Source organism: Lissotriton vulgaris, chromosome 1_1 (genome assembly GCF_964263255.1).
Source record: "Lissotriton vulgaris chromosome 1_1, aLisVul1.2, whole genome shotgun sequence".
Lineage (NCBI taxonomy): Eukaryota > Metazoa > Chordata > Amphibia > Caudata > Salamandridae > Lissotriton > Lissotriton vulgaris.
In genome coordinates, this window is record NC_141685.1 from 867,254,238 (window position 1) to 867,326,326 (window position 72,089).

Genomic DNA, 72,089 nt, shown 5'->3' on the forward strand with positions numbered 1-72,089 from the left:
TGTGAGCTACCTTTGTACCATCTGTTTTGCTGGAATGTTTTTTCCCCGTAGCCTTTTTGTCGTGGAAAGAGTGTGCTGGCCTTTCTTCTATTTCCCTCTTGTCTTTTGATTTGACAGGCCACAAATCCAGACATGATTTTATGCTTTATAAATAAGAGAATTATTTTACTTGCCAAATCTGAATGGGAAATTGACAGATGGCAGGCCATTAAAAAAACTTAGATGATAAAGACCCAAGAGGGTTTTGGAACCTGTTGAAGACAGGAAAACCAGAGGGCAGGTCTGCAATTGAGCCAAACCTTGGGGAGGAGGTTTGGCGAAGTCATTTAAAATTTTTATATTCAAAGTCCCAACCAGGGGCTACTGTGACGGGCCCGCCTGTTATTGACTATATTCATGTCCCCATTACCAAGATACCTCCCTGTTTGTTGGCTGAGGGAAAAGTGGCCCTGGCCAAAGTCTTACCAAACAAGGCTCCTGGACTGGATCGGGTTCCAGGAAACTTGTTTAGATCTGAACAGGTTGTTTGGGCTCCATACCTCTAGTGTTTTTTTTAATGCAATTCTTTATGGCTTGAAACCCACCCCCCCAACTTGGGCGGGTGCTGAGATCATCCCTATTTTTAAAAAGTGTTCCCCTCTAGAACTGGCAAATTATAGGCCTATCAGCCTAAATGATGTAACACAAAAGACCTTTGCTCGTGTTCTACTGGGAAGGTTGCAGACCTGGATGGTTGAACATAATATACTAACTCCCTTACAAGCTGGATTTAGGTCCAAAACATCAACGATAGATCAGCTGTTCATATTACAGCTAATCTATTGGAAAACTATAACATTGGAAGGGGGTTCTCTCTACCTAACGTTCGTGGACTTCTAATCCGCGTTTGACATGGTGGATCGAGACCAGCTGTGGGGCCTACTGCTTGAGATGGGAGCTCCAGCTTACCTCTGTCAACAGCTCAAAGGTCTTCACGATGGTCCTTTTGCCTGAATAAGATTTGGGAATGGCGGGAAACTATTGGCTCCTTTTCCTGTTGAGAAGGGAGTGAGACAGGGCTGTGTGCTTGCACCAACTCTTTTCTCCCTCTTTCTCAACGGCTTAATTAAGGACCTCTTGGCTGTTAGGGATACAGATTCCCCAAAACTTGCTAACCGCAAAATACCTGCTTTAATGTTTGCAGATGACACGCTACTGCTATTGAAAACACCTATGGGGATACATCGTGTACTATTGGAATTTAGCTCGTTTTGTAAAAAAAGGAATCTGGAGGTAAACATTAAGAAAACTAAGTATATGATTTTCCATGCTGACACTACCAATCGCCAGCATCCTAAATTGGATCTCAAGTCCTTAGAGAGGGGCCCGGTTTTCGACTACTTGGGCCTTACCCTAATCAAGAAAATTAAACGGGGCCCACAGATCAATAAGGCAAACCTTAAACTTATCCAGGCAATTGGGGGGGATTCTAAAAGTTCATAGGAGTTGCGCTGTAAAAGTTATCGCCCCCCTCCCTGCAGAAATATACAAGGTCCAAGCAAGGGGAGCCATGATGTATGGAGCTGAACTTCGGGGCCACCGTCCTAGTAACATTCTGACCGCAACCGAAAACAATTCCTTAAGGCAACTCTTGGGCCTCCCACAAAGTACCCCGCTAATTCCTTTATGGATGGACCTGGGTATTGCTCCTATTGATGATCTAATAGCTTCTCGCCCACTCCTCTATTGGCGACGGGTATGGAGCACCCCAGAGTTGGAAAATTATAGAGAGGAACTAAAATCAGTATTGTCCACTAGGCGGGCGGGGAAGATTACCTGGTTGTCTTTTATTCTGGATGCATTTTGCAAAATAGGGAGAAATGATCTGTGGTTTACACCTGAAGAGTCCTGCCCTACTATATCTAAACAATCCTTAACATCTGCTTTGAAAGAACACAGACTGGCAAGTATCTTCCAGACAATAGACTCATCTAGTCTTACCTCCAGGTTTCTGGACATTAACCAGCACTATAGCTTGGAGCCTGCTTTAGATATTATTCAACCTCTTCCAGCCAAGAAACTGTTTCTCCAATTTAGGCATGGAACACTCCCCCTCTATGCATTTACCAACAATTGGGTGGGTGCAAATAAATTGCTATGTCCTGGGTGCAAGGTTGTGGAAGAAACAGAGATCCATGTGATCTTTTTTTGCCCCTCATATAGTGCTGCTAGATCTAAATGGGTTCTTCAACTTTGCAGGAATATAGGTATAAGAAACTATAGAGATGTCTATAGGATACTAAAACCTGATACCCATCCGGTTTTTGTCGTTGCAATTGCTAAATTCTTATTCGCAATCTGGTGCAAACAACAATGTTTTGTGATTAGTTAGAGTAGTGATTTTAGCTGTTGTTGTTCTACTTAAAGTTCAATTTCCCTTATATTAAATGGTAGTAATTGAAGCCTACTTATTTTTAACCTTTACTTCCGTTTATTTATATTTTTAAATAGTATGTGCCATAGGTTGAGGTTGTGTAATATGTTACTAATGTTGCCCTCAAATGAGATATTTATCTATGCTCAATGCACTTTATGGGTTATTTGCCTGTAGGGGCGGGACCCTCTTCTTATTGCTACCTCTTTGACTTTTGGGGTCATTAAGTTAATACACACAAACTGTTTCTGTTGTTCTCTTTTATAATTTTCTTCTTTCAATTTTTATTTTGTGATTTTATGATAATGAGTTTACAAATGTCATATTACTATACTTTTATGGCAGAAATTGCCGAAATAAACTTTTTGTGACTTGACTTGGCTTTATAAATAAATAGCCCTTCCTTTCTTTTACTCAGGCACTTGCCCAGATTTTTTTTTCTTACACAATCATCCCTAAATTCTCATTCCACAAAATAAGGGATTTCTTTTATAGCAAACCTTACCCATTTCCATATGCCACAGCATGTCACCAATGTCTGACCAGCATTAGCATGACCAAAGAGGCCACACATTTCCCAGACGCTGCTAGGGGGGTGGTTTACAAGGGGACACCTCTACCATTACTTTTGAGTGAGTAGAGGGTCAGCAAAGTAATAAAGTCACAATCATTTTTGGTCCAAGCTAATGTTTCTGTAATTTAAACCTAAACCAAGCCCCTGCTAGATATAGCATAGAGCAAACAGTGTTGAATTAGAGAATTTGTGAAAAGCATTTAAAAGTACCAAAACACTCAAAAGTTTAAAACACAACACACTAACAATCCAACTTCAGTGTACAAGAATAGATTAAAATTGAATAAACCAATTGACTTCAAAACACTGAAAACCAATATGGGGAACCTGAGGAGTTATTTTTTCATAAGAAAATGTGTCAAAAATAATTCACTGTTCATAGAGGACCTGAACCTAGGTGTAATTTAAAGCTAGCTGAGATGAAATGCTGTCAAATACACCTAATAGATTCATTAAGGTTGAAGGTTTTAACATAGGACTTAAAAATGGGAGTGGAGATCCTTGAGCGTGGCAAAGTTGCAGGCTGTACCAGAGGAAGTTTCTGGAAGCCAGATCATTTTTAGGACGAGGTCCTGCGGAAGCTGTTGGTTTTAGAGGGGAAAGGTCTGGGTGGGAGATGTTCGAATTTTGTGTACAAGTAAGTCCTTTTGTGAGGCGGGTTAAGATTTATACATTTCGACTTAGGGCCTGATTATGAGTTTATTGGTGTGAGTGCAGGCCGCCACACAACTGCCCCCTCCCACACTGCCATACCTTACCGCCGGCCACCCGCCAGATTAAGAGTTATCTTGTAGTCAGGCAGGTGGTGCTTTGGTGTTGCCATGTTGGTGCCAATTAAAAAGGGCTAGCAATGGGAATGCCAAAGCTGTGCAGGAAAGGAGGTACATGCAGTCACAGGGGCACACCTTGTGCCCCCCTGCATGCATTCCCATGGTCCTGAGGAAACAGGGGGCCCTGTAAGGTTCCCTAACATTTCTCATTGCCACCCTTATTATGGGGGGCTCACATTCATGAAAGGTTGGATGTGAGGAAACGTGTAATATGCTTGGTGATGCTGCAAAGGTACTGTCAGTCTCTTGTGGCCCTTAGACCACTAATCCACCACCAGGTACCGCAGAACCCTGGTGGTTGTGCCAGTCATATGGTGGTCTGACTGCGGTATTTGTAATACAGCAGTCGGACCACTGGTGTGGCAGCTACAGCACTACCGCCGTGGGTTTGGTGGTCCACCTCACGGGCAAACTCATAATCGGGCCCTAAGTTTCTTTTCCCACAGGTCAGAAGGGAAACATCCTTTACAACTCAGGTTTTTCAACGCAAGTCATTACAATGACTTGCGCTCGGGGGCGCTCTAGGATAGGTAATAGTTTAATTTACTATCCAATACCTTCCCTACTATCCACGGGGACTGGAGTTGGAATAGTAAATTAAACTATTCACTATCCAGCACCTCCCAACGCAAGTCGTTATAACGACTTGCATTGAAAAACCTGAATTGTAAAGGCATGCGTGGTAAAAGCATGCATTGTAACAACGTACATCCGGTCAGAATCATCCATCTGAAAAGGCTAAAGGTTGTATCTGATGATGAGTTTCTCAAGCCTGAATACCTTCTCATAGAGGACGTGCTGAAACAGATTTGCTGCTGCAGAGAAACTCCTTGCATGAGAAACCTTTTTCTTCAGCTCAATGAAGCTGCTCTCTTGTGTGATTGGCTCAGATGGTTAGTCTTAGTTCTTCCATGGTTGGAAGTTTAAAACCATTCTCTTTCCCATCTCTTCAGAGAGTGCAGCAGAGGTCCAGTTAGCACACCAAGTGTCCCATGACCTCAGGAACAGCACTTAGAAGTTTAGGCTCAGACTTACTAACATTTTACATTGTGGTTGTGGCAGTTTTTGGAGCAGCCACAATTCAAAATGCTATTTGAGATTTAGAAAGCCACTCAAGGACCAATTTGTATCACCTTGCGTGGCTCTGTAAGAATCAAAAAGTGAATCACTTTAGTTACACAGTGTCAGGTTGATGTTAAATGGGTGGACTATGAGCATTCCATACACCCACCTTTGTATTTTAATGCATTTGTGATTTACTGAAGGTAGTAAACCTGATTTAATGTGAACATGATGCACCTACCTGAGAAAGCAGTAACAAGGAGAATAGCTTAATTTTGCTTTGCTACTTCCTCTCTGCATTTGTGCTTTATTCTGAAGCACACTTATTAAAAGGAATATGCGGGGGGCGTGGCTACGGCGGCGATGTGAGCAGACGTGTCTCACTGGAGCTCCGCCGCCCCGCTGCTTAATCCGCCTGTTTCAGCGTGGTCCCTGGGGGTGTGATCGCTCCGAGGGGCCCCCACTCCTCGAGGTCCTTGCTGGTGCCCCTTATAGCCGGAGAGAAGCGACAGAGAAAGCCCCCGCAGCCACACCGCCAGCCGGCGGGACTTGCACCAACGGTCGCTGACCGCCATCTTGCCTTGGGGCTGCTGTTGTGGTGCCGGGACGAGCCCCTGGAGAGGGGTCCAACACTGCGGCCCGGAGGGGACACCGGAACACTCCTGGCCTCCCCTGTGGCCGTGCGGGAGCAGCGGATTCAGCCTGTCGCCGGCGGGACCGCGCCGGGGCTGTTGGAGCCGAATTGCCGGGCTGACCCCAGCGAGAGGCGCGGCGGCGGCCCGGACGCCGCTCCTACCTGAGCCCCCGGTCTCGGCGGGAAAACTAGGCCCGGACCAGTTGGAGTGCCGGTGGCCCCCGAGTCCTGGTCGAGACTCCATCGCCCGTCCTGGGCCCAAACAGTGAGCTGCACGCGCTGCCCCCCCTGCCTGCCATCTCCCGAGGGGGCCCGACGCTTGCTCTTCCCGCCACTCCCCACCCCTGACGGTGGGTCGACCCAGCCTGGCCCAGGACTGTGGAACTGCCGGCGGCCCCCGAATCCTGGTCGGGACTCCATCGCCCGCCCTGGGCCCAGACAGTGAGCTGCACGCGCTGCCCCCCCTGCCTGCCATCCCCAGAGGGGGCCCGACGCTTGCTCTCCCAGCCGCTCCCCACCTCTGACGGTGGGCCGACCCCCACGCGCCAACGGACCCAGCCTGAGCGCCCCCAGCCGCCCTGGACACGTGGACTGCGGCTGGCGCGCCGCTGCCCACGGTGCATTAGCGACCCTTGAGCCCTGGTGGGCCCTAACCCTGCAGCAGCCGACCCCTGGCCACCTTGCCGCCAAGACCCGACCCTACCGCGCCTGGCGGGCCCCGGACTGGATGACCCTGCTGTCAGCTGCGGTGGGACCGGCTGGACACGACGCTGGGAGGAGACCCTGACCTGGGCGGCGCCGGGGTACTGTGCCACACCACGAGACTGCGAGAGGCCGCCCGCCTACGGACGCCGGCCCGGCCTGCTGTGACCCTTCTGCAGCCCTCACCTCTCCGCTGCCTCTCCTGCCTCCGCGCTGCCCCATCTTCTCGGGTGCGCTACCCACCCTAGCCCCGGCGGCCCCTTCACGGCCTGGACCTCCCTTATTTGAGTGCGGCCCACGTGGACCATGACCCGCGGCAAGGGGAATAAGCCAGACCCCACGCCCGCGACGACCAGGGGGGCGTCGGTGGCCTCTATGTGGGATAAGGCGGGCTCACCATCACCCTCCGGTGGATTATCGGCATCGTCAGGGGGGAAGCCCCCACCGCCACCCGACTCCCCGCCGGTGACGCAGGCCTTCATGACCTCCTTTATGGACGATCTGAAGACTGAAATTGGGTCCCTCAGGACGGAGGTCCACACCTGCGTCAAAGAAATGCGCAAGGAAGTCACCGACCTTGGCGATCGCGTCGACGGTCTGGAAAGAACGGTCGACTCCCGCACGGAGGACCTAGAACAGATTTGGCGGCGAGTGGCGACTCTCGAGGAACAACATATCCAGCTCCAGATCAAACAGGAGGATTTGGAAAATAGGGGACGCCGCAACAACCTCCGCATACGGGGTGTGCCACTCGGGGAAGAGGGGACTAACATCATGGCCTATGTGGCTCTACTTTTGCAAGAGGTGTGGGGCGAAGAGGACGCCCCCCACCACGCCTGGACCGCGCACACCGTGTCTTCGGAGCGGGGGGAAAAGCGGGTCTCCTGCCCGACATCGTCACCAGGCTCCACTACTTCACCGAGAAGGAGGCCATCTTGAAGGCGGCTAGAGATAACCCGGACCTGCGATACGAGGGCCACAAGATTCAGATCTACCAGGACCTGGCCCCCACCACACTCCACAGACGGCGAGTCTTCCGCCCGATCACAGAGAAGCTCCGGGCCCTCAACATCTCTTACCAGTGGGGGCATCCCTTTGCACTCATCTTCAAGTGGGAAGGCAAGCGCAGATCACTCAGATCCTACCGAGAGGCGGCACAACTGCTGGGCATGCCGGAATCACCAGATCATAGCCCGACGCGTCCTTCCCCCTCGGAGAAGGCTCCTCCACGCTCTGAATGGTCCACTGTGCGCAGACGACGGCGTTCCCCCCCGGTGGACGCACTCTCTACCTCGCAAACTAAGCAGGACATCATTGCTCACATCCGCTCCCTTGAAGGCGACCGCGAGGAGCGAGCCTCCCAGCCCCCTGCTTCAGGATCTGAGGGTGGGGATCGCCCCTCGACTCCAGATGCCCACTGAGCGTTGCCACTGTGACTCTAGCTACCCCGTACACACGCTCGCCTTCTAGACACTTCAGCGTATCCCCCTGCCCCATGGTGGCCTATCCTCAATGTCCGTGGTGAAGGCGACGCCCTTTGCCTCCCTCAGATCATGGACTTCACCGCAGAGCCCCTGCGCCCCACTGGCGCCTTACCGGACCGAGTGGCCCTGCAGCCTGACACACCCCCGGACTACCTCTGAGCAGCGGGGTGGACGGGCTCCGAGACGATTTACTTTCACTCCACTTGCCCAGATCTCCGCTTCCTCCCCTTGTCCTATAGGAAGTGACATTCCTGGATTCATCCAAACCCTCGGGTAGAGGATGTTCGGTACCTGGGACATTGTATGCTGGCCCTGTTGGCCTGTTTTGGTTCGATCTCTTTTTTGTGCCTTTCTTCTTTTTTCTGATCTTTCTCTTCCTACTTCGCTTTTACACTTCCCCTTTCGCGCCTGCGGTGGGATGGAGGGGTGGGTTCTGCGGGGGCTACCGCGCTGGGGGCGAGAAGCGACTGCCGCTGTATTGTCTACGGGAGGGTCTGCTACACTGGGTTATGCGCGACTTCACTCCCCCTTAATGCTATGACGGCGAACATCCCTACACCCTTGAAAGTCCTATCTCTCAACGTCAAAGGGCTCAACTCCCCCAACAAGCGGCAACAGGTGTGGCGCTACCTCCTACGACAGGCCCCTGACATTATCCTCCTTCAGGAGACGCATCTTCTCAGGGGAGACACCAAACGCATGGCCCACCCTAGATACCCTACACAGTTCTGGGCATCCTCTGACACCAAGACAGCGGGGGTGGCAATCCTATGCAGGGCTGGCATTAGGCGGGGATCCGTGAAACCCTTCAAAAGTGCTGACGGGCGCTTCCTCCGAGCCACGGTGCAGCTGGGCCGTGCGCAGTTCACGCTTGGGTGTGTCTATGCCCCCAACCAGTCGCAGGACAAATACCTTCAGACACTCCTGCGGGAGCAGTTCCCTTCGGGCGATAGTAATGTGATTCTGGGCGGCGATTTCAATCTTGTTTGGGACCCCGAGCTAGACCGGGCGGGAGCCCCCTTTAATGGAGCGGGAGCAATGTCTTCCACTCTTAAAACACAGCTCAGGGACCTGGGACTTGTGGACGTGTGGCGCTACCACAATCCGGGGACCCGGGACTACTCCTTCTACTCGCACTCCCATAGGACATACTCCCGAATCGACTATCTCTTCGCCTCCCTTGAGGTGGCCCGTGACTCCTTGGCTTCTGCTATCTCCGACATCTCCCTGTCAGACCACGCTCACGTGGAGCTCCTACTGCAGGACCCCCTGTCCCAAGCCGTTCGTGAACGCCGTTGGACGCTCCCCCCGAGGATCCTTCGGGACCCTGACGACGTCGCCAGCATCTGTGACGCCATAGACTCGTATTTCGCTGTTAACGACACCCCCGAACTGCCGTTTCAGACGGTCTGGGATGCCTTCAAGGCCACCATTCGGGGTCACATCACCTCCCTGGCGGCGGCACGGAGGAGGGCTGAGTCCAAGATGGAAACCGACCTGGCTAGCGAAATCAAGCTTGCGGAGGCCCGAGACCGGACTTCCCCCTCGCGGGCGTCGAAGAGAGCTCTAGCTAACCTGCGGGGACAACTTCGCACCCTACGCACCAACAAGGCAGAGCACTCCCTGCTAGCACTCAAGCAACGGTACTACGAGGGTGGGGACAAGGTTGGCCGACTACTGGCCGGCAGGCTGCGGGCACGCACCGCTAGAGCCCACATCGCTAACGTCAAGCAGCAGGACGGCACTTGCGCCACCTCCGAGAGGGCCAAGCAGGCCGCCTTTGTTGCTTACTACTCCTCCCTATATGCCGAGGAGCCCACCTCCCCGGAGGCCCGTGAGGCCGTCCTCGCAGACTACGGGGGGTCTACCCTGTCCCCGGCATGTGCGGCCTCGCTGGAGAGCCCTTTACAGGAGGAGGAAATAACGGAGGCTGTTAAGGATCTCCCTGTGGGGAAAACCCCGGGGCCAGACGGCCTGCCATTGGCCTTCTATCGGCTGTTCTTGACCCAACTCCGCCCGCATCTGCTGCGACTATACAGCTCCTTTTCTGACACCGTCGGCCCCTCACCTGACATGGGTCTGGCGGAAATAGCCCTGATCCCCAAACCTGGGAAAGACCCGGACCTGTGCGCCTCCTACCGCCCCATCGCCCTCCTTAACACTGATCTTAAGATTTATACCAAGGTTTTGGCCAAACGTCTTGACCCACACATGCCGGGCCTGGTGAACCCGGACCAGGTGGGATTTATCCGAGACCGCCAGGGAGCTGACAATGTCCGCCGGCTGGCGCACTTGGTGGGAAAGGTGCACCATTGGAAAATACCGGCCTGTCTCCTCTCGCTGGACGCAGAAAAAGCCTTCGACCGGATCGATTGGACCTTCCTCCGGGCGGTCCTCAAGAGGCTAGGTCTTGGCCCTATTATGATCTCCAGGTGTATGGCCCCCTACCTAGGACCTCATGCCCGGATTCGGGTCAATGGCCAATTGACATCGCCACTTTCGGTCCACAGGGGTACGAGACAGGGGTGCCCACTGTCGCCGCTCTTGTTCGCCCTCGCTGTGGAGCCCCTGGCGGAGCTGATTAGGCGTACCCCCGATATCCATGGTGTCCCCCATGGAGGGCGCATGAATAAGGTAGCGCTCTTCGCCGACGACCTGATTCTCACTCTTACGAACCCTCGGATCTCCTTCCCAGCGGTGCACGAAGCCCTCTCCCTGTTTGAACAAGCGTCCGGTCTTAAAATCAATCATGCCAAGTCTTGGGCGCTCAACCTTACCGTCCCTGACGAGGAGATCTCTTTCCTACAGGGGGTCACGCCCTATCGCTGGGCGGACAGCCATATTCAATACCTGGGCCTGGATCTCGCGCCCCACCTTGACTCGTGGTCCTCGAGGAATTGGGCCTCTTGCCGCAAGGAAGTCCTGGCTGACCTGCGGAACTGGAAACCCTTGATGGTCTCCTGGCTAGGGCGGCTCAACGCTGTCAAGATGTCCGTCCTTCCCCGCATTCTATATGTTTTCCAGTGCCTTCCCACCCCGATTCCGATCCACTGCATCAGAAACCTACAACGCGACCTCACGTCCTTCATATGGGGGGGCAAAAAACCCCGGTTCTCGCAGAAAGTCCTGATGGAACCGAGAGACAGGGGCGGTCTTGCCTGCCCGAATCTCCTCCACTACTATTGGGCGTCACACCTCCGGTACGTGATCGAATGGGGTGCACGCGAAAGCGACAAGCACTGGTTCCACATGGACCGATCGGTCACGGGGCGCACCATATGGGACCTGCCTTGGCTACCGAGAGTGGCGCGCTCCAGAAGTGCATATCTTGCGGTCCCCACGAGGACGGTCCTTGAGGTATGGGACAGGGTGGCAGTGGCCAAGGGTCTCACTACGTTTCCCTCCCCGCATACTCCCATTGCGGGTAACCCACACTTCCCCCCAGCCGCCCAGACCCGAGCTTTTGAGAGCTGGACGCAAGGCGACTGCAGAGTTGCGGGAGACCTTTTTCTTGGCGGATCGCCTAAAACATGGCTAGACTGCAGAGAGGAATTTAGGCTCCCCCCCACCGCCCACTTACAGTACACACAGCTGCGTCACTGGACCTCGGGGGAGGACATGTTCCAAGCTGCTACTAGGCCATATACCCCCTTTGAGAAACTGGCACGGTCCCTCGGGGGGCTGAAACGGCTCATCTCCCAGATATACAACATCTTGCAACACCCCACCGCCCCACCTGCACATCCCTATCAGAAACAGTGGCAATCGGCGACGGGCGCTGACATCACGCCCTCTCAATGGACTCGGCTCTGGAACGACATCCCCAAAACCTACCGCAGCATCCCGCAAAGGGAAAACGCATACAAAATGCTGACGCAATGGTACTACACCCCCCTGCGACTCAGCAAAATGTTCCCCGCTTCCTCGCCGTTGTGCTGGAGGTGTGGCACTGCGACTGGCGACTTCATACACATCTGGTGGTCCTGCCCTGCCCTAGCTGTCTTTTGGAAGGAGGTCCTCAGTCACATCAAGAAGGTGTTGGGTTTCCCCCTCCCTGAAGAGATTTGCACACTCCTACTGGGCATCCGACCCCCCACACTTAGGGCCCTCACGCGCAGCGACTGGATCCTCACCCTTCACATGTTAGGTGCTGCCAAACAGCTCATTGCCCTATACTGGAAGCGGGCAGAGGCGCCGCCGATAGCATCCTGGTTCGTGCGCCTCTGGCAGGTCCTGACTATGGAACTACTCACAGCGCGGATACAATTCAGGGGGGTGCGCTTCAAGGCAGTGTGGGAGCCCCTAGTGCGCCTCTTGTGCTCAGTTAGCTATGCCCGCCACATGCCTCCCAGACTCCGAGCTCTGCAATTATTCGAGGACGCCCTCATCCCTGCCGACCCCAGCAGACTAGACTTTTGACCGCTAACCCCAGCGCCGCTTTGTGCTTCGCACTCCTTGTATGTGGCCACTGGTGCGCCCCTTTACCTCCTCTTCACCTTGTCGCTGCTAGCTCCTTTCCTGACTTTACTTCCTTCCTACTTGCCACTCTGGCTTCCACCCCTCTCTGGGGTAGTTAGGTCCCTGTTGGGCCTGTTGAAAATGTGACACCATTGCTGTTCCTCACATACGAGCCTGCCCCACACAACGACGAATTGCCAGCTTATGTTTATGTTCACCTCTGGCTATGCTTTCCTCTAAGCCACGCGGCCGGCCCCCCCCCCGGGGGTTGTAGGCAGGGCGCTGTGTTAACAACTCCATCTCCCCTGTCTGGTTCTACCTACTGGCTCTTCTATGCGCGGCCGGCTCCGGAAAGGGGTTGTAGGCTTATCGCTGTGTTCACAATAAAAACAGACTTGAACAATAAAAGGAATATGCCTCTAAGTATTGTTTTTGTGCTGGGAGGTATACCTTCCTGTAGAAAAACAATAACTGCCCATAATATGTGCACCCTTGAGCAAGGCTGACTGCATTGGTGCAAGGACACTACCATAGGTAGAGAGTTGAAATGTGCCATATGTTTATAATGTGGTACAAAAGGGAGTGGTGATGGACGAAGCATCTGAACCAATCAAACACTCTCACCCAGTCAACAGATCTGGGTTTAATCCATCACCGTTCTTTAGCCCACTCTGCCACCCCAGTTCAGACATGGCCATATGTTTATATGTTTATAATGTGGCACTGTTCTGCTCTTTTCCATTCTTGTATCACAGCACAGCAACTTGTCTTGCTGCATTATATTGTTTGCCCTTTTAGAAAATCTGCCAATACATTTTGAAATGTCCTACTTTTAAATACAATGAATCCTGCTTTATGGGCAGAATGGCCTAGATAGGTGTGATGTGTTTTGTTAAAAGTTCTGACCATTGAAAAGGGGTTACTTTAATATGTTGAATTGCAATATTTAAACTGCCTATAATGGTAGTACAGGAAAAAGTGCCCCTTTCTGTATGGTTACCCCCCTCATTGCTCCAAATCCTGATGATTATGTCTCCTATAGTGCAAATGAGCCTGCTGCCTATACAGCAGTGCCTTATCTCTCTCCTAAAAGTGCTATCTTCTAAGCATGGGCGAATTTTGCGGATCTCGCGTTCGCGAATTTTGCGGATTTGCAAACTCGCAATCCGCAAAATCCGCGAATTCCCGCGAATTTGCGGATTTTTTTTTTTTGTGTTCACCCGTGTTTCTGCCAGTTCGCGAGGGTTTTTACAATTTCGCAATTTGCGAACTTACCTGTCGGGTCGCAAGTTTTGCGAACTTGTTGTTTCTACGTGTCCAGCCTGTTTGGGACACTCTTCTTCATCACTGCCACTCTCTGGCACCACTGCCACTCTCTGACTACTCATGCCACCCTCTGGCCCACCCATGCCAACCTCTGTTTCATCACCACACCCTCTGGTTGTCCAGTGTACATTATTTTCGGCAAAGCAAAGCACACCTTCCCTGCCTCAAGTGACCTGAATTAATTTGGGGCTGATTAATGTGTCACAGAATATCAAGACCATGTTGCCAATAACAGGGCTTTGTTCACCTGCCAAAAGCAAAAGGCAACAGACTTGGAACATATTGAATGACCCCCGTCTTTGGCTAAAACTCAACACCCCTCAAAACAGGGACCACCTGGAAGCCAGACACACCCTCAGTCTACACTGGACTAGTGGCACTATTTCCCTGCAAACTGCAGGTAAAAACACTCACTGGCTCCAAAGAATTATTTTCTATTGGGCCCTCTGAGGGATCGCCCAAATTATGGTGGTCCAGTGTATTGTGGGAGTTGTAGTCTCGCCTGCCCCAAAGTTTCAGACCACTATGTTACTCCCCTGACCTAGTGAAGTTCCTGAAGCGTTTCATTCTGTTAACTGCTGCCAAGACGTGTTAGTCACCAATCTGGAAACCAACACCCACAGCTGATGCTCTACCTACAGAGAACACTGTGCAACCAACATCAACAGCGTTTGCCTGTTGTGCTTTTGCATTTTGTTTCTTGCCGCTCTGTGTAAGTGGTAAAATCAGGGATAACACCATGGGTCCTGTTCAGCACCAAGGAAGAGCCAGGACAAATCTGCAACCGGACTTCGTGGGCTATGTAAAATTGACCTGACTGTTGTCACCTGGTCCTGGGGCCCACATGACCTTAGATTTATCAGGGTTCCAAGTAACTTGACCCAGTGGCAGTGGCTTCCTGGAAGCACAGAACAGAAGCACACAGGCACCCAGACTCCCCCAAGCCAATCACGACTCTGCTGTCACCAGCATGACAGCAGCATAGTGATTAGTCTGAGCTTCATTTTTGGCTGCTCAGGCAGTGCCTGGATGCCTAGGACAGTTCTCCACCTGGCTGGCCAGCCAAACTGACATGCGCACTAATGGTACACATAGTTTCTCCTTTCCCTGCTCTGACAGCCCAGCCCTGCCCATACCTGGCTCTGAGTTCCCACTGAAAAATAATTAATAATAATCTTGCATTATTACTATTTTCTTTTTTTGCATTGCTCAAAGAGCAGTGGGGTGACACTCCTCGGCTTAAATGGAGGAGCCGCCGCTGATTCGACCTGCAAGTGACCAATTGTCACTAGTGGATTTTGCCATTGACTGCAATTTTTTTTTTGTCTATGTATTGTTCTGTACTAATTTAATATTGCTTAATGAAATATATAAATATAATTATACGTATGCGATTGTGTTCATTTTGAAGTCTAAATTAAGATAACATTGCACTCAATTTGTATAGATCGATGTTGGATTTCTCTCAAGTCATGTCAATTACAAAGGGGCCCATTAGGATGGCGGGCGGATTGCCCCTGCCAGGCTGGCGGTAGCCACCGCCGACCTGGCAGGGCAATCCGCCCGCCATCCACACCTAAATGACTCCCTGCCATTAGGATGGCGGGGGGACTGCTGTGGACGGACAGACGGTCCGCCGCTTTTCCGGCCGGGGCGGAAAAGGTCCAATATGGTGGAGGTGTCTAATAGACACTGCCAGCCATATTAACATGGGCTGTTTCAGATGCCTTTCCGTGGCGGTGATGTCGCCATGAAAAGATGTGGTCTTCACTTTGGGAGCCCCCTGTGGGCCCCCAGAGTGAAGGAGAGGTGGGGGGTGCACACGGGGGTACCTGTGGTACCCCCCTGTATTTGCATAAACAAAGAGGCAGGCACCGTGCGGTCCCTGCCGCTCTGTTTATGCAAATGCATAAGTGCACCGCCCGCTACGAGGCTAAAAATGCAGGATGCGCCCGCCACAGTGGCGGGCGCCTCCTAATAACCCCCACGGGACCCCGCCCTTATGGTGGGTGGTTCCAATCACCGATAGGCTAATGACCCCCTTAGTGTCCTTGTTGGTACTCTGAAATTAATAACACATGTTCCTCTTGTAAAGCCTGATTTTCTACTCGCTAGTACTAAGCTAATGAAGTATTACTGTGAATCTAAGGACCAACTTTGGGGAACGAATATAATATTACAAGTTAAGGCTCCCCACCCATAATATATAATATTCCACTTTCCTACCGGTATGCCAGCAGCCTTGTTTTGCACCATCAGTTTAGTGGATGATACACTTGTGCTACAGTCTAACATTGACATTTAACTTGCAGGCCTTGCGTACACTTTGTACCATACTAGGGGCTTAGAACTAAGGTTAAATATTCTGATTTAGAATATACCAGTTTCATAATATTGAAAGGAGGAGCACGGGCACTACACCACTGGGAGGCAAGCGTACCGTAATCAGAGTTCTACAGCCAGTAGTAATAGATAAGGAAAAACATTGGGTATATGTAATGCAAAAGATGTTCATTTCCTAAAGATAAATCACAGGTATTTATTTTCTTTTACCTGGCCTGTTTCTACCCAGAAAGTTTACTAAATTCGTTAGCCTTTTGAATTGTGACAGACATGATGATTTTTTGCGAACATCTGCACAATAATTAATTAGTAATAACATGAAATCATAGTTGATTTAAAATCCTACTTTTAAAATTGCACTATATGGTAGTCATTTTGATTTTTATGTTCCTCAAACCAAAAAATGATGTACAATATGATTCTGATCGTTTATGGGATGTTATTGTTTTTGGAATTGTTTCATGATATTCTATGTTGAAAATGAAGCATAATCAAAATAAGCATGAACAAGAATATCCTCATTGTATGTTTATCTCCTTACTGCAAATACCTTTATTTGTTTTACTTTTATTTTTAATTAAACAACAGCGATCATTTATACATATTATATTTTAGCCAGTAAATATTTTTCTTATCTATTCTTTTTGTGAAATTACTTATAATACTATACAACATTTGGCATAAACATACAAAATAATTTTGTAATGTAATGAACAAGACAATCTTACATACATCTTATTTCAGAGTGTCTCTTTTCACTTTTTTCAATGTTTGCACTTCATCTATTTCATCTTCATCTGGGTCTAGGAAGTATCCTCTCATCAGTACAAGTTCTACTATATACCTATTTTATCTTTCCAGTTTTTGGAGTATTTTGATTGTTATCTTCAAAAAGAAAATTAGAAACGTTCAAATCTCCATGCTCTAGCTTTAAAGCTCACATTGAAAGTGTACATACCATATCACATTCCTTACAAGAATTACAGTACTCTGTTATTTGATTTTGAACTATTTACATTTCAGTGGTGTATGTTCAAAGTTGGCTTTATTGTCAGGTGTGAAAAGTGTACACTTATTTTTTATTTTCAGAAGTATGATTCACAAATAAGGTTGAACCCCTTGCATGCGTGATGAATTTTCACACTGTGCGGGCGTTTTAAAAAGCGGGTGGTGTTCGGATGGCCCCCGGCCGTCTTCCGCACATGCCCACTGTGACGCATGATGGCTGGGGTCCGTCATGAGCATGCAAGGGGTTAAATTAGCATTTTCCAATATGATGAGCTCCATCCTTTTTATTCTTTCGATGCAAACATTTGTATTTTGTTACATGACAACACACAGATAAATGTACAACTATTTAAGATTGTAAATATGCTTTTCTTTTTTTCCGGAGTCAGTGCTGCGATGCCATAGTCAATTCCGGAGAGCACCAGTGCCTGAGTGGCCTATTTCAGATCTTTTGGGGGGAGGAAGGGTTTTATTTTGTAGAGAAGTTTCAGGTTAAGGAACGCGCTTTTGGCGGTTTTTGAGATGTGTTTTTTCATGTCCAGTTTGGGGTCGAGAGTAATCCCTAGGGATTTTACAGAGTCCGTTGGCGCCAGAGAAACATTGAGGGCGTTTAAGGCTTTGAGCCATTGTACTATTTGGGGGTTTTCATCTTTATTCGAGATGAGGAGCACTTCTGTTTTCTCTTCATTAAGTTTGAGGTGGTTGGATGAGAGCCAATGTTGAACCTCCCTGAGTGTACCGTTCAGTCTGTGAATGTCTGTGATCGATGTGGTTTCCAGGTAGAGTTGTGTGCCATCTGGTAGTGGTGGAAGGGGATGTTGTAGTTCCTTAGAAGTGAGGGGAGGGGTTCCATGTAGATGTTGAAAAGTTGCGGGAAGAGTACTGACCCTTGTGGAACTCCTCTACTAATGGGGAAGGGGTCCGAATCGAACCTGTTGATTTTTATTCTGTGTGTGTGGTTGCTGAGAAAAGAGGAGAACCATTTTAGAACCGTCTTTTCAATGCCCGCTCTCTCCTGGAGAACATTGAGCAGCAGGGTATGATCAACTGTATCGAATGCAGCCGAGAGGTCTAGGAGGATGAGAAGGCTACATTTGTTGGAGTCGAGTGACATGTGCAGGTCATCTAGGACATTTAGGATTGCGATTTCAGTACTGCTGCCCTTTCTGAACCCTGATTGGTGTGGGTCAAGTAGATTGGTGTTCTCTAGGTGTTAGGTTAACTGTGAGAGCACACAACTTGCAAGAATTTTGGATAAGAGTGAAAGGTTCGAAACCGGTCTGAAGTTGTTCATGTCCTTGGGGTCAAGGCCGTGTTTTTTTTAGAAGTGGCGTGACTTGTCCTAATTTGAGGCAGTCAGAAATGGAACCCTTGCTCAAAGAGCTGTTGATGATCTTGCCCCAGTTTGGGGCTAGAGTAAGCTTCAGCTCTTTGTTCAGTCTCAAGGGTGGCTGATCGAGGGAGTGTGACGAAGGTTTAGTGAAGGTGATAAGATTGTTTATCGCTTCGTCCTGGACAGGCAGGAAGGATGACCGGCGGATAGACGAGGTTGCTGGGGTGTTGTGGTTAGTTGCAGGAGTCCGTGATTCTGTGCTGGAGGAGGGCTTAGAGCTGAATGATCGATCAATTTTGGTGATTTTTTCATTGAAAAAGCTTGAAAAGTTATCACAATGGGTATTGGACGCCACCAAGTTGGCTGTCACTGGATTGGAAGTTTGGTTCGTGATGATGTTGAAGAGTTCTTTGGGGCGGTTTTTAGCATTGTCTAAGGCAGAACAGAAGAAGGGTAACTTTTTGTTCTTGATATGATTATAGTAGTTTTTGTGTGCTGCCTTGAGTTGATCCCGGTGGAGGGAGGTGGGATTGTTCCTCCAAGTTCTTTCCACTGATCTGAGGTGTCTTCTTTCCTCATTAATGTCAGTGGAGAACCAAGACCTAGAGGGGATGCTTCTGGGTTTTTTTAGTTTCAGAGGTGGCAGCTGATCCAGGGTGAGCTCCAAGTTGGAATGGTAGAGCGAGGTGAGTTCTGTGGTTGAAAGGAACTCCGTCGTGTTCGGAAGGAGTGAGCTAAGTCCTTCTTCTAGCTTGTCTAGGGGGACTCTGGAAGTGTTACTGACCCACTTAGGGGAGGCTTGAGTGGGTGGGAGGGATAGGGCCGAATGGTTGATATGAAAGAGAATGATGTGGTGGTCTGACCAGTCCATCGGGATAATATGATCAATCGTGATTGCATTTTTGTCCGTAATGATTGCATCCAGGATCGCTCCTCTATGGTGCGTTTCCTCTGAACAGTGTTGGATCATATCGTTGTCTTGCAAAAGGGTGTTGAGAGATTGAAAGAGCAGGTTTTTAGTTTTGTTCCATCTTAGGTTGAGGTCGCCCAGAATTATTCTATGGTCGCTGTTGATTGCGGATTGGGTGATAAAATCCGACAGCTGAGCTCCAAATTCGTTGGAGTTGCCTGGAGGATGGTATAGGAGATGGCATTGAAGTGAACTATGAGTGGGAGATTTGAAGTTGACCGATAGGTATTCGAAGGAGTTGTACAGGCAGGTGGGAGCTTCGGAGAAGGAGAGGTCACTTGTGTGGATAATTGCTATGCCGCCACCTTTGTGTTCGGGCCTGTCTTTGCGGATAATTGAGAAACCGGGTGGCGCCAGCATGTCCTGAATGGAGAGGGATAGGGTGTTTAGCCACGTTTCCGTGATGAAAGCTACATCCAGATCATGAGAGAGGATGGCTTCAGCTATTTCCGTCACATGTTTGACTGCGGACCGGCTGTTGATAAGCATACAGTAAATGGCAGGGTCTTTTTTTTATTTCAAATTGTCAGGCTTAACTCTGGGTATAGAGGATAGATACGTTGGGGGTCTAGTGGCTCTTCGGGGGCGGGTCCCTACCCATGCCAGTGATGACTTGGATCGAGGAGATGAGAGTAGAGTTTAGGGGATGGGCCTGGCTAGCTGGTTCGAGGGGAGTTCATAAGATGAGACGAGTACGTTCACTTCTTGGGGTGAGAGGGTGGGTATGGTTCTTCTGGGACTGTCTGTTCGCGACTCAGTCTGGAGTTTAGTGAGTGGAGGCCGGGAACCTGGGGGGGCAGGGACCGGTTGGGGGCAGCGAGTCATTCCTGAAGAGAGGCAGTGGGATGTGGGGTATTGCGGAGTGAGGGGAGGGCAGCTGGAGATTCCCTAGGGAGGATAAGGTTTCCTTCAGGCCATGAATCAGGGTAGCGGTCTGCTCTACTAAGAGGTCGAGGCGTTGCATCAGCTTGAGTGAGGGGGAGAGGAGGGAAGGGTGGGCGGAGCTGAGCCCTGAGAGTGAGGGGCTTTGGGACGAGTCGCTACTGGGGGTTAAAGAGGGGGGGATCTGAATCTGGTTTAGAGTTCGGTTGTGGGAAGGCTAGAGAGGGAAGGGGGTTGTGGTCCTTTGGAGGTGAAAGTTTTCTTCACTGAGGGGGATGATGTGAACTGGTGGAGTGGGAGTTAGAGGGATGGGGGTCTGTGAATCAGCGTTATCTGGTTTAGAGTTCGAATGTGGGAAGGCTAGAGAGGGAGGGGGGTTGCGATCCCTTTGCAGGTGAAAGTTTTCTTCACTGAGGGGGACGATGTGAAATAGTGAAGTGGGGGTTAGCGGGGGGGCTGAGAGTTGGAGTTGATAGGGGTCTGGGATCTTTAAGGGCGGGAGACTGAGAACTAGGAGTGCTTCGGGAGCTAGGGAATGGGGGGTTGGGAGTCATTTGGGGATGAGAGGGGGCTGAGTTCTGGAAGGTTGGGTGAGATGGGTGGAGGACGGCAGTTGGGAGATAGGGGGAGCTAGGGCTGAGGGAGACGTATGACTGATGGAGTGACTAAGCACTGTAGGGTGGGGACGCTGTGATGGCGAAAGCATGCTCCGAAGACTTTGAGTTTGTCAGGAGCCACTAGGGGGGAGGGGATCAGCTGGTGTGGGTAGTGAGCTGTAGCCATCTTAAGTGTGGGGAAGAGAGAGTGGAAGAACTCTAGGTTCTCGTCTTTCTCCTGAATTAGAATGGTGCCATTCACGAAAACGGTGATGGAGATGTCTCCGGTCAGGGACTGTTGGTTCAGGGGGAGATTGTTATTTTACGGTTGTGTTTACTGAAGGTAGTTTTGGAGACGGAGAGGAATGAGTTAAAGATGATGGCCCAAAGGTCAGGCCTGTTTGAAGCATTTTTTTGCTTTGAAGGAGTGACTGTATGGGAATGTTATAGCGAAGGTGTTCTGCCCTAGTGGAGACAGGTAGTTGAGTGATGGGCAAGAATGTGCGTGTCCATTTGCAGGGCCGGGGGCATCCAGGCTGGACAACGGGAGGCATGGGATCTCTGGGGCAAGGATGGGGGGGAGCAAGATGAAGGGAGGATGGGTTGTTCGGGCGGAAGGTAAGGGGTGTCTAACCGGTGGGGGGGTTGGGCTGTTCGGCGAGGTATGTGCTGGGGTGTTACGCACAGAGGAAGCTCCGAAGGGGTGGACTGGGGGTGGGGGGGAGTGGGGCCGAATGTCTAGGAGGCAGGGGAGTAGGAGGCACAGTCAGGGGACCTCTCTGAGGGCGGGCCCTGGGACCAAGAATGCAGATGCCCTCAGCTTAATTGGTTCGCTCAGGTGGCCATCGAGTAGAGAACGGGCAGCCCCCTTGTGAGGGTGAGAGCTAGGGTTGAGTGATCTGTTGGGTGGGCTTCGATTGTGCAAATCTCACTGGTCGCGTGGGGTGGGGTCGATTTGTTCATGCAGGGGGGTGGGGGAGGGCGATTGTGTGTTAGAGGGGGATAGCGGTGGGCTTCGGGCTCCTAGGAAGGACACTTGGAGTCTAAGCAAGTCAACTCTTTAAAGTCAAGCGGCCTACCTGCCGAGAGGCGGGCTGGAGCTTTGAGGACATCGAGCGTGGTGGTAAGTTAGGTATAGGGACAGGCGGCCCTTGGAGAGTGAAGCCGGTTGGTTATTCGAGTGGCCGGCGTTGTCAATAGGGGGGGGTCACTGCTGCAAAATCAGGAGAGAGGAGGGGTCACAGCTTAACCTGAGACCTCCACAGTACCTTGGACAAAGTGGTGGCCATAATAGGGACACGTTGCCCATTTTTGGGCCAATTCCGATCCGCTAAAATCCCCTACGATTCGCAATACAGTCAGTTTTTCCCATACGATTCGTACACCTACAACATCCCTGTATGTACGATCAAGTACGTTCCTAACCCAAAGCATATCTACGTACGATTCGTGCCAAACACCATATGAACCAAAAATACTTACGATTCATATCTGGGTCACGCTGTACACGCCGTCCGCACATAAACAGGCAGCAGTTACCGAACCAGCAAGTACGATTCGTCTCGGCGACCCTCTGTACGACCCTATTGCTACGGGAGCTGAAAACTAGTGTAAAAGCATAGTACGGCTCGAACTGCATCCAGGGACGCGTCAGACACGCCATAAACCCCATCGACCGTGTAATCCCAGTCCTGTACGCCTACAACCTGGTGCACAGAAACCAGCGACGGCGCAGACGGTGAGTACAACATACCGCAACAATGGAAGTGTACATGTACTGTGCGTCTGAAGAAAAGTGAAAAATGACTCAGTCTCCCCACCAGGGATCTATCCAGCAGTTTGCATAATAAAGCAGCAAAGGAATTGACAGCCAATCTGTAAAATTAAAAGACATCTTTATTATAATTAATTATGAGGCTTCGTCGTCCAACCGTAGTTTTACAGCTGAAAGAGGGAGCCTGCCTGAGCTTTCTCAGGCAGGCTTTTTATACAAAAAGTTTGCCCCTAGGCTCACATTCTTGCTGTGACACACATCATTGTAGGTCGCTCCCATGGTACCATAACAAAGCAGGCTATAATTATGAATTCCATTCTACTTGCCCAAACTGACCAACCCATCTTCCATCATGAACATATGTCAAACTTCACATATTTTCCTGTGCAGGCAGGAGAAGCGCACAATAGAACTGGTTTCCTCCCCATCATATCAACAGTCACCTCCCCATTGTAAAAGCCCAGAAGCAGAGAAACAAAGCCAGGTGTGGAAGATAGAAATGTAGGATAAGGGATGCTTGTGGGTCATAAACAGGCATGGCTATTGTATTCGGCCTTCTAATCTTGCTCAGGCCAATGTACACAACAAGTTGCTCAGATCTTTAATATAGATTGACTAGAGGGCATGGACTGGTTTGGTGAGGCCAACATCACGTAGGCAGATTCAGCCTGTTCAGGTCATGGAGAAGTCAGAGAAAGGTGGACGTGTCCTTTGGATCAAATTCAGCCTTTAATCAATTGACTATATGAGGGCAAGACACAAGATGGATGCCGTGGGCTCAGGACAAGAACAGTGATTTAAGGGTGATAGCATCACTCGATCGTGACGCAAATACACAGGCATAATGTCCTGATCATTACCGGTCTATTGATACCAAATTCGTCGTGGTATGATGATATTTTCTGCACGAGTGTTTAGGCCTTGGTACACCATTATGGCAGGGTCCGGAATTTTCAGAACCACAGACGCTCCTTTTGCCCTTATATAGGCAATAACCTAAACCCATGTCAGTCTGAATCTAGGTCTATACTTATCAGATCATCAAGTGGTTACTGTAGTATTATCTTACTACTTAGCAACTCTCTCGGGACAAGTCTTCTTACACACGTAGTGGTACAAAGGCCATATATGGCAGGACCAAATAGTGAACACCTCTATCTGTAGTATGTGGTATAAGATCACCCACCCAACAATTAGTGATGTTCTAGTGTTGATGTAGAAGCTGTACAGAAGGGTCTATCAGTAAACTCTGGCCTAACCAATGTATGTTCAGGTAAAATATGAAAGTCATGTGAAGAAACAGTAAAGAAAGAGTAGGTTGAGAAGTTGGTGCAGACGTCAATTGTGTAGGAGAAATAAACCAGAATATAGTAACTAATAGAATACATAAAAGTATTAAAATAGATAAAGTTATACCACACTTAGAGAACAACATTCTATAATTTCGGTTTTTCATCTCTTGCTTTTTATCGTCATTCCTCAATACAATCTCCATTTTCTAATGTCGCTCACGCAATCTTGGTAGAGTACTTCAGCTGTGATTATTAGCAAGTCATAGGGACACTGCAAGTCCTGCAGACCTACTGCCACTACTCAGGTCACAAACTGAACCGATGGTACTCCTACGTGACCCTGCAACTGGCAAATGGTAACCAATCAAGAAATTTAACAGAAAACCATAATACAATTTTAGAAAAAGCAAGAGAGAAAAGGAAAAGCAAAAGTCAAATGCAAAGAAGTAATAGTAGGAAGAGACATAGGTTGGGAGATGGGTACAGATGTCAATTGGGTAGCAACAAAAACAATCCCACCCATAAAAGACAATGTCATTTTAGAATAACACTAGAAAACACGTTGTTGAGAACATATAGACCACGGGAGGACATAGTGATCATTATTAGGAATGAAATCATAATTTTCCACAATTCTAAACAGAAGGCAAATCCTAGAATTATCTAATAACATTCTATATAGCTTCCTATGCATTTCAGTAATCTATTATATGTTCAAGTGAAACAGTGGCGTTCCTGATCAATGCTCTCAGATGAAAAAGGGATACACTTCCACAGAGAGTGGACTTTATTCTGCTTTTACTAAACCGAATAGTACTTTAAAACAATGCCAGGAAAGCAGCAAAAATTAGTTTCCAAACTTCAAGTCTATACAAGCTCACAGAAAATACCCAGAGTCCGCCAAAGCATCTCCTTGCAGGCTTCTATTGTCCATCAAATCCGCTTCCAGTGTCTTCTTCGCGTTGGGCCTCTTCAATTCAGGCTTTTTCATGAGAAGACAATACTGTTTAGTAGGAGTGCCCTCCGGGCAAACACTCACAGCTCACTCGAAAGTCTCAATGTCTCAAAACAATGCACCAGTGTCTCTTTTTTGTGGCAGACACTACAAATGATGCGCTCTTCATTATTTCAAGGGCACAAAGCATCTCGTGCAGATCCAAGCACCACTTAGCAACAAACCTAGCAAGGTCAGCAGCACTTTCAGACTCCAACACTCATCATTTAGTGTCAGAGGACGCTCAATCTGCTCTCTCATGGGCACCAGAATGTAGTGCCGTTTTCCAAACGTGGATGCTTGGATGCACTGCCGTTCCGCTGGTGCAAAGCAAAAGAGGTGTGGGTGAGGCCAAAACTCAGGCCAAGGGCTCAAGGGAATGTACACGGACAGAGGTTTCCAGCACATAACAGGTACAGAGCCCAAATGAATAACTCTAATTCTGTGGAAAACAAGGAACCGGCTCCTCCTTTTTTCTGCAACGCCTTTCAAGCAGATGCCTTGCTTTTGGAGGTACCACTGATGTCGCGCTGATGATCGCTGTCCACCTTCGCGACTTCCTTGTTGCAGTATTTGTAGAGCAATCTGTAGCGGTCACTGATGGGGAGTGGCTTTAGTGTTCATCACAGGTCTGCAGGGAATCACTCTTCCTTTGACTCTGGAACATCCAGCAGAACCCTAGTGATGTAGGATATGTAACACAATTGTTAGTTTCCTCCAAATCAGATATAAAAACAGTTAAGCAAGTGGCCTGTAATCTGCAAAGGAGTGGCAATACACCATGGGAACGTAAATGGATGCCCTCACACAGTGGCATTGTCTAATGGGGTACATTATTTAATGGGGTAAATACACATTCTCCTTAATGATGAAGCCTAGGTGTTCCTAAACTCCTTATCTAGAGCATCTCAAATAGAGCAATGACATAATACACATTATCAAGGACATGAAGAAGTCCCTTCTTTAAACAATGTGCATCAAATGCGCTATGTAATACAAAGGCTAATGATCAACTGTGCAGACAAAAGGACAAGAACTAGAGAGTCCTGGTATCTGCATGATTAGAACACATCTTAAAAAAATTGAAACAGCAGAAACAGAAGAGAACTGAATAATTAAAAATTGACATTAAAAATATGTCGTACTAAAAAGAATGTAAACTTGAAATATCTCCTATTGAGATGGAAAATCTCCTATTGAGATGGAAAACTTGTATTGTGTCAATTAACCAGGCTATCACTATCCTGACAGTTAGTCTGAAAAGACATTTGGAGTGGGCCTAAAGAAAATTCTTGAAAACTAGTCTGATCAATCAAAAAGGGAATGTATGTGGCATAAGGGGGTTCCTACTACATCACTGCAGTCTAGAAGTGTGAACATGAACAATACACCCATAATAATAAATGGGTTGACTGGTGAAAGGAAGATGGAGAAGGGAAAATGGAAGTAGGACACAACTAAAATCTTCAATAACTCAACATGATGCAGCATTGGTCAGGGAAGAAGCAAAAAGAAAAATCTAAAGGAAGGACAAGAGTTTGCTTGGGTGGCCTAAGGCATGTGACACAGCACCAAGAGCACAGGGATACATGAAAGACCAATGTTACAGAAATTTAGCTCTACCGCTGACAATCTATACCCTACACGGTAATTCTAACTAATGTTCAGTTGTCTCTTCAGGGAAAAAAATGAATCCATAAACTTATTCAGGAATCAAAAAATGCGATCAAAAAAATGCGATATCGAAATTAGGCCACCTTTAGTCACAGATCTATAATTCCATCCTTAGGCCCAATCAAGGATACATAAATGCAGAGCTGCCTGTCCTTAAGGAAAAAGGCAGTTAAGTGACTAACAACGGATGGCAATCTTTGATCCAGTATATCATTTTAGTTTTCTTAAAAATCATTACAGCCAAATTTAGGCATGCACTGGAAAAACTGCTGCCTTACTCGCTCACAGTATGAGGTCCATATCTGTGAAATTTATCTTAATACAAATTCATCCAATTTATTGTGAAACAATGCATATCGTCATATGCGTTCCTTCACAACACAGGGGAACTTGTAATTCAAAGTAGCACCATAGGACAGAACATACACACAAAAAATAAAAAAAAAAATACACATATCAAGCCATCAGATATACTTGCTGTATATAAAACACAAAGAAGCAGTACAGACAAAACAATAGCATATATGAATAAGTGGTCATGAACAAAACCATGGCACATGTACTTTACACTATAAACCTGCAGCCCAATCTCAATTGTTAAGTCTAAAATCCTATACCCTTCTTTTTGACAGCAGGGCATCAGGTAATTGATACCCTGCAGTCAACTATAACGTCGCTGTGTCAAATAACGCGTTTCAGTGGACCAAATGTACAAATGAAACATAAACACACACATTTTTTCTTAAAGAAATTACGTAAAAAAAACATTTCTCTTCAACCAGCCAACTCACGTGTCTTGTGAATTAATCCATGAATTATCTGTAGGAAGAAGCAGAAAAGATACACAACACACACATTTCTCACAATACAACATCAATTATAACCCTTTTTATCAGACTACAAGACATGACACAACGTGACATATAAAAACTTTTCATTACTTACCTGTAACTTTTTTTTTATGTACCTTGCAAAAACGCCCGTTCTCACTCAGGCCTAAGGCCTTTAAGTTGCAGAATTTTGGGGAAGGGCTTCTACTTATTGCCTATCTAAAACTCAATGTAACACTTCGTTTTTTTGTCAAATAAACCTATATAAAAAAATTAGTTCCTAGCATGGAGACACACATATACCAGTTCTACAGATCATGTAGCAGAATGTTTGATATTTGTTTTCTCAAAGAAATCACTTTTACATTTGCCCTTTTTAAATCATGTTCCTTCATTTTACACAGTGCTTAATTTGTAAGACATGAAGTGCAGGTGCTACAATTTTGCATGAGGAATACCTTTCCTATTTGTTTATTATCTCAGATGTGCGCTTTTAACGCAGATGTAATGTGAATGTGGCAAATGAGAACAAGCCAGCCTGCAATGAATGAAGGTTACAGATTTAAATCATATACAATAAACTACATCTCATATAAAGCGCTTGTGTGTAGCATTTTGAAAGCAACTGGGAGCTATGCAAACCACGTGTGGGCTCTACAATCCTTCAGGGTACTGACAAATGAGGCTGTGTTGATGACATAATTTACCGAACAACAAGCGTTTTGTAGAAACATGCTGGAGCTATTTTTTATTCTTTGGCTAAAATGCAATCATCATTGCTGTACATGGCCCTGCATTCTTTGCTCATTTTAGTTCCCAAAAACGAAAATCCCATTCCAGCTAATGTCAGATTTGTAACGCTCTAAGAAGATACTTTTAAATTATGAACATGAGCAGGAATTAAATTTATCGGAGCAAGTCAGGCTATTCAAGTGACCTCAGGTCAGGACCATGGCAGGGGCAGGGATTTAAATACAAAGAGGCAGCTGAAGTTAGCATCAGATGCATGTTTAACCATGTCATGCTGCATTCCACAGGCGAGGCCCTAATTAAAAGGTCACAAATGTCAACAAGACAGCATTACAAGATAACATCTGGCCGCTACTGCTGGAACACATTATACAGGTTCTGCCAGTCCCCTGCTCGTGGTAACTGAAGCTGACAAGGCCAGTAGGTTTAACCACTTCCACATAACCTGCAATATTTCAATATATTTAAAACAATTTCCATGACACATTGACTCGCTGAATCATAAGAAGGCACAACCTGCAAACATATATTATGACCTAAATGTATACATTTTACTGAAGTGACGCTTTAAAAAGGGGCCCTGAAACCATTCAAAACAGTCTATTTATCTGAAAATCGACTTTTGCATTCTGGATACTAACAAATAAATATCCTACAATTTTTTTGCATAATGGGTATTACTAGAATGTCCACTACCCAATTTACGAGTCATACATTTGAAAATAATAATTTATACCTTATAGAAATGAGCTTGTTTGCGCCTAGGGTAAGGGAAATTGCGCACAGAAGTGTTTGGTCATTTTCGTGGTACAACATAACTTAAATCAAACATTTTAATGCTAGGGGGTCATAGTATGAGTGTTAAGCTTCACAAATATTAAAAAACGATTTTTGTAGCACTTTGTTTTTAATAATTATTTTTCATAATTAATAATTATTTTCTCCTAATGAAGCCTAATTATTGCTATTTGTGACTGTTCTACATATAAAATGCTCACTACATCCCTTGCCTATTATTTAGATGCATTAACTCACAAACCTGAGCGCATATACCTAACTTAAAAAGCGTCACATTCTGCGTCACTTTGGGCCTCTTTTATGTAAAAGGGCCTTTATGCAAAATTCCACCCGTGTTTAACTGCAAAAAGTGCTGGCTGAAGAAACATTCCTATCAAATATACTGCAGCTAAAAACGTTTGCCTGTGAACATCTAACACAGTGCATTTAAGTGAAAATGCTGTACATTAATTTATTTTTGCAGAAACATGTAATTTCGTTTTTGTCTAGGGCTTCATTTATATCCATTAAATGTGAACCACCCACATTGAGCTCATTTCAGACATAAACAGAAAGCGTTGAAACATTTAGGACACACAATACAGTGCTCCCTAACCATTCCTTGTACATATCGCCGTCGCAATTTACAACAAAACCCACAAACAACATAGACATTTAAACACACATTTTAACCCATAGGTCAACACTTAGGACAGGAACAAGGAACAGCCTACAGACTGTGTTCAAAAATAACCTGCCAATACTAGTTGTAAACCATATTTACAACAAAAACGTTTTAGTTCCTATTTTCTTTGTTTGTTTTTTTTAAATTCTTCAACAGATTTCCAGAAGGCTGCAAAAGAGACAGCCTCACAGACCTTTAAAGAGAGCTCATAAATTGGAGTTCCAACCGGAGTTATCAGACGCGAATCCTGCAACCGGGAATCCTTTGTTGCAACCTAGTCAATACTAATACAAAACAAAATACCGCGACCAGGCATCTGCGCTCACTAGTCGGGTTTCAAACTTCATGGGGCTATCTCCAACGATATACACGCAAATGTACGTGACCCGCGGTTTTTGAATACTGCAGTGTTCAAATAATACTAAGGAACCAATACTGAGGAAGATTATCCAACGATAATCTGAACCACAGCAACCAAAGGCCTACCAAATGACCCAAATGTACCGGTACCCAAACCAAAGATTATCTTAACAAAAGCAACCAGTGATAATCTACAAAAGCAACCAAGACTAAGGACCGCGTCACATTTCTGCGACCAATAAATAACTAAGGACTGCGTCACATTTCTGCGACCAATAAATACCTAAGGACTCAGAACCAAAAAGGACTGGGAGCGACCCATTTTTATTCTTCAACTAAAACAGATGGAGAAAATATCTCTTCAACTGCCTATACAAATTGCAATTTGCATATACAAAAATATTTATCCAAATTGTAACTGTCAATTCCCCACTGCACTAACAGTCTGTTAAAAAATACTTACAGCAAAAAAAAAATGGGTTCCTTAGTCAGGAGTGACATCTTTAGGAGAGTTTTAAGTCAGAAAAATCAAAAAACATACTGGGCCACAGAGACAGGTAATCCCCCAGAAAACCCTGTGCCCAGAGTACCTCTTTTTGGTAGAATTCTGTCTTGTCTTCCCCAGTAGTTTTTATATCCTTTGACAAAATACTCCTGTAGATAACCACTCCATGATAAGGCCCCACGTTGGGCGCCAACTGAAGAAAAGTGAAAAATGACTCAGTCTCCCCACCAGGGATCTATCCAGCAGTTTGCATAATAAAGCAGCAAAGGAATTGACAGCCAATCTGTAAAATTAAAAGACATCTTTATTATAATTAATTATGAGCCTTCGTCGTCCAACCGTAGTTTTACAGCTGAAAGAGGAAGCCTGCCTGAGCTTTCTCAGTCAGGCTTTTTATACAAAAAGTTTGCCCCTAGGCTCACATTCTTGCTGTGACACACATCATTGTAGGTCGCTCCCATGGTACCATAACAAAGCAGGCTATAATTATGAATTCCATTCTACTTGCCCAAACTGACCAACCCATCTTCCATCATGAACATATGTCAAACTTCACATATTTTCAAGTGCAGGCCGGAGAAGCTCACAATAGAACTGGTTTCCTCCCCATCATATAAACAGTCACCTCCCCATTGTAAAAGCCCAGAAGCAGAGAAACAGAGCCAGGTGTGGAAGATAGAAATGTAGGATAAGGGATGCTTGTGGGTCATAAACAGGCATGGCTACTGTATTCGGCCTTCTAATCTTGCTCAGGCCAATGTACACAACAAGTTGCTCAGATCTTTAATATAGATTGACTAGAGGGCATGGACTGGTTTGGTGAGGCCAACATCACGTAGGCAGATTCAGCCTGTTCAGGTCATGGAGAAGTCAGAGAAAGGTGGACGTGTCCTTTGGATCAAATTCAGCCTTTAATCAATTGACTATATGAGGGCAAGACACAAGATGGATGCCGTGGGCTCAGGACAAGAACAGTGATTTAAGGGTGATAGCATCACTCGATCGTGACGCAAATACAAAGGCATAATAATGTCCTGATCATTACCGGTCTATTGATACCAAATTCGTCGTGGTATGATGATATTTTCTGCACGGGTGTTTAGGCCTTGGTACACCATTATGGCAGGGTCCGGAATTTTCAGAACCACGCGTCACACGGTTGCGTATGTCACCATTGCAATAGTGATACGAGTCGCACACACGCCATTAAAGTTGGAGTACAGTGCGTTACACACTCGTGCATGTCACCATTGCAATAGTGATGCGAAACGCACACATGCCATTAAAGTTGGGGTACGTTGCTCACATCTGAGGGATGTGTACATATGACTCCCAGCAGTGCCCAGACAGAGGAGGGGGGTGTGGATAGGACTGCCAGCAGTGCCCAGACACAAGGGGGAGTAGATAGGACTCCCAGCAGTGCCCAGACATAGGAGAAGGGTGTATGAAGGACTCCCAGCAGTGCCCAGAAATAGGAGGGGGGTGTAGATAGGACTCCCAGCTATGCCCAGACATGGGAGGGGGGTGTGTGTATGACTCCCAGCATAGGAGGGATGGCTGGATAGGACTCCCAGCAGTGCCCAGACATAGGAGAGGTGGCTGGATAGGACTCCCAGCAGTGCCCAGACATAGGAGGAGGGTGTTTATTGGACTCCCAGCAGTGCCCAGACATAGGAGGAGGGTATGCCTATGACTCCCAGCAGTGCCCAGACATAGGAAAAGGGTGTGCGTATGACTCCCAGCAGTGCCCAGACATAGGAGGAGAGGGAGTAGATAGGACTCCCAACAGTGCCCAGACATAGGAGGAGGGTGTGCCTATGATGCCCAGCAGTGCCCAGACATAGGAGGGGGTTTGCGTATGACTCCCAGCAGTGCCCAGACATAGGAGGGGTAGCTGGATAGGACTCCCAGCAGTGCCCCGACATAGGAGGAGGGTGTTTATAGGACTCCCAGCAGGAGCCCAGACATAGGAGGAGGGCGTGCCTATGACTCCCAGCAGTGCCCAAACATAGGAGAAGGGTGGGTGTATGACTCCCAGCAGTGCCCAGACATAGGAGGAGGGTGTAGATAGGACTCCCAGCAGTGCCCAGACATAGGAGGGGGTGTAGCTAGGACTCCCAGCAGTGCCCAGACATAGGAGGAGGGTGTGCGTATGACTCCCAGCAGTGCCCAGACATAGGAGGGGGTGTGTGTATGACTCCAAGCAGTGCCCAGACATGGGAGGATGTGTGCGTAAGACTACCAGCAGTGCCCAGACATAGGAGGAGGGTGTGCGTATGACTCCCAACAGTGCCCAGACATAGGAGGGGGTGTAGATAGGACTCCTAGCAGTGCCCAGACATAGGAGGATGGTATAGATAGGACTCCCAGCAGTGCCCAGACATCGGAGGAGGGTGTAGATAGGACTCCCAGCACTGCCCAGACATAGGAGGAGGGTGTGTGCATGGCTCCCAGCAGTGCCCAGACATAGGAGGGGGTGTAGATAGGACTCCCAGCTGTGCCCAGACATAGGAGGAGGGTGTAGATAGGACTCCCAGCAGTGCCCAAACATTGGAGGAGGGTGTGCGTATGACTCTCAGCAGTGCCCAGACATAGGACAAGGGTGTGCGTATGACTCCCAGCAGTGCCCAGACATAGGAGGAGGCTGTAGATAGAACTCCCAACAGTGCCCAGACATAGGAGGAGGGTGTAGATAGGACTCCCAGTAGAGCCTAGACATAGGAGGAGGGTGTAGATAAGACTCCCAGCAGTGCCCAGACATAGGAGGAGGGTGTGCGTAAGACTCCCAGCAGTGCCTAGACATAGGAGGAGGGTGTGCGTATGACTCCCACCAGTACCCAGACATAGGAGGGGGATGTAGATAGGACTCCCAGCAGTGCCCAGACATAGGAGAGCTGGCTGGATAGGACTCCCAGCAGTGCCCAGCCATATGAGAGGTGGCTGGATAGGACTCCCAGCAGTGCCCAGACATAGGAGGAGGGTGTGCGTATGACTCCCAGCAGTGCCCAGACATAGGAGGGGTGGCTGGATAGGACTCCCAGCAGTGCCCAGACATAGGAGAGGTGGCTGGATAGGACTTCCAGCAGTGCCCAGACATAGGAGGAGGGTGTGCGTTTGACTTCCAGCAGTGCCCAGACATAGGAGGGGTGGCTGGATAAGACTTCCAGCAGTTCCCAGACATAGGAGGAGGGTGTAGATAGAACTCCCAGCAGTGCCCAGACATAGGAAGAGGGTGTTCGTATGATTCCCAGCAGTGCCCAGACATAGGAGGAGGGTGTGCGTATGACTCCCACCAATGCCCAGACATAGGAGGAGGGTGTGCGTATGACTCCCAGCAGTGCCCAGACATAGGAGGGGTGGCTGGATAGGACTCCCAGCAGTGCCCAGACATAGGAGGAGGGTGTAGATAGGACTCCCAGCAATGCCCAGACATAGATGGAGGGTGTAGATAGGACTCCCAGCAGTGCCCAGAAATAGGAGGAGGGTGTGCGTATGACTCCCAGTAGTGCCCAGACATAGGAGGGGTGGCTGGATAGGACTCCCAGCAGTGCCCAGGCATAGGAGGATGGTGTATATAGGACTCCCAGCAGCGCCCAGACATAAGAGGAGGGTGCACATAGGACTCCCATCAGTGCCCAGACATAGGATTGGTGGCTGGATAGGACTCCCAGCAGTGCCCAGAAATAGGAGGGGTGGCTGGATAGGACTGCCAGCAGTGCCCAGACATAGGGGGGGTGTAGATAGGATTCCCAGCAGTGCCCAGACATGTGAGGGGGGTGTAGATAGGACTCCCAGCAGTGGCCAGACATAGGAGGACGGTGCGCATATGACTCCCAGCATAAGAGGGGTGGCTGGATTGGACTCCCAGCAGTGCCCAGACATAGGAGAGGTGGCTGGATAGGACTCCCAGCAAAGCACAGACATAGGAGGGGGTGTGCGTATGACTCCCAGCAGTGCCCAGACACAGGAGGGGTAGCTGGTTAGGACTCCCAGCAGTGCCCAGACATAGGAGGGGGTGTGGATAGGACTCCCAGCTGTGCCCAGACATGTGAGGGGGGTGTAGATAGGACTCCCAGCAGTGGCCAGACATAGGAGGACGGTGCGCATATGACTCCCAGCATAAGAGGGGTGGCTGGATTGGACTCCCAGCAGTGCCCAGACATAGGAGAGGTGGCTGGATAGGACTCCCAGCAAAGCACAGACATAGGAGGGGGTGTGCGTATGACTCCCAGCAGTGCCCAGACACAGGAGGGGTAGCTGGTTAGGACTCCCAGCAGTGCCCAGACATAGGAGGGGGTGTGGATAGGACTCCCAGCTGTGCCCAGACATGTGAGGGGGGTGTAGATAGGACTCCCAGCAGTGGCCAGACATAGGAGGACGGTGCGCATATGACTCCCAGCATAAGAGGGGTGGCTGGATTGGACTCCCAGCAGTGCCCAGAGATAGGAGAGGTGGCTGGATAGGACTCCCAGCAACGCCCAGACATAGGAGGAGGTGTGCGTATGACTCCCAGCATGCCCAGACATAGGAGGGGTGGCTGGATAGGACTCCCAGCAGTGCCCAGGCATAGGAGGATGGTGTATATAGGACTCCCAGCAGCGCCCAGACATAAGAGGAGGGTGCACATAGGACTCCCATCAGTGCCCAGACATAGGATTGGTGGCTGGATAGGACTCCCAGCAGTGCCCAGAAATAGGAGGGGTGGCTGGATAGGACTGCCAGCAGTGCCCAGACATAGGGGGGGTGTAGATAGGATTCCCAGCAGTGCCCAGACATGTGAGGGGGGTGTAGATAGGACTCCCAGCAGTGGCCAGACATAGGAGGACGGTGCGCATATGACTCCCAGCATAAGAGGGGTGGCTGGATTGGACTCCCAGCAGTGCCCAGACATAGGAGAGGTGGCTGGATAGGACTCCCAGCAAAGCACAGACATAGGAGGGGGTGTGCGTATGACTCCCAGCAGTGCCCAGACACAGGAGGGGTAGCTGGTTAGGACTCCCAGCAGTGCCCAGACATAGGAGGGGGTGTGGATAGGACTCCCAGCTGTGCCCAGACATGTGAGGGGGGTGTAGATAGGACTCCCAGCAGTGGCCAGACATAGGAGGATGGTGCGCATATGACTCCCAGCATAAGAGGGGTGGCTGGATTGGACTCCCAGCAGTGCCCAGAGATAGGAGAGGTGGCTGGATAGGACTCCCAGCAACGCCCAGACATAGGAGGAGGTGTGCGTATGACTCCCAGCAGTGCCCAGACATAGGAGGGGTAGCTGGTTAGGACTCCCAGCAGTGCCCAGACATAGGAGGAGGATGTAGATAGGACTCCCAGCAGTGCCCAGACATAGGAGGAATGTGGTTTGAGGACTCCCAGCAGTGCGCAGACATAGGAGTTGGGTGTGCGTATGACTCCCAGCAGTGCTCAGACATAGGAGAAGGGTGTGCGTATGACTCCATGCAGTGCCCAGACATAGGAGGAGGGTGTAGATAGGACTCCCAGCAGAGCCCAGATATAGGAGGGGGTGTAGATAGGACTCCCAGCAGTGCCCAGACATAGGAGGAGGGTGTGCGTATGACTCCCAGCAGTGCCCTGACATAGGAGGGGGTGTGCGTATGACTCACACCAGTGCCCAGACATAGGATGGGGTGTGCGTATGACTCCCAGCAGTGCCCAAACATAGAAGGAGGGTGTGCGTATGACTCCGAGCAGTGCCCAGACATAGGAGGGGATGTAGATAGGACTCAAAGCAGTACCCAGACATAGGAGAGCTGGCTGGATAGGACTCCCAACAGTGCCCAGACATAGGAGGAGGGTGTAGATATGACTCCTAGCAGTGCCCAGACATCGGAGGAGGGTGTAGATAGGACTCCCAGCAGTGCCTAGACATAGGAGGAGGGTGTGCGTATGACTCCCAGCAGTGCCCAGACGTAGGAGGGGGTGTAGATAGGACTCCCAGCTGTGCCCAGACATGTGAGGGGGGTGTAGATAGGACTCCCAGCAGTGGCCAGACATAGGAGGACGGTGCGCATATGACTCCCAGCATAAGAGGGGTGGCTGGATTGGACTCCCAGCAGTGCCCAGACATAGGAGAGGTGGCTGGATAGGACTCCCAGCAAAGCCCAGACATAGGAGGAGGTGTGCGTATGACTCCCAGCAGTGCCCAGACATAGGAGGGGTAGCTGGTTAGGACTCCCAGCAGTGCCCAGACATAGGAGGAGGATGTAGATAGGACTCCCAGCAGTGCCCAGACATAGGAGGAATGTGTTTAGAGGACTCCCAGCAGTGCGCAGACATAGGAGTTGGGTGTGCGTATGACTCCCAGCAGTGCTCAGACATAGGAGAAGGGTGTGCGTATGACTCCATGCAGTGCCCAGACATAGGAGGAGGGTGTAGATAGGACTCCCAGCAGTGCCCAGATATAGGAGGGGGGTGTAGATAGGACTTCCAGCAGTGCCCAGACATAGGAGGAGGGTGTGCGTATGACTCCCAGCAGTGCCCAGACATAGGAGGGGGTGTGTGTATGACTCACACCAGTGCCCAGACATAGGATGGGGTGTGCGTATGACTCCCAGCAGTGCCCAAACATAGAAGGAGGGTGTGCGTATGACTCCCAGCAGTGCCCAGACATAGGAGGGGATGTAGATAGGACTCAAAGCAGTACCCAGACATAGGAGAGCTGGCTGGATAGGACTCCCAACAGTGCCCAGACATAGGCGGAGGGTGTAGATATGACTCCTAGCAGTGCCCAGACATCGGAGGAGGGTGTAGATAGGACTCCCAGCAGTGCCTAGACATAGGAGGAGGGTGTGCGTATGACTCCCAGCAGTGCCCAGACATAGGAGGAGGGTGTGCGTATGACTCCCAGCAGTGCCCAGACATAGGAGGAGGGTGTAGATAGGACTCCCAGCACTGCCCAGACATAGGAGGAGGGTGTACGCATGACTCCCAGCAGTGCCCAGACATTGGACGGGGGTGTAGATAGGACTCCCAGCAGTGCCCAGACATGGGAGGATGTTGTAGATAGGACTCCCAGCAGTGCCCAGACGTAGGAGGAGGGTGTGCGTATGACTCTCAGCAGTGCCCAGACATAGGAGGAGGGTGTAGATAGGACTCCCAGCAGTGCCCAGACATAGGAGGAGGGTGTAGATAGGACTCCCAGTAGTGCCCAGACATAGGAGGAGGGTGTAGATAGGACTCCGAGCAGTGCCCAGACATAGGAGGACGGTGTGCGTATGACTCCCAGCATAGGAGGGGTGGCTGGATTGGACTCACAGCAGTGCCCAGACATAAGAGAGGTGGCTGGATAGGACTCCCAGCAAAGCCCAGACATAGGAGGAGGTGTGCGTATGACTCCCAGCAGTGCCCAGACATAGGAGGGGTAGCTGGTTAGAACTTCCAGCAGTGCCCAGACATAGGAGGAGGATGTAGATAGGACTCCCAGCAGTGCCCAGACATAGGAGGAATGTGTTTATAGGACTCCCAGCAGTCCGCAGACATAGGAGTAGGGTGTGCATATGACTCCCAGCAGTGCCCAGACATAGGAGAAGGGTGTGCGTATGACTCCCAGCAGTGCCCAGACATAGGAGGAGGGTGTAGATAGGACTCCCAGCAGTGCCCAGATATAGGGCGGATGTAGATAGGACTCCCAGCAGTGCCAAGACATAGGAGGAGGGTGTGCGTATGACTCCCAGCACTGCCAGACATAGGTGGGGGTGTGCGTATGATTCCCAGCAGTGCCCAGACATAGGAGGGGGTGTGCGTATGACTCCCAGCAGTGCCCAAACATAGGAGGAGGGTGTGCGTATGACTCCCAGCAGTGCCCAGACATAGGAGGGGATGTAGATAGGACTCAAAGCAGTGCCCATACATAAGAGAGCTGGCTGGATAGGACTGCCAACAGTGCCCAGACATAGGAGGAGGGTGTAGATATGACTCCTAGCAGTGCCCAGACATCGGAGGAGGGTTTAGATAGGACTCCCAGCAGTGCCTAAACATAGGAGGAGGGTGTGCGTATGACTCCCAGCAGTGTCCAGACATAGGAGGAGGGTGTGCGTATGACTCCCAGCAGTGCCCAGACATGGGAAGAGGGTGTAGATAGGACTCCCAGCAGTGCCCAGACATGGGAGGGTGGTGTATATAGGACTCCCAGCAGTGCCCAGACGTAGGAGGAGGGTGTAGATAGGACTCCCAGCAGTGCCCAGACATAGGAGGAGGGTGTAGATAGGACTCCCAGTAGTGCCCAGACATAGGAGGAGGGTGTAGATAGGACTCCCAGCAGTGTGCAGACATAGGAGGAGGGTGTGCGTATGACTCCCAGAAGTGCCCAGACATAGGAGGAGGGTGTGCGTATGACTCCCAGCAGTGCCCAGACATAGGAGGGGGGTGTAGATAGGACTCCCAGCTGTGCCCAGACATAGGAGATCTGGCTGGATATGACTCCCAGCAGTGCCCAGACATATGAGAGGTGGCTGGATAGGACTCCCAGCAGTGCCCAGACATAGGAGGAGGGTGTGCGTATGACACCCAGCAGTGCCCAGACATAGGAGGGGTGGCTGGATAGGACTTCCAGCAGTGCCCAGACATAGGAGGAGGGTGTAGATAGGACTCCCAGCAGTGCCCAGACATGGAAGGAGGGTGTAGATAGGACTCCCAGCAGTGCCCAGACATAGGTGGAGGGTGTGCGTTTGACTCCCAGCAGTACCCAGGCATAGGAGGAGGGTGTATATAGGACTCGCAGCAGTGCCCAGACATAGGAGGAGGGTGCACATAGGACTCCCATCAGTGCCCAGACATAGTATGGGTGGCTGGATAGGACTCCCAGCAGTGCCCAGACATAGGAGGAGGGTGTAGATAGGACTCCCAGAAGTGCCCCGACTTAAGAAGGGTGGCTGAATAGGACTCCCAGTAGTGCCCAGACATAGTAAGGGGGTGTGGATAGGACTCCCAGCTCTGCCTAGACATAGGAGGAAGGTGTGCGTATGACTCCCAGCAGTGCCCAGACATAGGAGGAGGGTGTGCGTATGACTCCCAGTACTGCCCAGACATAGGAGGGGTAGCTGGATAGGACTCCCAGCAGTGCCAAGACATAGGAGGAGGGTGTAGATAGGACTCCCAGCAGTACCCAGACATAGGAGAGGTGGCTGGATAGGACTCCCAGCAGTGCCCAGACATAGGAGGAGGGTGTGCATATGAATCCCAGCAGTGCTCAGACATAGGAGGTGTGGCTGGATAGTGTTAGAAGGGCGATCTCAGGGGAGGGCAGATTACGCACCCGACTACCCTGGGACCCACGTCTCCTAGGAACACAGCCAAGCACTGGCAGCAGACCCTCAGGGTGAGGATCCCGAATCTAAAATTGTGCGCGCTGCACTAGCACCACTCAACAAAGAGACACCACACCGTAGGTTAAGAGAACGTATTCTTTATCTCTTCAAGTAAAAATGGATCTTTTTGATCCGCAGTTTCTCAAGTACAGGCGAGCAAGGGCTCAAAGAGTCTTGGTAGGGGTAGGGTAGCGGGACAGTCTCAAAGGCAAAAGTATCCGGCACACAGCTTTCAATCCTTGAGCTGGGGATACGGGGTGATCTTGGGTCCAGCTGGACCAGAATAGTCTCTGAGCCGTGATCGAATTAGTAGGGCTCGAGCAAGGAGGTCATCGTCTTACGGTTTCACAAAGCCGCGATCAGATCAGCGGGGCTCAAGAGTTCTCAAGGTAGCAGGGGAGCCGCAACAGCGTCAGCAGGGCTCGGTGATCTTCTTCGGTAGCAGTGGAGCCGCGACAGCGTCAGCAGGGCTTAGATCATCTTCGGTAGCAGTGGAGCCGCGACAGCGTCAGCAGGGCTCAGATCTTCTTCGGTAGCAGTGGAGCCGCGACAGCGTCAGCAGGGCACAGATAGTTCTCAGATTGTAGGAGAGCCGCGACGAAGTCAGCAGGGCTCGGTAGTCTCTTCGGTTGCAATAGGAGCCGCGACGAGGTCAGCTGGACTCTCGTAGTCCAGGATAAGCATGGGTGAATTTTGCGAATCTGGCGTTCGCAAATTTTGCGAATTTGCGAACTCGCAATCCGCAAAATCCGCAAATTCTCGCGAATTTGCAGATTTTTTTTTTGTGTTCGGAAGGGTTTCTGCCAGTTCGCGAGGGTTTGGTACCAGTTCGCAATTGCGAACTTACTTGTCGGCTCGCAACGGTCGTGACTATGTTGTTTCTACGTCTGGTTCATCATCACAGGTTCCCAGCACCCTCTGTTTCACCACTGCCACCCTTTGTTTCACCCATGCCACCCTCTGTTACATCAATGCCACCCTCTGGTTCATCATCACTGTAGATTATGGGGGGCAAAAGCAAGCACAAATGCCCTGCTTCAACTGACATGAATTAATTTGGGGTTAGTTTATTAATGTGTCACTGTTTTAAAATTCCAGGTCTGGCACCTGCTTCCTTATCAGTAATTTGCTTTCTGTTGCATTGCAATTTTTTCTTCCAGGACCTTTGTGGCCTACTTGTAGCTATTCTATGAGCCTGCTGTGAGGGTCAGAGCAGGGTCATACAATTGTTGCAACTAGCAACTGAACTCTGGAGGGGCCCCAGTCAGGAAGCACTACAGGGAATGGTTACTAATGATGAGTTTGAACTCTTGCACCTGCTGAGTGCTTTCAGTTTTGCAAAACTCGTTTTTCTGCAATTTCGCGGGATTCGCGGGGCGCGAACACGCGCGAGATCAGATTCGGAAGCCGCGAATTCGTGCGTATATGCGATTTGTTTTTTTGCGGCGTGTCAGTTCGCAAGGTTTTGTGCGTTTTCGCGAGCCGCTTGTAGCGCAAGGCGCGAAGTTACCCTCGCGGTCGTTCAAGGGCACGGCCATCTTGTTTGCATGACGTATTTCCGTTTCCGGGCGCGAAGTGTAATCTCGCAAAGTGTGCGGCTCGCCAGTACAATTTTGCGGGTGTTCCCGAGGAAAATCTTGCGCGAACTTACCCGCGGGGTCGTGAACGGGCGCGGCCATCTTGTTTCTCATTCATTGCTATGGTTCTGGGCATGCTTTTGGTATCCTCTCTGTATCTCTGCCATCCTTTGCTTGTTTGAAGTTTTTTTTATCTATTTTACTTATTATCTATCTTTCTATTTTTCTTGCTCTATATTTTTGTGTTTTCTGCTACTTTTTGTTAATTTTAAACTACTTTTTTCAACTCTTTACTTTTCTTCTCTTCCCTATTCTATTTTCTTTATTATTTCGCTTCCTTTCTGCTGAGAACATGGTGAAGGGAGAAGGAAAGCATCCCGAGAAGTGGAAGGGTCCCGCACCCCGTGCCCGGCTCCCGTGGGGACGTTTGAGGGGGGAGCAGGTCGTACCCCGGGAGATCTTTAGCCCGGAGGAGGTGGCCGCACTCATTTTTTATGTTCAGCGCCACCTCCCCAGGACCATCATGGCAGACGGCAGGATCGGTGTCGGGTACAGGATCCGGGAGCGCCGGAAGCGGTGGGAGAAGGTGTGCCGGGCCATGTACCACCCCTCTCGGGTCCGGCGCACCTACAACCAGGCCACCCACCGCTGGACGGATGTCCTGGACCGTGAACGAGATCTGCTCGACCTGCTTGGCCTTGAGATCCCCGGGCTTGGTGAGTAGTAGTAGCTATTTCTTTACTACTCTGTTTTCTCCTGCTCTGTGTGTTATTATATTGCAAATTTTTGTTTTTTACCAAGAGCAATAATGCTGCTCATTACATTGTAGGTAAATTATATTTCTAAATCTTCTGTGCATTTCAGGTGCACAGCTCTTCTTCGCAGTAGTGTTGCTACTATGCTTATTTGTTTTCGATTTTGTGTTCATTTCATTGGCCTGTGAAATTATGCATGAGTGTAGTTTAAAGAACTGCGTGATGCTAGACACTAAGGTTCAGATTTTTAATTACTGGCGCATCCCTGCAAAGTAGCAGGGATGCGCCAGTAATTGTGCGCCACGCCACCACCACCCATGGTGCGCCATACTTACAATGCGGCGCACCATGGGCCCAAAACATCACCAAAGCGTTACACATCTGTGCCGTAAAGGCGGCGCATTGCTGGAGTTGCGTCGCAACGATGGCGCAACTCCATCAATGCTCTGGGGTGCCCTATCTCCCCAATGCTGCGTCAAGCCGTACTTCTGCTTCAAGCAGGCGCAGGGTTTGAGTCACGCATCATTGCCGTTAAAGTGAGTGATTGAAATCTTGTAGATTTCCCTCAGCCACTTTTAGGATGCGTTCCTGCGCAGGAATGCCCTACCTTGCGCCGGAACGCCCCCTGATGGCGCAGGGCTTTACAACGCGATGCATCTCCCATATGCGTCACGTTGTTAATATACGCCGCACCATTGCGCCTCTTTTGTTCTGCCGCTGCGTCACAAAAGTCACTCAACAATGGAGCAAAAGAGCCGCAAGGGGCTTCTAAATCAGCCCCTACAAACTCAAGTCCAGTCCTTCCTTTGTACACATGGCGATAAGAAGAAATAGTGGTGGTGGATTGATAGTTTGAGTATTTTAATGACTGGTTAATGTAGTAGGAAACTTTAGTGTTGTCGCTGATCTGCAATCACGATGGACTTTGTCTGTCACTTCGCATGCTGCGGACTGCTGCCTGCCAATCCTAGGCAAACCTTTTTAGTACTTTGTTTAGTGAGTTACATAAAATGTTTCCAATTCGACGGTCCGCAAATCAAGCAATACTAATAACGTAGTAGACCACATGAGATCGGTCAATAATATATCCCGTGGAATAGTTGTCTATTTGCTATTTCGCCAAAATATTTTGTTACTGTTCTTTTGAAATGTTTGATTTCGTTGACAAATATCATCCATGTTTTCTGGTCTTTCTTTCTTTCATGTTGTACATCAGCTCCCCCAAGGGGCAAGAGGACACAGGAGGAGAAGGAGGAGGAGGGTGGAGTTCAGGATGCAGGCCAGGATCGGGCAGGCGAGGGCTCCTTTGCTGGCCCCAGTAAGTTTTAATTTTAATATAGAGACCTTATTTTTTCCTAGCGTTCCTCATTCGATTTTTTCTAAATCGTCTTTGATCTTCTTGTAGACTGGATCTAAATTCTTATCCTGCCTCGACCATGACTCCCTGTGGTATTACTAGATTATTCTTATTAGTCTGTTTGTGTAGCTAACTAAAGATTGCACATTTGGCAATTCCATTGGACTCCTATTCTAGTCAGCAATAGCTCTATGCACTGAGTGCAGTCCTCTGGGATTGTCCATAATGTCTTTTCAAGTCTCTTAAATGTTTATGCTTTGACAATTGCCAACAATAAATAGGTGAATGACCACCAAGAAAGAATAAGATACTACTTTACTTTTGGTTTGGATAGTAGGACAATCCATTCTACTACTGTTGCAGGGACAAATCTGCACAAACAGAACTATGGACACTAAATAATGCATTGCTTAGCTTATCAATTATAATAGGTGCTGTTAGACTTTCCACATACCTCAGTGATAACAGACTTTGTAGTTGGACCCCCAATCTCCTTACTGACTAGATAGTGTGGCAGAGTCATTTAGCTCCCAAAGTCACCGATGATTGATCCCCAATGATGTCAGAGGCACGGACTCATGCTTGCAAAAATTCCAAAACCTTTAGCTCATCCACTCTAGTCTGGAGGACCAAAAACCACAGAGTCTATTTAAGTTTAAAAGCTTTATTAAAAGTAAACACATTTATTAAAATCAAGTTTGTCATAAAAATAAACGTTTAACTGAAAATGGAAAAGTGCTTAGTGCTGACGATTAATTGGACACATTTCTTGTGGTCGAGCCGAGCTCTCACCTGGTTTGAACTTGATCCTGCTCGTGTTCTTAGAAGTCAAGCTTCTGTCTGTTAGGAGAAAAAGTGGTGCGTGTTAAAAATAAAAAGCAAGCATTCATCAGTTGTGCCAAAAAGTGCAGCAAGACAACAGCCTTCCCTGGAAAAAGGGACATTTTTACTTTAGAGTAGACAGTCACAAATTATTACATTGCATTCTGTTTTTTTCACATTTCTTTCTTCCTCCTAGACCAAATATTATATAGTAGTGAGTGGTGTATTCTAACATTCTTAAATGTACTTTGTAGGTGGAACATCTGGAGGCGGGGCCAGCGCGGAGGTGCTGGTATTGGACGAGGGGAACAACTCTGGGGAGGAGGCTGTGCAAGTGCCGGACAAGGACATGCCTGTGAGAGATAACACGGTGGTGGCGGGCAGAGGTAAGCTATATATTCCTTACTTATTGAGATTGAAGACTGCAGAGTGTGCTTTCTGCACGGGTGTATTATAAATCAACCAGGTATTAGCCTCCTCTAAATGTACTTCGACTTAGCTGTGAAGTTTTTGGCGAGAAGAATCCCAATCAGATCTGAGATGAACTTGATGGATGGGATGAACGAAAAGCGAAAGAAGGGTGTAAGTAAGTGTGGAAGGAGGAGAAATGTAATGATGACTGTCAAAGAAGAATGATATGTGTTTGCTTGGTCCCTGAGGTGGCTGGGAAGGAAAGAATATGGTATGGTGCATGGCTGGGTGAATGATGAAGCAAGGATGGGTGGAAGGAGAACAGCCTGGGTGGGTGAAACAGAAACTGTATGTGTGCATATACTTTGAATGGATGGATGCCTGGATCATGGTACTATCTGACTCTTAGATAGCATATGTGTATCTAGAGAGAGTAGACGGTCACTGGATGAACTAAGTGTTACTTTGAAGAACATGTAACACCGCACCCGCACGTCGGTTCCAGTGCAGGAAAGGCAAGGAAAAGAAGTTGTAATTTTGTCCAAATACTGCCATGAATAGTAGCAGTAGTTTGTATTGCAACTGCAAGCATAGCATATATCCGGTTATTACGGTGGACACTCCCTACCTCTCTTAATAACTTTAGTTTAGTAGTAGTACGTCATTCATGTGTGGGTGTATCACTGTTCACTTAATAATAAGCAAAGCACCTAAAGTCATCCCATATGTCATCAAATACATCCCATGTGAAGTGATAGATAATCAGAATATTTAGCTTCTTGATTTTCCTTTTCAAATACTCATTTGCACTATAGGGTGAAAGCTAAATTAATTAAGCAGTAGCCCTTTTAACAGAGTATTCTCAGTGCCACCCGTAATAGAAAAGTAAGAGCTTCACCACCTGCATGTACTGGACCGGTACAGTAACGCAAGTCTGTCTCACTCATCATGGTGTGCATCTGTTTTTCTCGGGTGCAAGTTCACTGCGCTGGCATTATGCCGGCTTGCATAAGATAACTTACCAATTTTCCTAAACAAGAGAGAAGAAGAAGAATAAGACTGGTGTACTGTCATAGTCGACTGTAATGGAAGTCCATAGTGCTCGTAGAATTTGTTACTTAAACTCCCACTAATGTTAGAGCAAGGATGAAGAAGTCGGAGGTTACATAGATACTGTCCTCAATAGTTATGTACTGTGCTTTCAATTTGCTACTTGTACTGTGACACAACTTTCTGCTCGATCATTTTGTGTTAATCTTAAGGAGCATTGGTTACAAACTATATCTTTCTTTCTTCATATAGTTGCTCCTTCCAAATCAAAGAGACCATCAAGGAGGAGGGAGCTGGCTCGAATGGCCCGGCAACGGAGGCTGGATGCCACTGTCGCCGAATATCGGCGGCTGGTGGCCCTAGAGGAGGAGGAGACGCAGTCTACCGGTACAACAACAACATCCACTGGGACAGCTGCATCCTCCTCCGTGCCCCAACGGGCTGCCAGCCAGCGCAGTGCTCCAGCGGTATGGAGCCGGGCTACCAAAGCAAAACGCCACCGCCGAGCAGCAAAGACAGCAGCTGCCCCCTACAGGATTTGCAAGGCACGCCAGTGCCGCTTATGCCTCAGAGTGTCCAACCTGGAGCAGGAGGTCCTAAGCTATAAGAACTTGGTGGAGGGCCTCCGCTTCGACCATGCCACCCTCAGCAAGGAGCATGATGCCCTGGCCGCTAAAGTCAACAGCACCCTGCCGTAGTGTCCCTTGCCCCTTTTTTAGAGACTTTTGGGGGGTGGGAATTGGGAGTTGGTTTTTTTTGGGACTTTTGAAGGATAATCGTTGGGGTTAGGGAGGGTCTTGCGGGAGATTATTTTGTTAGGGCTATAAAAATATACTTTTTGAAACTTTATATGACCATACCTGTTTTTTACAGCTTTTGAGTCTGGTGGGTGGGGGTTTAACAGTAAGTTTGTTTTTCTGAATAGTCCTAGGACTTTAGTAGTACTACCATCAATCTCTCGTCTCTCCTAATACTCCATTATACTACCTCCAACCAAACGCTTATCTTACCTGTAGGCCCAGGGCTGGCTCCATGGGAAATGGCGATTAAGGTTGGCAATCCAGGGCGGATGAAATTTCCTCCTCATTGCGGTGGTACTAGTGGTGTGACACAGTGGCAGTTGCATGCCTATGGAAAAAAATGAAACCTGGTTTGTCCTTACTGTAGCATTACAACGGTACGATAGAGAATATAGCAAGTGACAGTACACTAGAACAGTGCCACAATGTAGCCTAACAAATGGTAAAGTATTGATAGTATAACTTGTACTTGTGTTGGATTTTTGACATTGGCTACTACTACAAGAAATAGTACTGAAGCTGAGTAAGTCTAGAATATATCCTCAGATTCCTTCACCAGCCTGTTGCTATGACCTTATCCTCCCCAGCAAGTGTGTGGAATTATTGATGTCATTCAGTCACACATCAAGCAAAACCACACAGCCCGGGGGAAGAGGGTTAGGGTTTGTAAAATGGATGGGAATGGGGGGTTCTTTTTGGGTAGGTTTTGTTGAGAGAAAAAAAAAAAAGTACAGCATGGACAAACAATAATTGAACATAAAGACATTTTTGGGTACAAAGCTAACCATAAATCTTTTACGTGACATAAAGGAAGTGCATGCACTACTGAATGCATTGTTACTGAAAAGTAAGTCGTACTTTCCACAACCGTGAATGACAGAATGCGACAGTACAGGGCTACATTAAATTAGGTTTAAAAAATAGCCGAAGGAAAACCTATAGAATGGCTGTAGGGATCAATTTAGAAGCAGAGAGAGATCCAAGAAATGCAGTCACATTCATAGAAGAAAACAATGGATACTGTATCTGTATGTTGTTGTAGTTGTCCTGTTGAATTTGGTAAGTAAGTTGCATGCAGCAAACAATTCCTCTTATTAGCGGCACTCCTCCATTCCAGCTGACGCTTCGTCCATCAATGTTGGTGACCAGAAGACACCCTGTCCACTGCCTGCCTGGCGGATGCTGAATTGCGGCTCGCTAATGTGAAGTCTGACTCCATCCTTTTTTCCCCATTGCACAGACTGAAACCCGGCCTGTAATTATTGAACAAAAAACAGGAAGTGATATAATATAATTTGAAATTCTTTGCTGTATTGATAATAGGCCATGTTAGCCTCTTTGGGGTTTCAATTTGCGTAACACCTGTTAAGAAGACTGGTATAGGGTTTTTGCCCCCGACTCATTATTAGACAGGTTTTGTAAGTCAATAGCCGTATCCTTGGCCTTCCAATTAGTATTTTTCATATACATGATATGATATCAGTGGTAGATTAAACTACCAGTAACTGAGAATGGTGAGGTGTTTTTAATCTCATAATTGTGAGTCAACACTTGTTTCCCTAGTTTCTCCTTTAATATAAGTAGGGAGTCTCTACAACTGCTCAGATACATGTAAATTAGTTTTGTAACTTGTTTTGCAAATGATACATTGCTAAAAACATGTAGGGAGGGTTTGTTGCAATAGAATGTTTGTGTATGGAAGAAATTCCTGTATAGGATATATAGATTTATTGTACATGTATAAATAGAAGATAATGTTAATAAATATATTTTTTTATGTTTTTGTCATTAGGTGTCTTTTTAGGTAAATCTTTTGGCTCCTGAAGAAGGCGTTTCTTTGAACGCCGAAACGCGCGTCGAATATTAATTGCCACTTTTTCTTTGAAATTTTTAAATGACTGTACACTATATTGTTGTTTAAGAAATTTTCTTTTTTATGTGATGATTTTAGTATGAAACGGTAATGTGTTTAAGTGTTATATGGATTTAATTCTTTGTATAATTTTGTTGATTTTAACTTGTTATACCAATTAAAAGTGATATATAATTTTTTAATATATTTGTTTGAATTTCTTCTTTTTTGCAACTACCCTCTTGTTGTTTTTCTTATTTTATGCACATGTTTGGTTTTTTCCCTGAAGTACAAATTATCATATTTAATCAGGGGGTCCTTGTTACTTACATTATATAATATTACAACACCACTGATAACTAAATATAAGGTATGTACGCTGTGCAGTGCAAAAAGTCACACTTTGATTTTCCTAATAGACAGTACAATATTTTTGAAAGTGTGTACTCTGTCTGAGTCACCTTTTGAAGGATAAATAAGTATGGGCAAATTAATTTAGCGGATCTTTCCCCTCAAGCTAGGTGTACTGTAAACTGTGTTTTAGAACAAAATTAGACCTTCCCAGCAGTGCTCCCACCCAGACCCTTACTAAAGCCAATCGCAAAAATGTAGAAGACCCCCAATCAGATCTCAAAAACGAGGCCTAGCCGAAAACTGGTGACAAAACGTACTTTGAAAGTAAAAGTAGGCCCAAATACCCCCTTACCCACCGTGGATTGTATTCAAACCACTTGCAAGCAAGCAAAAGTATCCATAGCCAGCATCGCTCCAAGACTCGAAAACCCCCCCACCCAAACACATGCAATAGAAATACTGCTAACCCTAACGAGCCCTAAGTTAAGAATAGTGGCAAAGGCTTTCTTTAACTATGCCAAATTCCCCCTTTCCCACCATGGATTTTCTTCAAATGACTTGCAACCAAAATTAAACATTCTCACGAGTGCTCTAAGACCCCAGAACTCAGCTGCAAAAATTCTAGAACACCCCGAAACACTTGCAATCCTGCTGCTAGGGCTAACCCTAACGGACCCTAAGTTACAAAAAGTGCCAAAAGGCTTTTCCTTATCCGGACCTTCCCAGGAATGCCCCAAGACCCGCCAACCCACCCGCCAAAAAGCACAACAGCCCAAAAGGAACACCAGGAAGCCCCCCAAACAGGCCCCCGAAAATGCTACATTGAGCAAAATGTCAGAAATAGCACCAAAAAAAACTGCATGGATTTTGTCCAAACCACTTCTATCAGGTATTAGACCTTCCCAGGAATGCCCCAAGACCCGCCAACCCACCCGCCAAAAAGCACAACACCCCCAAACAGCCAAAAAGGAAAATCTCATACTTACAATATTTCTCGGCCTTCGGTCCAAACGCGCTGTGCAGCTAGGTCATAACTCCCGTTTTCCACCACGGATTTCTTGAAAAGCAAATGCAATCAAGATTAGACTGTCCCAGCAGTGCTCCCAGACCCCAAAACTCACCCACAAACACCCGGAACCCCCCAAAGAGCACCTCAAAGGCAAGCAAGTCAGCAAAAACACAAAAAAAATTCCGCCTCCGATTTGGTCCAAACCACTTTTATCTGGTGTTAGAGCTTCCCAGAAATGGCCCCAGAGCCGTCAACCCAGGAGGAAACTAGTAGAAGACCCCTAAACAGCCAAAAAGCAAAAGTACAAAAATGGGGACTTAGTCATTTTCTTGCCAATTTCCCAAATCACTTCGAGCGTTCTGCAGCTAGGCCCTAACTCCCCTCTGCCACCATGGATTTGCTTCAAACCTCTTGCAAACTAAAGTATCCATAGCCTGCAGTGCTCTCAGACCCCGAAACCCACCCACAAACACCAGGAAGCCCCCCAAACAGGCCCCCGAAAACGCTACATTGAGCAAAATGTCAGAAATAGCAACAACAAAAAAATCAGCGTGGATTTTGTCCCAACCACTTCTATCCGGTATTAGACCTTCCCAGAAATGCCCCAAGACCCACCAACCCACCCGCCAAAAGCACAACACCCCCAAACAGCCAAAAAGGAAAATCTCATACTTACAATATTTCTCAGCCTTTGGTCCAAACGCGCTGTGCAGCTAGGCCATAACTCCCGTTTTCCACCACGGATTTCCTGAAAAGCAAATGCAATCAAGATTAGTCTTTCCCGGCAGTGCTCCCAGACCCCAAAACTCACCTACAAACACCCGGAACCCCCCCAAAGAGCACCTCAAAGGCAAGCAAGTCAGCAAAAACACACAAAAAATTCAGCGTCCGATTTGGTCCAAACCACTTTTATCTGGTATTAGAGCTTCCCAGCAATGGCCCCAGAGCCGTCAACCCAGGAGAAAACTAGTAGAAGACCCCCAAACAGCCAAAAAGCAAAAGTACAAAAATGGGGACTTAGTCATTTTCTTGCCAATTTCCCAAATCACTCCGCGCGCGCTCTGCAGCTAGGCCCTAACTCCCCTCTGCCACCATGGATTTGCTTCAAACCAGTTGCAAACTAAAGTATCCATAGCCAGCAGTGCTCCCAGACCCCGAAACCCACCCACAAACACCAGGAAGCCCCCCAAACAGGCCCCCGAAAACGCTACATTGAGCAAAATGTCAGAAATAGAAACAAAAAAAAATCATCGTGGATTTTGTCCCAACCACTTCTATCCGGTATTAGACCTTCCCAGGAATGCCCCAAGACCCGCCAACCCACCCGCCAAAAAGCACAACACCCCCAAACAGCCAAAAAGGAAAATCTCATACTTACAATATTTCTCTGCTTTCGGTCCAAACGCGCTGTGCAGCTAGGCCATAACTCCCGTTTTCCACCACGGATCTCTTGAAAAGCAAATGCAATCAAGATTAGACTGTCCCAGCAGTGCTCCCAGACCCCAAAACTTACCCACAAACACCCGGAACACCCCCAAAGAGCACCTCAAAGGCAAGCAAGTCAGCAAAAACACAAAAAAAATTCCGCCTCCGATTTGGTCCAAACCACTTTTATCCGGTATTAGAGCTTCCCAGCAATGGCCACAGAGCCCTCAACCCAGGAGAAAACTAGTAGAAGACTCCCAAACAGCCAAAAAGCAAAAGTACAAAAATGGGGACTTAGTCATTTTCTTGCCAATTTCCCAAATCACTCCGCGCGCGCTCTGCATCTAGGCCCTAACTCCCCTCTGCCACCATGGATTTGCTTCAAACCTCTTGCAAACTAGAGTATCCATATCCAGCAGTGCTCCCAGAACCCGAAACTCACCCACAAACACCAGGAAGCCCCCCAAACAGGCTCCCGAAAACGCTACATTGAGCAAAATGTCGGAAATAGCAACAAAAAAAATCTGCGTGGATTTTGTCCCAACCACTTCTATCCGGTATTAGACCTTCCCAGGAATGCCCCAAGACCCGCCAATCCACCCGCCAAAAAGCACAACACCCCCAAACAGTCAAAAAGGAAAATCTCGTACTTACAATATTTCTCGGCCTTCGGTCCAAACGCGATGTGCAGCTAGGCCATAACTCCCGTTTTCCACAACGGATTTCCTGAAAAGCAAATGTAATCAAGATTAGACTGTCCCAGCAGTGCTCCCAGACCCCAAAACTCACCCACAAACACCCGGAACCCCCCCAAAGAGCACCTCAAAGGCAAGCAAGTCAGCAAAAACACACAAAAAATTCCGCCTCCGATTTGGTCCAAAGCACTTTTATCCGGTATTAGAGCTTCCCAGCAATGGCCCCAGAGCTGTCAACTCACCCGCAAAGAAGTAGAACACCCCCACAAGTGCTGAGTCTTTCTTCATTGGGCGTAATCCAGCCCTCTGCTTTGATGGAAATAGGAGTCTGGAGGAGGAGGATAGAGGAGCATGTTCTTCTGAACTTGTGAACCTGAGGAATGCAGACTGCGGCACCTTCAAATCAATAAGCAAACAAGTGAAGACAGTTCTGCTGATGGGCTTGTTTTTGTGATTAGGTGATTAAAGTTTGAATTATATTAACTGTGCACAACAAAGAAAGACAGACACACAGGAATAAAAGTGAATAAGGACGAAAAAGAAAGTTATTGATTCATTTTCTCATTTTCAGGGCTCGGTGTCAGGGTCCAGGAATAAGAATAAGGCTTTGTCATCATACTCTGCGAATTCAGGCAGGGTGAGCTCAGTGTCACCCAACAGTGAAGAAATTCCCTCATCTACGTTGCTGTCCACCTCGTCTTCATCCGGCGTGCTTTCTCGTACTTTGTAATCTAGTGGTATGAGGTGCTGATTCATCTTGATCATTGTTAACCTCTCCACATTTTTGGGCGAGAGGCGGCTCCGTTTTAGAGTTACAATGCCACCAGCAACACTGAAAACACGTTCAGAAGACACGCTTGCGAGTGGGCAAGACAAGTAGTTTAAAGCCAGGTTGGAGAGCTGTGGCCACAATTCTTTTTTTCCATGCGAACACGCCAATGGGTCAGCATTAACATAGACCTCTGTTGAGTCATTCAGATAGTCCTGCACCATCGACTCAAGGTCCTCCTCCAAGGTTCCTCCACTTTGCTTAGCTGTTGCTGTGACCTTTTGAGAACCAAACCCAAGCAGAGCTAGCCAATCCTCTTCAGCCTCCAATGTTACTGTTGTGTCTGGTGCAGATGATCCGGTTGCTGGTGTCTTTAACGGCTGAGAGGTCACTTGTGCCACAGCCACAGGTGCAGAAGTGGATTGTTTTGACTGGGGATGGCCTGCTGATGCTGATGTACTGCCTTTTCCTTCTATGAGCTGCCGTTCTCTTTCAAACCTCTTGGCTGACAAGACTAGCCAACGTTTGTACTTTGTAACATCTTCATCAGCAAAAGGAAAGAATGCTCGGCCTGCCAGCGCCTTTTTGTAGCGTGGATCCAGAATAGTAGCACAAATGTAATGCTGTTCTGAGTGGATCATTTTAAGACGTTCATCACCTTGTAGGCGCTCTAATAATTTCTCCGCCAAAACAAAAGGGTCTTGGCTTTTTACATTTTTTTGAAACACAGAAGACACCGCCTTCAGTTGGTACTCCAGCATGTACAACAATGGGTTAGCTTTTCCCAAATTACAGTCCTCCTTGCTGACTGCACGCGTGAAGAACTCAAAAGGACGAAGCATGTCTGTCAGGCTTTTAACTAGCTCCCATTGCACCGCATCCATCCTCAGGTCCTTGTGAGCTGTACCCTGTTTTAAGAAATAGTGATCGAGTACCGTATACTGCTCATACATGTAGAAGGTTGAGTTCCAACGTGTTGCCACCTCCTGGATGAGTGCTTTCACTGGCATTTGACGTTCATGTAGCAGGCTCCTCAGATGCTTCCGGGCCTTAAAAGAATGGCTGAAATGGTTGCACATTTTTCGGCAGGTGTCCACTACCTCGTACGCTGGACTGTCTTTATCACTCAAGAATTTTTTAACAACCAGGTTTATACAGTGCGCCAAACACAGCACTCTAAAATAGTGACCCAGCTCCATGGCCTTAACTACATTGGCGCCATTATCCGTGGAAACATAACCAACCTGGCGTTTTTTGGGGGACAGCCAGTGAAGGACCTTTGTGTTACACTCATCCAAAATGTTTTGTGTTGTGTGACGTTTCTCCAAGCCAAACATGGCTAGTGTTGCATGTTTCCGAGCAGCTTTAAAAACTTGGTCCGGGTCAACACCTGCGTTTAGCTTTGCTTTAACCCCTGAAAAGAGACCCAGTGTGCAGTGATGCACATGTAATCAGCGCCTGCGCCACTGGTCCACATGTCTGTTGTCAGATGTATAGTGTGAACAGCACTCTTCTGCAAAGCTGCCCCAATCACCTCCAGCACATCTTCATGTAGTGCTGGAACCGCAACTCTGGCAAAATAGAACCGGCTAGGAACCTTCCATTTAGGGCAGAGCGCTGCTACTAATTCTAGAAAACCAACCCCTTCTACATAAGAAAAAGGGAGAAGGTCCAGAGCTAGCATTTTAGCCTGCTTAGTGTTATACAGACGCGCCAGTGGGTGGTTGCGTTCATATTGCGCTTCTGCAAACAACATTTTTTTAATGTTGCCCTGGACCAAGCATTTACGGGATGATGATGATGAGTTACGCTCGCTGATGAACTTTTTCGCATTGGTGTCTCACTCTCTCCCACACTCTTAGTGTGGCTCACATGGGGTGTGCTGCTGACAGGGGTACTGGGTGTAAGTGAAGTGTTTGACACATCTTCCTCCTCGTCATCATCAGATGAAACATCAACGTTTTCATTACATGCAATTCGGGCTTCCTTGATCGCCTGTAGGTGCGCAAACCATTTGACAGCGTGCTTTCTTTCAAGATGACCTCTCTGGCCTCCGGTACCATAGTTGGAACCAAACTTACTACGACTAACTGCCAACTTACAAATGCTACAAATGGCGAGGTTTTCCTTTTTTGGGCAAACACTAAAGAAGTCCCAAACTGCGGACTTGAAATGTCTTTGGGGGCCGGAGGAGGCGGCGATACTGGTGATGATGGTCCTGCTGCTAATGCCAGATGAAGTGGAGGATGTGGATTGCCGAACTTCAGTACGTTTTGCACTTTTACCACCACTAATTGAGGTCGAGGTGGATGGAGGTCCCTTCTGGCGAGTAAGAAATATGGAAGCGGTAGGTGTTGGTGTACTAGTTAACTCCAATGATTGTGGTGTTTCTTCCATTGCCTCCTCGTCGACAACATCATCACGCTCAGCAGCGTCTCGGGCTAGGGTCAAAATGTCTTTTTGCTGCATGTCCGCTGGGGCTGCAGTGACCTTTATGATGACTGCGTCGTCGTCGTGAGAGTCTTCATCAGCAGAAGTATCCGCCACTTCTTGTTGAGCCTCATCACACTCATAACTATGAGTCTTTCGACGACCTTCCTTTTACCCTTAACTACCTTTGTCAGATCATGGTGTGCCTCACTCTCAGACGGCAGTGATGGTTCCCAATTTAGATCCGTATCATCAGAAGCAGGTGGGCTTGAAGAAGATGTAGACCTCACCCTTGATATCTTCCTTGCTAGGGGTGTGGAAGACAATGAATGATCATTAGGATGAAGGGCTCCCTCAAATGATACCTCGCCTTGATTGTCGATTTCCTGATGTGCCCCTACTTCGGGAGGAACAACTATTGTGGGCACTTGTGACCCTCCATGCACCTCTGCTTGTGCATCTCCTTGCGCTGCCTCTCCTTCCACATGTACTTGGCTTGTACTTGCACATGTGGTTGTTGTTGCGGCTGTGGTTGTTCAACACTCGTCAGATGAGTTACAACAACCTGTGTTGATTCAGGGACATTGCTGCTACTTTCTTGCGATGAGCCAACATCACTGGTCGATGGTGATTGAACAACTAGACTAAGTGCCTCTGCAGCACTCAAGGGCTTGGACTTAAGTTGGCGTGGTGGTGGTGGTGGCACTGAGCCCAATGGAGCGGGGGTGCTGCTCCCAGCTTGGTCCCCAGCAGATCCCGCTGCTGCTGCAGGCGTACTTTTTTTTTTACTCCCAAAAAACGTGGCGGGCGGCACACCAGTCTCCTTGGTAACTTGATTCTTCTGCTCCTTACTGGCAACTTTCTTGCTAGAGGAGCTACGGGGAACTTTTTTTGGGGCCATCTTCTTCAGAGCAGGTCAGAACAGCAGGCCGCATTTGCACGAGTTGCAGAGTTGTCTGTGGCCAGACGTGACGTCGCGTGACGTTATGCTGCACACACACACCGCTGCAGGACTTCTTCCTGGCACTGGTGGTTCTCTTGAGTCTTGTGCACCTAAAAGCAATGGAAGACAGAGGAACATCAGTTCAGTTATACACCCCCAAAAAAATCGAAAAAACACAGAAAAATCAGCACAATCCCATGCCCTCCATGATGTTTAAATTCAAGACACCCCACAGAAAGACTAGGCACATGTACCACTCACTACCCCTGGTGAAAAGGCCACAACAACAGCCCACAAAAACAAAAATCACAGAAAAATCAGCACAATCCCAAGCCCTCCATGATGTTTAAATTCAAGACACCCCACAGAAAGACTAGGCCTATGCACCACTCAGTACCCCTGGGCATAAAGATTGAAAGCTAGGCAAAATGGTTGCAGATCTAAGAACACTGCCTGCATTCAAAATGGCCCTCTCCCTCCCAGCACATGGCCAGGGCCTGTAGCAGCACTCAAAATGGCCCCCACCCACATGGCCTGTCCCCATGAACACCCCAAAAAATCGAAAAACACAGAAAAATCAACACAATCCCATGCCATCCAGGCCCTCCATGATGTTTAAATTCAAGACACCCCACAGAAAGACTAGGCACATGCACCACTCACTATCCCTGATGAAAAGGCCACAACAACAGCCCAAAAAAACGAAAATCACAGAAAAATCAGCACAATCCCAAACCCTCCATGATGTTTAAATTCAAGACACCCCACAGAAAGACTAGGCCTATGCACCACTCAGTACCCCTGGGCATAAAGGTTGAACGCTAGGCAAAATGGTTGTAGACCTAACAACACTGCCTGCATTCAAAATGGCCCCCTCCCTCCCAGCACATGGCCAGGGCCTGTAGCAGCACTCAAAATGGCCCCCAGCCACATGGCCTGTCCCCATGAACACCTCAAAAAATGGAAAAACACAGAAAAATCAGCACAATCCCATGCCATCCAGGCCCTCCATGATGTTTAAATTCAAGACACCCCACAGAAAGACTAGGCACATGCACCACTCACTATCCCTGGTCAAAAGGCCACAACAACAGCTCAAAAAAACGAAAATCACAGAAAAATCAGCACAATCCCAAGCCATCCAGGCCCTCCATGATGTTTTTATTAAAAAGTCCCCACAGAAAGGCTCAGTCCACCCACCACTGAGTATCCCTGGGCAAAAGGCCCCAGCAACAGCCCAAAAATCGAAAATTACAAAATTGTAGTTGCAGCAACTGTAATGCCCCAAACAAACTTACTTGTGAAATTTCTAATCCAAAAGTGATCCAAAGAAAGTCAAAAAGGCCTCAAATCCAAATATCCAGCAGCATCCACAAAAAGTAATCCTTCCAGCTCCAGATCCAAATGAAAAGTGACCAGGATACGTTAGTCCACTCTTCAAGTGTAAAACTGCAAGCATATAAAACAATATGTCAACTTTATCACACTCCTCTACAAATAAGCAAATGGTCCCCGAATAATGCCTTTAATGATCGAACCAAATGCCCAAAATGTCAACTACAGGCTATTGATCTAGAACACATGCTGGTCCTTTGTCCTGCGCTAGTTTCGTTCTGGGACAGTATAGGAAAGATACTGAGATTGAAATTGTTAATTGATGCACCTTTAACATCTGAAATGATTCTGTTAGGTATATAACCCAATCCTACACCCTTTCAAGATCTAATTTTTATGGTGCTGGCATGTGCAAGGCTAGTCCTGGCTAGAGCTTGGATAGCTGATCAAGCACCTAATGCAAACGAATGGTGGTGTTTGGTTAAAGAGATACATCACATGGAGTTATCTCTAGCTAGAAAAAGAGGAGTGAAAGCAATGAATGATTAATGTAAAGAGAATATGGGGAGGCATGTTTTATACATCCGAAACTAACTAACTTGATTTGAAGCTGTGTTTAAACTCTAATTTAGACAAAACTGCATTTATTTGTGTAAATTCTTTCTGTATTGTAGTTATTTGCCCGTCTGAGTATTGTTTATTATTTACAAGTTTTGGTAAACTGCTTTTTGTAATACTTTTTGAAGACACTGGAAGTTATGTACAACAAAATTCTGATTATTCTGTTTAAATCTGCCTGTGATACCCACAAATAAAAAGGTTTAAAAAAAAAGAAAAGTGACCAGGAGATGGACAAAGCACTGGGAGGAGCCTGCTGGACAGGAACAGGAAGTTGAAGACTGTGGGGCACTTCCTTCCTCCCACCCCCCCACCCCGAAATGGACTCCTTGCAAAAAAAGTGCAGGCAAATGTCAACCTGAGGAGTTATTCAGATAAAAATCATCATTTTCAGAAGGTTTATGCTGCTTGCTAGTGGATTTCTTGTGAAGAATTGCAAATTTTGTATTTTCGCGAGTGCGAGATTGTTGCTGCAAGCCGCATGTACGGGTTCGCGATTGCGAACTCTCGCGATACGTGATCACGGCGTACTCACGTTGACAAACTCTCGCTGTGCAAGGTGGCGAGCGCGATGACGTAATCGCGGTCGCCAAACTCCCGCGGGATCTCACAGCAAGATCCAAAATGGTGCAGCACTCGCAAAATATCGAGAAAAACAACTCGGCAAACGCTGAATGACGGTAAGTGAACGCCGCGCGCCGCAAAATTGTATCACCAAGAAAAAAAAATCCGCTGCGTGCGAATTTGCGGATTTTCGGTAAATTCGCGAGCGTTCGCGGATTGCAAATTTACCGAAAATCCGCAAAATCCGCTCGCGGAACAGATTTTCCGCCCATGCTTAGTCCAGGATACAACTGCTTGATCGTTCCAGAGCCACTCTTGATATAGGACTTTCTTCCTTTGATGTCCGGAGTCCTCGCAGGCAGAGGTCTTAGCACCTGGGGGCTGGTTGTTGGGGGTTCCGCCTCGGCGGCTCCTTTCATCCTTTCAAGTTGGGTCTGGAGAGATCCCAGACACTCAGCAGGCCTGAAGCCAGCCCTCAGGGAGGCCAGATGGGGGATCGAAACTCATCTCTATAGGGGAGGTGGAAGGTGTGCCCAAGCTACTTCTCCCTCTTTCACAGGGAGCGCTGTACCCCCCGGCCGTCTTAGGTGCAGGGACATGGGCCTCGGCTTTGGTTTCCAGGAAAATGGGGGCTTTGGTTTCCAGGAAAATGGGGGACGAGGATGGGAAGCCCAGTGTCGGGCATGTATGTCACGGGGGGAAGGGTCGGGTGGTTCAGGGTCTTGGGGAGCTGCCTGGGTCAGGGGTGACCACGCCACGAGGCCGGGTCCAACACGCGCCCCCCCCAGCTGAAGGTCGGGGAGAACTACCCATCCTCTTGGGGATTCTCCTCGCTGAGGCGGAAGAACCTGAAGAGGCCGTCAGCGTTGGTGTGGTCGGTACCAGGGCGGTGCTCTACTGTGAAGTCCATCCCCTGAAGCGAGATTGACCATCGCAGCAGTTTGGGGTTCTCCCCTCTCATCTGCATGAGCCACCGTAAGGGTCGATGATCTGTCTGCACTCGGAAGTGGGTTCCGAATAGGTAGGGTCGGAGTTTCTTGAGGGCCCAGACTACTGCTAACGCTTCTCGTTCGATGGTGCTCCATCTCTGTTCTCGGGGCAGTAGCCTTCTGCTGATGAATGCTATGGGCTGATCTATGCCTTCCTCATTGAGCTGGGATAGTTCGGCCCGATGCCATGTTCGGAGGCGTCTGTCTGGACCACAAACTCTTTGGAGTGGTCCGGGGCTTGGAGTATGGGGGCAGTACACATTGCGGTCTTCAAGGCGTCGAACGCCTTTTGGCAGGAGGGGGTCCAGTGCACGCGCTTTGGCTGCTTTTTGGCTGTCAATTCTGTGAGGGGACCCACTATACTGCCGTAATTCTTTATGAACCTCCGGTGAGGCCCAAGAAGGCTCGGACCTCGGTTTGGGTGGTTGGTGGTTCCCAGGCCAGGATGGCATCGATTTTCGGTTGGAGAGGGGCGACCTGCCCGCTTCTGACCTGGTGGCATAGGTAGGTCACTGACCCCTGCCCGATCTGGCACTTGCTGGCTTTCACCGTCAAGCCCCCCTGGCGCATGGCTAGCAACACCCTCTGGAGTTGCCGGAGGTGGTCACTCCATTGGGAACTGAACACCGTAATATCGTCTAGATATGCGGCGCGGAACTTTTCTAGCCCAGCCAGGACTCGGTTCACCAGTCTCTGAAAGGTGGCCGGGGCATTTTTCATCCCGAACGGCATCACTCGGAAGTGGTAGTGCCCGTCCGGGGTGGAGAAGGCGGACCGCTCCTTGGCTCCCTCTGTGAGCGCAATTTGCCAGTAGCCACAGGTCAGGTCGAAGGTACTTAGGTAGCGAGCAGACCCCAGGCGGTGGATGAGCTCGTCTGCGCGGGGAATGGGGTTGGCGTCTGCTCGGGTGACTGCGTTGAGCCCCCTGTAGTCCACACAGAACCAAAGTTCGGGGACAGCCCCAGGGGCCGCCGCTTTCGGGACCAGCACCACTGGGCTAGCCCAGGGACAGTCGGAGGGCTCGATCACTCCGAGGGTGAGCATTTTTGAGACTTCGGCCTGGATGCAGGTCCGGACTCTGTCAGGTACTCGGTAGGCTTGGTGTCGCACTGGCGGGCTGTCTCCGGTGTCCACGTCGTGGACACACCAGTCGGTGATTCTGGGGACTAAGGAGAACAAATCAGAGAACTGCCCCAAGAGCTGGTGGCAGTCCTCACGCTGCTGAGGAGTGAGGGAGGGAGAGAGGTTCACTCCGTCTATGGAGCCATCTTTCTCTTTGGCACACAGGAGGTCAGGCAGAGGCTCAGTTTCCTCTTCTGCTCCGTCGTCAGTGGCCAAGAGCAAGCTCAACTCCGTCCACACAAAGTGAGGCTTGAGGCAGTTCACGTGGAGGACCCGAAGGGGGTTCCAAGGGGACTGGACGTCCACCAGTAGGTCACTTGGCTCTTCCTCTCCACAACCTTAAAGGGGCCTGTCCATTTGTCTTGGAGGGCGCAGGGTTTCACCGGAGACATCACCCAGACCTGCTGGCCTGGTTGAAACTCGACCAGAGTGGCATTCTGGTCGTACCAGCGCTTCATCTCCTCCTAACTTCCTTCGAGGTTGGCTTCGGCCAACTCTCGGAATTTCTGTGTCTGATTTCGGAGGGTGAGAATGTAGCGGAACACATCGGGAGGAGGTTCCCGGGGGGGCGTTTCCCACCCCTCCTTGACCAGGCTAAGGGGCCCCCTGACGGGGTGCCCGTACAGCGGCTCAAAGGGGCTGAACCCAAGGGACTTCTGGGGGACTTCTCGGTACGCGAACAAGAGACAGGGAAGTAGGACATCCCATTTGCGCCTGAGGGGTTCTTCTAGGCCCATGATCATCCCCTTCAGTGTCTGGTTAAACCGTTCCACTAGGCCATTGCCTTGGGGATGATATGGGGTGGTGAATTTGTAGGACACTCCACATTGTTGCCACAGAGACATCATATACTTTGAGATGAAGTTTGTGCCGCGGTCGCTCACGACCTCGCGGGGAAAACCTACTCAGGCGAAAATCCCCATCAGCGCCCGGCCCACCACGGGGGCCGTCACGGTGCAGAGGGGAATGGCTTCGGGGTACCTGGTGGCATGGTCCACCAGGACTAAGATGAAGCGGTGACCTTGGGAGGTCCTAGGGTCCAGGGGCCCTATGATGTCGATTCTGACCCGCTCAAAGGGGGTACTGACGACTGGGAAGGGTTGGAGGGGAGCCTTGCGCGCGCCTCCACTCTTTCCTCTAGCCTGGCACGTGGGGCAGGACTTGCAGTGGGTCTCTACATTTGTTCGCATTTTGGGCCAATAAAAGTGAGTGACTAGGCGATCGTAGGTCTTATCCTGGCCCAAGTGTCCCGCCAGGGGTACATAGTGGGCAAACCCAGGAGGAAGTCTCAGAAGCGTAGGGGTACCACCAGCACCCGGCCAGACCCTAGGTCCGCAGACTTCTGCTCACTGTACAGGAGGCCATTCTCCCAGTATACGGAATGAGTTCCAGTCTTGTTGCCCGTAGCTTGGGCCGCGGCCTGTCGCCCGAGTCCGACCAGGGAAGGGCAAGTGGCTTGCTCCCAGCAGAACTCCTCTCAGGAGGGGCCCCCCTCGTGACGCCACTGCGCCAACTCGGGCAGATCATCTAACTCAGGGAGCTGTGGGGCCTCGGGATGCAAGGTCTCGTTGTCGATGATGGGCTCTCCGCCTGGGGAGAGGCCGGTGGGCTCAGTTCGATCTTCCCTATCTTTTTCTACAGCGAGATGGCTGGGAGGCTCAGTGTCGACCACCCCGATGGGGGGTAGTCGGGCGGACATGGAGCGGGTAGTGGTGCACACCCACTCGGGAAGGCCCATCATGCCCAGGTGAGTCTTGCGTTCCACCTGTCTCCACGGGGAACTCTCTAGGTCGTTGCCCAGGAGACAGTCTACAGGTTGGCAGGCCTGGACAGCGACTCGTAACTCTCCTGTCACTCCCCCCCATTCAAACAGTACTAGGGCCATCTTACATAAACTCTTGGTGTTGTCAGCGGACAATACGGGGCATGAGACATTTGGAATGATCTGGTCCTCCCTGATTAGGTGACTGAGGATACCTGTTATACTTGCCCCGGTGTCGCGGAGAGCCTCCACCCGGTGGCCGTTCACCGTCCCCAGTTGTCAAAAGTTCTTGGTATTAATGGGTAGGGGGGCCCTGGGGTTCATCTCTTGGTCCCCTAGGGAGACTAGGGCCATGGCGGCGGTTCCCACTCTTCGGTGTCCTCCATTTCCTCCCCTAGACCTACGTTGGCTACCTGTCTGGTTGGGGAGCTGTCGTGGAGGGTCACAGGCCATGGGACACAGGGGGTCGCTGGCGTAATGCCCGGTTTGTTGGCAGCGGTAACAGGAAATAGTGACCCGGTGCCCACGGTTGCCTGGGGGAGCGGGGTTGGCTGGTGAGGAGGCTTGTATGGTCTGGGTTTGGCCTCTGGGGGGACTACGCTGGGGTCCTGACTGGGAATCCCTCTGTCTACCTTGGTTCCCCCCACTCCTCTGGCGGGGAGATCCCTGATTGTTCCTGGAGGAGTCTCCTACGGGGTCTCGGGGGACCCGGGTGTTCACCCAGCGATCAGCCTCCACGGCAAGCTTCCTCGGGTCGGCAAGCTTGCTGTCGAGCAGATGCTGGCGGAGTTCCACAAAACAATTCACGGACAAATGTTCCCATTTACGTACTCCACCCAGGTAGTACCAGAAATCTTTTTGTAGTCCCGGAATCGCTGGCGGTACATTTGTGGAGTGAGGCCGTATCTCGTCAGGAGGACCTCCTTCATGTGGCTGTAGGAAGTCTGCATAGAGGATGGTAGGTCGAGCAGGGTGTCTCTCCCCTCGCTCAGGAATCGGCCCCACAACCCAGCTCCCCAATCCTTCTGCGGAACCCGGTGGGAGGTCATTGCGACTTCGTAGGCCGTAAACCATTGCTGGATATCATCGTTCTTATAGTATTCCTTCACCACATCCTTGGGGATGTGCACCTTGGTTTCCATCGGGGGGACCGTTTCTCGGCTCCCCATGGTTCGGTTTTCTTCACTCCGGGCCTTGAGCTCGATCTCCTTCAGGCTGCGCTTGTGCTCCAGCTGGAGTCTCTTGTCTTCCTGTTCCCATTGGAGCTTTTTTTCCTCCAACTCTCCTTGTACTCGTAGTTGCTCTACAGCTAGTCTTTTTTCTGCTAGCTTCAGTTCACACTCAATTTTGAGCTTGGCCAATTCAAGTTCATGGTTCCGGTTTCTTTCTCTGTCCGCTAGTTCTCCGGGGGAGAGTTCCCTATCTGGATTGCTGCCCCTTACCGGAGTGCTGCTGCCCCCTCTCGGATTGAGTTCGGGTCCGGTCAGCTGTTCGGTTCTTCCTCCTGATGGGGGAGGGTTCTCTTCGGACTCGACCCAAGTTTGTAGGGCTTTCTGCATATCTTCCTTCTTATTCTGGCCTGTGGTAGCGATTCCTCGTTCCTTGCAAAATTCTTTCAGTTCTCTGTGCGTGTAATCTTCTAACCGTTCTGGGAGGAACATGGTACTGGCATCAGTTTCAGTGGAACTCTTGATATTTTTTTCGCCATCTTTGTTCGGTAGTGCATCAGCCACTTACTGTGCGATGTCTAGATTAAGGACTCGGATCCCGTCGCTTGCCACCAATGTTAGAATGGCGATCTCAGGGGAGGGCAGATTTTGCACCTGACCACCCTGGGACCCACCTCTCCTAGGAACACAGCCGAGCACTGGCGGGAGACCCTCAGGGTGAGGATCCTGAATCTAGAATCGTACGCGCTGCACTAGCACCACTCAACAAAGAGACACCACACAGTAGGTTAAGAGAACGTATTCTTTATCTCTTCAAGTAAAAATGGATCTTTATTATCCGCAGTTTCTCAAGTACAGGCGAGCAAGGGCTCAAAGAGTCTTGGTAGGGGTAGGGTAGCGGGACGGTCTCAAAGGCAAAAGTATCCGGCACACAGCTCTCAATCCTCAAGCTGGGGGATACGGGGTGATCTTGGGTCCAGCTGGACCAGAATAGTCTTTGAGCTGCGATCGAATCAGCAGGGCTCGAGCAAGGAGGTCGTCATCTCGTCTTACGGTTTCGGAGAGCCGCGATCAGATCAGCAGGGCTCAAGAGTTCTCAAGGTAGCAGGGGAGCCGCGACAGCGTCAGCAGGGCTCTGTGATCTTCTTTGGTAGCAGTGGAGCCGCGACAGCGTCAGCAGGGCTCAGATCTTCTTCAGTAGCAATGGAGCCGCAACAGCGTAAGCAGGGCTCAGATCTTCTTCGGTAGCAGTGGAGCAGCGTTAGCGTCAGCAGGGCTCAGATAGTTCTCAGATTGTAGGAGAGTCGCGACAAAGTCAGCAGGGCTCGGTAGTCTCTTTGGTTGCAATTGGAGCCACAACAAGGTCAGCAGGGCTCTCGTAGTCCAGGATACAACTGCCTGATCGTTCCAGAGCCACTCTTGATATAGGACTCCCTTCCTTTGATGTCCGGAGTCCTCGCAGGCGGAGGTCTTAGCACCTGAGGGCTGGTTGTTGGGAGTTCCCCCTCGGTGGCTCCTTTCATCCTTTCAAGTTGGGTCTGGAGGGATCCCGGACACTCAGCAGGCCTGGAGTCAGCCCTCAGGGAGGCCGGATGGGTGATCGAAACTCATCTCTCGAGAGGAGGTGGAAGGTGTGACCAAGCTACTCCCCCCTCTCTCGCTTACTGGGAGCGCTCTACCCCTGGCTGGGGATGGCGCCGTCGGCCGAGGTCGGGCTGGGCCATCTTAGGTGCAGGGACATGGGCCTCAGCTTTGGTTACCAGGAAAATGGGGGACGAGGACGGGAAGCCCAGTGTCGGGGATGTATGTCATGGCGGGAAGGGTCAGGTGGTTCAGGGTCTTGGGGAGCTGCCTGGGTCAGGGGTGACCACGCCACGAGGCAGGGTCCAACAGATAGGACTCCCAGCAGTGCCCAGACATAGGAGGAGGGTGTATATAGGACCCCCAGCAGTTCCCAGACATAGGAGGAAGTGCACATAGGACTCCCATCAGTGTCAATACATAGGATGGGTGGCTGGATAGGACTCCCAGCAGTGCCCAGACATAGGAGGAGGGTGTAGATAGGACTCCCAGCAGTGCCCAGACATAGGAGGGGTGGCTGGATAGGACTCCCAGCAGTGCCCAGACATAGGAGGAGGGTGTATATAGGACTCCCAGCAGTGCCCAGACATAGGAGGAAGTGCACATAGGACTCCCATCAGTGCCAAGACATAGGATGGGTGGCTGGATAGGACTCCCAGCAGTGCCCAGACATAGGAGGGGTAGCTAAATAGGACACCCAGTAGTGCCCAGACATAGTAGGGGGGTGTAGATAGGACTCCCAGCTGTGCCTAGACATAGGGGTGTGCCTTTCCACCATCATGCAACAAATAAATGCCTGTATGTATACATCCCTAACCTCTAACACTCATGATAGTTGCATATCAACACATCACTCACAGCAGTGACCTACTCCATGGATGATGGTATCCTGTCACACACTGCGTGACACACCACATGTGTGTTTTGTCTGATCCCACATGCATATCCACCCATGGAGTTGGCAGGCACCCACACACCCCTCCATCATGACTCAATAGCATGTAGTCATGTAAGAGACCAACAAACAAATGAAGCACAAATGGACTAATAAAGTGTCATGTACATACTGGCCATGATGTGAATGTCCTGGTGGTGAAACATTTACTCCCTCATGGAAGGAACATGGTACAAAACCCCTAGATACAAAGCACTGAAATGTGAGTCGTGAGCCGAAATTAGCTGCATTACAAATTGAATCATAAGGTCAAGCCTGATAACCTTGTCATGCATACTGTTAAAAAGTATGATGGTCTCCCTGAAGGCATTACTACATACTACAAACCCAAGCACAGTGAGTAGCATGGATCGCACTGACCAATGTTCAGAATCCATTTGCGAGCAGGCATGGCCATTGCTGAAGGGAATGTACAAAGAAATAGGAAATCTACACAAAAATCAACACAACAATTGTGCAACTGGCTGTAGTGAAGAACACATATGTCACTGAGGAAGTGACACACTTTGGGACTATGTCTGTATGCAAACTGAACACACACAAACAAAGAGCTATTGCTGCAACATTGTGAAGGCACATAAATACCATGGTCCAAATCATCAACATCATCAAATAGACATCTTACACAATCCCTAAACATTTCCATGACAACAACTCCTAGGCACCCAGCACCTAAAGCAAGTACCAGAAATCCAAAAGTTTGCATATAAAAATAAAATGTTTATTCAGCAGCAAAGGAAAAAGATGTTACTAATCAGTCCCGGATATTACTAGGCCAATGGCCAGTCCAAAATCACATATGTTGTTGTGGGAGATAGTGGAGTCTCACAACCCCAAACTTGCCTGCACATGAATGAATCAAAGGGTCGGTGACCCGTGGGGGGCATCATCAGGGACATGGTCCGGCACCGTAGGGACAGTAGAGGGAAGGTTAGGTGTCATGGGTGCAGGGGTGGTGGAATCCTCCTCATTGGTGAGTGGTTCCGAAAAGCTGCTCACAAACATACTGCTACACACAGCAGCCAGCTCTGCCAGAGTACCACCTGCACCCGGGGACTTCATGGTAGTGGAGATAGAGGGTTCAGCCTCTTGTGGAAAATTAATCTGGCTGCATGTGTGATGTCTGTCCCCTCTCCCTGTGGGTGTGCCAACATCCCCCTGAGATTGGGTAACCTGGAGATCTGCGCTTTGACTTCTGTGTGGGTGTGTTGGGTGTATCTGTTGGGGTTTGTGATCTGGTGCGTCTGCTTGTATGGTGGACAGGTATGGGAGAGGGGATGTGGATGGGTCTGAAGGAGTAGGGGGGTTGACGCTGCAGGAGGGCAAGTGCTGCCATCAGTGTTGACTCTATGGATGTCAAACTCCAACCTTGATCAGACATGTTAGATGACTTGCCCTCCATGAATGACAACAACTGTGTCAAGATTTGTGTTTGACCATGGAGGACAGTCAGCATCGACATCTGACCAACTTGAATCTGCCGGAGTAGGTCCACAGACTCAGCACTGAGGGCAGCAGGGGAGACAGTGGCTGGGGCTGCGGTGCCGGGGACGAAGGAGACACAGGGGCAGCACGGACCAAAGGGACCATAGCAACTGGGAGGGTGGAGATGGGTCTGGAGGAGGAGGGGACAGAGTGGGCGCAGATGCTGTAGCTGCGTATTCCTCCTCCTCCTGGGAGTCTGAAGCCGAGCCGTCCGCATGTCTTGCTCATGGGGTCCGGCTGTCTCCCTCCGACTCCTCAAAGCTGGTGGCACTGCAGATGGGTCCCTCTGCCTGGTCCGTGCTTGTGTCTCCTCCAGTTTCGGTTGATGATGCTGTTGGCAAGGAGAAAGTAAAAAAATGTATCAGTCGCCTGTACCCATCAGACACATGAGCACAAAATCTTTTGGGCACATTTCAAATCATGGCATGCATCATGAGTCACATGCCACATAACTCAGCACATATTTAAGACTGTTACTGTGCAGTTGTAAAATACACAACGCTCCTTGGATGCAAAGATACAAGTAACAGACCAGGCCACAACGTGAAAGAGAGTCACAATGATGATCCACTGTATGTCAAGAGATCAGGTTTTGATCCATCACTGTTTTGTTGCCCACTCTGCCACCCCAGTACAGACATGGTCATGTGCCAATCTGTATGACCCTGTGCCACAGGGGAACAGTCCTGCCCGAACTGCCAAGTAATGCCATCCCTGGACCGGAAACAAGCTTCCTAGGACCGGTCAATGGCATCACAGCCGTCTTCAGCCAGGCTTGCATGAAATCCTGATCTGGATTCAAGCAAGCATAGCTGAAGACGGCTGTAATGCCAGAAACCGGTCCCAGGAAGCTTGTTGCCACTCCAGGGAAGGCATGGCTTTGTAGTTCGGGCTGTACTGTTCCCATGAGGCACATGGTCAGACTGATTTGCACATGACCATGTCTGAACTGGGGTGGCAGAGTGGCCAACAGAACGTTGACGGATCAAACGCTGATCTGTTGACTGTGTGTGTTTGATTGGTACAGATGATACCTCCATCACCACCCCCTTTTGTGACACTCCTCACAGGGGCATCTATCACCAGATCACACAGTTGCTAGCACATAACACACACAGGCTGTCAAGTGAATTGGCCCACATGTCCAAAATCAGGACAATGCCTAAGCTAATGTGCCTGCAATTGTGAATATCAAAATCATTGCTGTATTGTAGAGACACCCTCAACCACATGGGAAATGTGAACACAGTAGTGTGCACTCCAAGACAAAACTGCGTTGCAACACCAATACAGACATGTTGCACTTATCTATGCGGAAAAATCATCTCTGTGAGCAAACGACATAGCCTCTAAAGCCATCAATGACAGCATTGTCCAGCATCACTGGGTAAGTGCATTGAGATGACCTCACATCAGAAATTACTTACACAGCTCACCACTGACAAGGCTGAACAGGCAGGCCCATCACACCTCTCCTGCCCAACACACCCATCACTCCGTCAATGTGAGTGATACAGCTCAAGAAGTGAAAACTCAGAATCAGGGTATCAATAACTGTGCTGCAATTTAAAAAAAACAAGGTCACCTTGTGTGCCTGCCCATCCATATTAGTCACAAACAACCAGCAACATATTCTTGTGAATAGACACACAGGCACTGCCAAGTGTGAGTATGCCCAAGCCAAATTTTGTATAGTTGGACAGTGTGCACATGTACCTAACACATGAGAAATACAAAGTGTAGCAGGGACAAATGCCACTGAGGCATACCCGTGCTGAACTCTATGTTGAGACTCATGATCATTCATAAAAATCATGATGGGCAAACACAATGCACAGGTTGCGGAACAGGTAAGGTACCAACACGTGTCACAGACCTCCCACCAACATGATGATGTGCTAAGCAATATGTATACTAATACATTGCACCCTAGGAGTGCATGTGCTAAAACAAAATACACAAGGCAGGGGACACATGTGGAGGAGGGGAAGGGATGTAAAATAGCATCAGCCTAATATGTGGATTTGAAAATACAATGCATACATTGCCTGTCTGACCAGACCACCCCACCTGTGGTAGTGTTACCAGGCTTCAGAGCACCGCAGGTAGCATGTGACACACATGACAACAAACAGACGTATACCTACCCCCTCCTTGCTGCTGTCCCTCCTGCAACTGGCTATTGAGGTCTGGAAAAACCACTTCCAGGAACAGGAGCATGTGGGGGGTGAGGTGATGGGTGCCGCCATGCCGGCGTGGAGCTTCAAGCTTCAGCTGGACCCGGGCAATACATTGGCTCCAGCACCGATGTCCTGCCACCTCTTCCTGATGTTACGGATCCTTCGGCGAGGGCCCCCCACAGACCTGACAGCCCTGGCAATGTCCAACCAGATCTCCCCCTTCTCATAGGCAGTTACCTGTCAGGAAGACAAAGTGAAACAACATAAGTACACCTGCTCCATGTCCCAAAGACACACACTTGCACCACATTGACGATGACCACAGGGCATAGGATGCTGACTGGACTTGCAACATTGTCCATGTGAATGTGGCCTGTGAGCAAACACGAATGCACTACATGCCTTTTAAAGGCAACAGATGCCATAAGGTGTGAAAACCACTCACTGAGCATGTAACACACTGAACAAGACATGCAACAGCAGGGTGGTGGAGAGCACGTGGCATGCTGTCACATATCCTCTACACCCAAGAACCCTCAGCAGACCACACATAGACACCCTGGTACACATCATCTGCTTGTCAATGTCAACAGTGCATACAACCCTCACTTTGCACATCTCACACTTGACAAAGATGTGACACAGGCGTCATGATAACTGTCCAAGTCATGCACACAACACTACATACTTGTCACATCAGATGGCTACAGCTGTGGCATATGCCATGCAGCTGTGTTGCAAAACATCACATACACACTTTGCCAGGTGACAACAAACATTCACACTCTTCAATATCCATGAGTTCAAACCATGCATTTGGCCAACATCCACACAGGTCACAAAAAACAAGTAACACCAGTGAGTACATTCATCTGGCACTCTGGGGGGAACAGTGTTATACCTCAGTAAATCATGGTAATAACACATTCAAGGTGCGGCACAGCAGAATGTGTGAATCACAATGCATTGAAGGTCACAGGTAGCAAAACGCAGCTAAGCAGTGAACACCATTGAACTACATCATTCACTGCATGGGAGATACCACAATGTCCACACCCGGCACTCACTCAAGACCACATTGCATGTCTGTTCCACAAATACACAATGGCTGTAGTGACACTCACACATTCATCACTCACCTGCTCCCCTGGTTCCCCATACAGCTTGCTGTAGTTTGGTAGGAGGACATCCAGAAGGGCCTGGTTCTCCTCCTCACTGAATACAGGTGTCCTCTCCATGGCCAGTCTACTCCAATGTTGTGAAGGCAAGTGCCCCCTCAAAGCCACATGCAGCCTTAAATCAGTGCTGCTGAGGGTCTGTCAGTCTCAGGAAAAGAGTGTGATAGGCCAGATTACTTAGCGTCCTATGTTTCATCCAATCCCATTCCACATAAGACCCTGACACACATTTGCATGGTTTAAAAATTGAGCTTTAGCTCCACAACAAATTTTGCAACATTGTTTAGTTTTGCCCAACTGAATTTTGCAGGACACCTGTAGCACACACTAAAATCTCAGGGGCATATTATCAAGCCTGTGCGCTAAAATTATCGCCGCTTTATCGGCCGAAAACGGCCGATAAAGCGGCGATAATGGGCTTGATAATATGCTCTATGGAATTCCAATCGAAGCACATGTTAGATGTGAAGACATCTAACATGGGCTTCGATTGGAATTCCACAGAGCATATTATCAAGCCCATTATCGCCGCTTTATCGGCCGTTTTCGGCCGATAAAGCGGCGATAATTTTAGCGCACAGGCTTGATAATATGCCCCTATGTTTCCATTGCAACCAGCCTGCATTTTGGGCATTCTACTCGTCCCCTAGGTCTTCCCTAGTATTTTCTGGGATCCCCACACAAGCCTGGTGCGTTTTTCATTGCGAATGCCACATATTCAATAGTGAAACGATGCGCACATACGCACGCACTCTGGGGTACTCCTCGCTCGCGTATGGCACCATTACAATGGTGAAACGTCCCGCACACATGCACGCACTCTGGGGGTACGCCTCACTTGCGTATGGCACCATTACAATGGTGAAAAGTCCCGCACACACGCATGCACTCTGGGGGTACGCCTCGCTCGCACTCTGGGGGTACGCCTCGCTCGTGTATGGCACCATTACAGTGGTGTAACATCCCAAACACACGCCCGCACTCTGGGGGTACGCCTTGCTCGCGTATGGCACCATTACAATGGTGAAACGTCCCGCATACTTGCACGCACTCTGGGGGTATGCCTCGCTCGCCCTTGGGGGGTACGCCTCGCTTGCATATGGCACCATTACAATGGTGAAACGTCCCGCACACACACCGCACTCTGGGGGTACGCCTTGCTCGCATATCGCACCATTAAAATGGTGAAACGTCCCACACACGCCTGCACTCTTGGGGTACGCCTCGCTCGCGTATGGCACCATTACAATGGTGAAACATCCTGCACACACGCCCGCACTCTGGGGGTACGCCTCGTTCGCATATGGCACCATTACAATGGTGAAACAT